At 47.2% G+C, this 61,074-nt stretch overlaps 1 protein-coding gene across 4 annotated transcripts; it reads right to left on the bottom strand.

Annotated features, from left to right (window-relative positions):
• Window positions 1-8,449: 8,449 nt before the first annotated feature.
• Window positions 8,450-49,548, bottom strand: DGLUCY (D-glutamate cyclase). 4 transcript variants are annotated; one of them, XR_005744844.1, is made up of 14 exons: window positions 47,046-47,132; window positions 42,402-42,516; window positions 37,003-37,156; window positions 34,417-34,615; window positions 31,201-31,351; window positions 29,363-29,485; window positions 25,822-26,019; window positions 24,346-24,606; window positions 21,642-21,741; window positions 18,981-19,129; window positions 18,775-18,894; window positions 15,104-15,255; window positions 9,361-9,644; window positions 8,450-8,467 (listed from the first exon to the last, which is right to left on the bottom strand). XR_005744844.1 is itself a non-coding variant. In XM_040333940.1 (13 exons), the coding sequence occupies exons 2-13, from the start codon at window positions 42,502-42,504 to the stop codon at window positions 9,504-9,506; spliced, it is 1,851 nt and encodes a 616-aa protein (XP_040189874.1). In that variant the 5' UTR covers window positions 42,505-42,516; window positions 49,486-49,548; the 3' UTR covers window positions 9,121-9,503. The 4 variants fall into 4 exon arrangements, 3 of the variants coding, with proteins under 3 accessions (XP_040189874.1, XP_040189873.1, XP_040189875.1); XM_040333940.1 differs by lacking the exons at window positions 8,450-8,467; window positions 47,046-47,132 and adding an exon at window positions 49,486-49,548 and having other exon boundaries at window positions 9,121-9,644; XM_040333939.1 differs by lacking the exon at window positions 8,450-8,467 and having other exon boundaries at window positions 9,121-9,644.
• Window positions 49,549-61,074: the final 11,526 nt, after the last annotated feature.

The following is a 61,074-nucleotide window of genomic DNA, read 5'->3' as shown; positions in this document are numbered from 1 at the left end:
CGCCTGCCTTCTCCTTCAGGTCCGCTCGCCTCCTCCTGCAGAATCCGTGCTTGTTGGGAGGTATGATATAGTTCGGTGACCCCTGGCAAATCCTCATTCGACCCCCAGGTTGAGAATTACTGGTTTAGAGAATCGTGTCCAGCCCCTACCTCTCTGAGTTTTCACAACAGCAACAGGGTCACTTTAATTGAATGTTCCTGTCATGGCTGCAAAGCATAGTTGGCTGAAGACCAAAAACAGGAAGGCCATTAAGCAAACATCAGATTACATGCCGGCTTCTATACCAATTCTATCCATTAACATTTAGAGAGAAAAAAAAAATTGTTTTCCTATACATTAACCTCACTCCTTTAAATGTCTCAGAGTCTTCCATAACAAAGGTGATCACTGTAAAAAGGATTAGATCCAGTTCAGGAAACCCCATTAACCTCGCCTTCTATACGTCATCTTTCTAAAGAACGTGTTAGAAACCGTGTAATGCTGATTATATCGTTCATCTAATTTCACTCATCCTCATTGAGAGCCGGGACATATTTCTATCGCGCTCTTAGACAGAACGACTATGATTTGCCAAGTCCCACTGAGAATCACGGAGTATACTCCTCAAGCAACATCTTGAATTTCACATCATATTTCCAGGACGCTGCAGTGGTCACATTTGAGAAAAACTGAATATCCCCAGTCACACGGCCCGGTTCACACCTACGCATCTGCAGTTGATGCATTTTCTGGGTGCATTTTTTTCACACACGTTTTTTTACAAAACAAAAGCAAAAAAAAAAGCAGCAGAAACGCATCAAAAACACAACCACTACATTTTGGATGCGTTTCCATTGAAGTCAATAGAACCAAAATTGCAACCTGCTACGGGAAAAAAAAAAAGTCCCAGGCCTTGTTTTTCCAGCACATCCCACAGATGCTCGATTGGATTGAGATCCGGAGGCCACTGGCATCAGGGAATACTATTTCTATAAAGGGGTGTACTTGGTCAGGTGGTAGTAACATCCACATAAATAGCCAGACCAAAGGTTTCCCCAGCAGAACATTGCCCAAAGCATCACACTGCCTCCCCTGTCAAGGGAAAACCTTTGATGTCTGGGGGGGGGGGGGTGGATGTGATCTGGGGACCTCTGATGTGACGGGAGACTCTGATGTGATGGGGAGCCTTTGATGTGATGGAAGGACTCTAATGTGATGGGGAGTTCTCATATATAGGAGGACGATGCAATGGGGGTCTCCGACTCATGTTATGAGAAACCCCTGATATGACAGCAGACTCTAATATGATAGTGATAACCTCTGATGTGATGGAAGGCGCTCTGATGTGATAGGAGGATCTCTGATATGATGGAAGACCTCTGATGTGATGGAGGAACCTCTGATGTAATGGAGGACCTCTGATTTAATGGGGGACCTCTAATGTGATAGGAGGACCCCTTATGTGATGGGAGGTGCTCTGATGTGATAGGAGGACCTATGATGTGATTGGAGGACCTCTGATGTGATGGGAGGACATCTGCTGTTATAGGAGGACCTCTGATGCGATAGTGGAACCTCTGATGTGATGGGGGGACCTCTGATGTGATGGGGGGACCTCTGATGTGATGGGAGGACCTCTGATGTGATGGGAGGACCTCTGATGTGATGGGGGAACCTCTGATGTGATGGGAGGTGCTCTGATGTGATGGGAGGACCTCTGATGTGATGGGAGGACCTCTGATGTGATGGGAGGACCTCTGATGTGACGAGAGGACCTCTAATGTGATAGGGGAACCTCTGATGTGATGAGAGGACATCTGCTGTTATAGGAGGACCTCTGATGCGATAGTGGAACCTCTGATGTGATGGGAGGACCTCTGTTGTGATAGGGGAACCTCTGATGTGATGAGAGGACCTCTGTTGTGATGGAGGGAACCTCTGATGTGATAGGGGAACCTCTGATGTGATGAGGGGGACCTCTGATGTGATGGGAGGACCTCTGTTGTGATGAGAGGACCTCTGTTGTGATGGAGGGAACCTCTGATGCGATAGGGGAACCTCTCATGTGATGAGGGGGGACCTCTGATGTGATGGGAGGACCTCTGATGTGACGAGAGGACCTCTAATGTGATAGGGGAACCTCTGATGTGATAGGGGAACCTCTGATGTGATGAGAGGACCTCTGTTGTGATGGAGGGAACCTCTGATGTGATAGGATATCCAATGTGAAGTTATTTATATTAAGGTGATTATGTGCATTCTCCCAGGCTCAGGTTTCCCATTCATAATTAACATTTACATTTGTTACATTCTAGACTGGGATGCCTCCCAGATTTTGCACACTTTTAAAGGATACTGCAACTGAAAAAAAGGTTGACCATGAAGCAGTGCATTCTGGGAGCAGACACGCTATCACTGCAATGGGTAGATGACTATGCCAGTGTCTGAGATTGTAAATGGTGTTTTGGACAGGATTCCTGTGCATATTGAGGTGATACACAATGTTCCTTATGCACAGAGCCATAAGAACTAGACTGTAAACCATTTGTGGTTACTTGTGCATTATTTATATCTCCCAGAAACCTGATTTCCACCCACGTGGTTTGTTTTTTTTTCCAGGAAAGAATAGTTTGCTGTGCTGTAAAGTCTAGTTGTGGCAGAACCGGGAACTCAAAGTCTACAGTCTCCGTTATATTAATAGTGAAGACTGCAGACAGCGAACGTAAAAAAGCTTTTTAACCACTTCAAGTGAATCTGTAACTTTGCCCATCAAGACAAAACAACAGGTTCACTTTAATGCAGAAGTCCCCAGCAACGTTTTTACGTGTACTCGCCCACCACTGGCAGCCCGAGGCGAAGGAAAGTTCCACGTAAGCCAAGAATTGCTAGAGTTTTGGGCTTTGCCTGGCCCAGTGCTGACAAATGATTCTCCATACCAGGAATTTATTTTGGCTTCTAGCACTTAAAAACAAGGGCCCGGATTTAGAAAGGAGATACGACGGCGTATCTCCGGATACGCCGTTGTATCTCTGAGTTGCGAGGTCGTAACTATGCGACTGATTCATAGAATCAGGTTACGCATAGATTTCCCCAAGATCCGACCGGCGTAAGTGTCTTACACCGTCGTATCTTAGGCTGCATATTTACGCTGGCCGCTAGGTGGCGCTTCCGTATATTTAAGCGATGAATATGCTAATTAGGTAGATACGCCGATTCAGAAACGTATGTCCGTCCGGTGCATTTTTTTACGTTATTTACGTAAGGCTTTTTTCGGCGTAAAGTTACCCCTGCTATATGAGGAGTAGCCAATGTTAAGTATGGACGTCGTTCCTGCGTCGAGTTTTGAAAATTTTACGTCGTTTGCGTAAGTCGTTCGCGAATAGGGCTGTACGTAATTTACGTTCACGTCTAAAGCAATGATGACTTGCGGCGTAATTTGGAGCATGCGCACTGGGATTTTTTCACGAACGGCGCACTACGACAAGCCGAGAGAAATGAAGTTCAATGCTTCCGAGCATGCGTCGACTTGATTCTGAGCATGCGTGGATTTTTCGCCGACGAAATTCCACACAGACGATCGGAATTTCCCATCGGAAGGATTTAAAACATGTTCTATTTTTTTACTCCGATGGAAAAAAGTCCGATGGGGCCCACACACGATCGGAATTTCCGATGAAACAAGTCTATCGTGTGTACGCGACATAAGAGCAGAAAAATGTTAATAACGGCTTCTAGGAGCTTTAAAAAAAAAAAAAAAAAAAAACGCTAGTGTGCATGAATCCAAAGTATGTAAAAGTATTCATACCTGGAATTCTTCTTTTACGGAATGGTGAGGGAGTGAAGGAAAGATAAGCAAATGTTGCAGAGGAGGGGGGAGGAGATTAAAGCTGGCAAACTAACACATGACATGCATTGATAATAACATGTAATACTCATTGGGGTAGATTCAGGTAGATTTGCGCAGTTTTTACGGAGGCGCAGCGCACCGTTTTGCCGCTGCGCCTCCGCAAATTACCTGCGCTACCCTTGATTCACGGAGCAGTAGCTCCGTAAATTGCGTGGGCGCTCCGGCAAAATGCCCGGCGTAAGCGTGCGCAATTTAAATGATCCCGTAGGGGGCGGGAATCATTTAAATTAGGCGCGTTCCCGCGCCGAGCGTAGGGCGCATGCTCTGTCGGGAAACTTTCCCGACGTGCATTACGGCAAATGACGTCGCAAGGACGTCATTTGCTTCAAAGTGAACGTGAATGGCGTCCAGCGCCATTCACGATTCACTTACGCAAACGACGTAAAATGTAAACTTCGCGACGCGGGAAACGACGGGTATACGTAGCATTGGCTGCCCCTGCTATTAGCAGGAGCAGCCTTACGCGAAACCCGACGGACGGAAACTGCGTACGTAGGGCTCGCCTAACGTTGTGAATCGGCGTTAGTATGCAATTTGCATACTATACGCTGACCACTACGGGAACGCCCCCTAGCGGCCATCGTAAGAATGCAGCCTACGATACGATGGCATAAGAAGCCTTATTCCATTCATATCTTAGGCTGCAGTCGGCGTATCGAGGTTCCTGAATCAGGAGCATTCGATACGCCGGGGCAAGTAAGCAATTGCGCTGCGTAACTATGGTTACGCAGGCGCAATTGCTCTTTGAATCTACCCCATTATCCTCATTAGAGAAAACACTCAGCTTTTGGACAATATACCAACAGTATAGCACCCATCCCTTAGTTAAAGGGGTTGTAAAGGTAAATGTTTTTCCACCTTAATGCATCCTATGCATTAAGGTGAAAAAACATCTGATGTTTACTAACCTGAGCCCTCGAAAGTCCCGCGTCGAGAACACGCTGGATTTCGGCCCGGTCTTCTCGGCTCTTCATTGGATAGATTGATAGCAGCGCAGACATTGGCTCGCGCTTCTGTCAATCAAATCCAATGACGTGGGGGGCAGGGCCTATGAATGCAAATTCTGCACTCGGGAGCGCGCCTGCAAGGTAACCCCTCCTTGGGAAAGCGATTCCCAGGGGGGGTTAGCTGATACGGGGAGGAGCCGAGACAGCCGCTGAGGGCCCCCAGAAAGGTCGATAAAGTTGTGGAGAAGTATAAAGTAGGGTTGGGTTATAAAAAATAAAAAAAATCTCCCAAGCTTGGAACATTTCACGGAGCTCTGTTCAATCCATCATCCGAAAATGGAAAGAGTATGGCACAACTGCAAACCTACCAAGCAATGTCGTCCACCTAAACTGACCGGGCCGGGCAAGGAGAGCATTCATCAGAGAAGCAGCCAAGAGGCCCATGGTAACTCTGGAGGAGCTGCAGAGATCCACAGATCGTAGTAAAATAGAACATGTTCTATATCTAAACTCCGACTGAATGCATTAGAATATCCGATGGAAAAAGTCTGATGGGGCTACACACGATCAGAATATCCAATGGGAAAAGTCTGTCTGAACGTGTGTACAAGACATAGGTCGTGCTCTCCACTAATCTGCCATTAATGGAAGAGTGGCAAGAAGAAAAACATTGTTGGAAGAAATCCATAAGAAGCCCTGTTTGCAGTTTGCGAGAAGCCATGTGGGGGGAGGGGACACAGCAAACATGTGGAAGAAGGTGCTCCACAAATCTGGCCTTTATGGAGGAGTGGCAAGAAGAAAGACATTCTTTATGTAGAGCAACAATTCTTTTTTTTTTCAGATCTTTGCCATGAGGTGCCATGTTGAACATCCAGTGACCAGTATGAGAGAGTGAGAGCGATAACAGCAAATTTAACACACCTACTCCCCATTCACACCTGAGACCTTGTAACACTAATAAGTCACATGACACCGGGGAGGGAAATGGCTAATTAGGCCCAATTTGGACATTTTCACTTAGGGGTGTACTCACTTTTGTTGCCAGCAGTTTAGACATTAATGGCTGTGTGTTGAGTTATTTTGAGGGGACAGCAAATGTACACTGTTATACAAGCTGTACACTCACTACACAACATTGTAGCAAAGTGTCATTACTTCCGTGTTGTCACATGAAAAGATAGAAGGAAATATTTACAAAGATGTGAGGGGTGTACTTACTTTTGTGAGATACTGTGGGTGAAGGATGTTTTCTTTGTGCCATCTTCTTTGAAAAGATCAATAATTCAATTACAATCCCTCAGCATGAATGTGCGTTAATTAGAGAGCTGTAAGATAGGATTACTTTATATTGAATGTCTGATCTTTTCTGTAAACAATCCTAGAGGACTCGTCTGTCATGAATTAATATTGTAGGGATACTCATGAGATATGAAAAGATTCGATCACAATGTGCGGAGCAGACAAACATATTCTAGAAGGAACTTGCTTGTTTTATTGCAGGAATAAGAAAATATTGGACAATCAAAAACATTTTCATTGACAAATTCAATTGAGCTGAGTGAAGACGAGTGTCAGATAACAGACAGGAAGAAGGTCCATGTTTGCACCAAGTCTACACAGTGTCCATATTGTAATTGTACATTGAGTGACCCACTGGAGCTCCCAGTACAGAACAATGTCCAGAGCTCCCGACTCCACTCAGATTGTTGTTACGGTTATAGATTCAATTAGAAAGCACTAAAGCTTCAGATTTTTTTTTTTCTGAATTGATGGATACTGGTGAGGCTGCATTGATGGGCCCTGGTGAGGCTGCATTGGATGGGCCCTGGTGAGGCTGCATTTGATGGGCCCTGGTGAGGCTGCATTTGATGGGCCCAGGTGAGGCTGCATTTGATGGGCGCTTCATTAAAAAGGTAGGCTTTATATGGGCAGGGACAAGGGGGTGGGGTCAGGGGTGGAGCCGGGGGGGCGGCAAAATGAGGTTTCGCCTAGGGTGCCAAAAATCCTTGCACCAGCCCTGATGGAGATTTGCTATGAGAACAGTCCTCTCCATTTGCTGGTGGGTGTAACAGTACAGAGACACTGAACCCAATATGAGGAAGGGGGTCCATGTGGGGGAAACCTGAAAAAAATTGATTAGGTGTTCTAGTGAAAGTAATCCGCCATAGGACCAAAGTTGTAGTCGTCCACTATGACAGCAAGCAGGTAAGCTTCAGGTATGCAGCCCTAATCCAACTGGGGGCATCTCTACAGTAAGCAAAAAAGGGGGCGCAAAGCTGTGACCTGGTGACAGTACAGAGACACCAGACCCCAGTATAAGGTGTGTGGTGCAGGTGGGTGTGACCTGGTGACAGTACAGAGACACCGGACACCAGTATAAGGTGTGTGGTGCAGGTGGGTGTGACCTGGTGACAGTACAGAGACACCGGGCCCCGGTATAAGGTGTGCGGTGCAGGTGGGTGTGACCTGGTGACAGTACAGAGACACTGGGCCCCAGTATAAGGTGTGTGGCCTGGTGACAGTACAGAGACACTGGGCCCCGGTATAAGGTGTGCGGTGCAGGTGGGTGTGACCTGGTGACAGTACAGAGACACTGGGCCCCAGTATAAGGTGTGTGGCCTGGTGACAGTACAGAGACACTGGGCCCCGGTATAAGGTGTGCGGTGCAGGTGGGTCTAACCTGGTGACCGTACAGAGACACCGGACCCCAGTATAAGGTGTGCGGGGCAGGTGGGTGTGACCTGGTGACAGTACAGAGACACCGGACCCCAGTATAAGGTGTGCGGTGCAGGTGGGTGTGGTCTGGTGACAGTACAGAGACACCGGGCCCCAGTATAAGGTGTGCGGGGCAGGTGGGTGTGGCCTGGTGACAGTACAGAGACACCGGGCCCCGGTATAAGGTGTGTGGTGCAGGTGGGTGTGACCTGGTGACAGTACAGAGACACTGGGCCCCGGTATAAGGTGTGCGGTGCAGGTGGGTGTGACCTGGTGACAGTACAGAGACACTGGGCCCCGGTATAAGGTGTGCGGTGCAGGTGGGTGTGACCTGGTGACAGTACAGAGACACCGGTATAAGGTGTGCGGTGCAGGTGGGTGTGACCTGGTGACAGTACAGAGACACCGGGCCCCAGTATAAGGTGTGCGGGGCAGGTGTGTGTGGCCTGGTGACAGTACAGAGACACTGGGCCCCGGTATAAGGTGTGCGGTGCAGGTGGGTGTGGCCTAGTCACAGTACAGAGACACCGGACACCAGTATAAGGTAAGGTGTGCAGGTGGGTGTAATCTGGTGACAGTACAGAGACACCGGACCCCGGTATAAGGTGTGCGGTGCAGGTGGGTGTGACCTGGTGACAGTACAGAGACACCGGACACCAGTATAAGGTGTGTGGTGCAGGTGGGTGTGACCTGGTGACAGTACAGAGACACCGGACACCAGTATAAGGTGTGTGGTGCAGGTGGGTGTGACCTGGTGACAGTACAGAGACACCGGGCCCCGGTATAAGGTGTGCGGTGCAGGTGGGTGTGACCTGGTGACAGTACAGAGACACTGGGCCCCAGTATAAGGTGTGTGGCCTGGTGACAGTACAGAGACACTGGGCCCCGGTATAAGGTGTGCGGTGCAGGTGGGTGTGACCTGGTGACAGTACAGAGACACTGGGCCCCAGTATAAGGTGTGTGGCCTGGTGACAGTACAGAGACACTGGGCCCCGGTATAAGGTGTGCGGTGCAGGTGGGTCTAACCTGGTGACCGTACAGAGACACCGGACCCCAGTATAAGGTGTGCGGGGCAGGTGGATGTGACCTGGTGACAGTACAGAGACACTGGGCCCCAGTATAAGGTGTTCGTTGCAGGTGGATGTGACCTGGTGACAGTACAGAGACACCGGTATAAGGTGTGCGGTGCAGGTGGGTGTGACCTGGTGACAGTACAGAGACGCCGGGCCCCAGTATAAGGTGTGCGGTGCAGGTGGGTGTGACCTGGTGACAGTACAGAGACACCGGACCCCGGTATAAGGTGTGCGGTGCAGGTGGGTGTGACCTGGTGACAGTACAGAGACACCGGGCCCCGGTATAAGGTGTGCGGGGCAGGTGGGTGTGACTTGGTGACAGTACAGAGACACTGGGCCCCGGTATAAGGTGTGCGGGGCAGGTGTGTGTGGCCTGGTGACAGTACAGAGACACTGGGCCCCGGTATAAGGTGTGCGGTGCAGGTGGGTGTGGCCTAGTCACAGTACAGAGACACCGGACACCAGTATAAGGTAAGGTGTGCAGGTGGGTGTAATCTGGTGACAGTACAGAGACACCGGACCCCGGTATAAGGTGTGCGGTGCAGGTGGGTGTGACCTGGTGACAGTACAGAGACACCGGACCCCGGTATAAGGTGTGCGGGGCAGGTGGGTGTGGCCTGGTGACAGTACAGAGACACCGGACCCCGGTATAAGGTGTGCGGTGCAGGTGGGTGTGGCCTGGTGACAGTACAGAGACACTGGGCCCCGGTATAAGGTGTGCGGTGCAGGTGGGTCTGACCTGGTGACAGTACAGAGACACCGGACCCCGGTATAAGGTGTGCGGTGCAGGTGGGTGTGGCCTGGTGACAGTACAGAGACACCGGGCCCCAGTATATAAGGTGTGCGGGGCAGGCGAGTGTGGCCTGCTGACACTCCTGCGGGTTACAATGTAACATCCAGAAGACTCTTGATCATGTCAGAATGGGTGTTGAAGAATGGAAGCGCATCAACCTCCATGGCCAAGCTTGCCGTCTTTCCGCTGCGGACTCCATGTTGGATTAATATCTCCAGCAGCTTCTCCTCCTATAATAAGTAAATAAAAAAAAATGTAAACACTGGCCCAGATTCAGGTACATTTGCGCGATATTTGCGGGGGAGCAGGGCAACGATTTTGCCCTGCGCCCTCGCAAATATTTTGCGCTGCCCTCGATTCACGGAGCAGTAGCTCCGTAAATTTCGAGGGCGCACCGGCAAAATTGCCCGGTGTAAGCGCGCGCAATGTAAATGATCCCGCCGAGGGCGGGAATCATTTAAATTAGGCGCGCTCCCGCGCCGAGCGTACAGCGCATGCTCCGTCGGGAAACTTTCCCGACGTGCATTGCGGCAAATGACGTCGCAAGGACGTCATTTGCTTCAAAGTGAACGTGAATGGTGTCCAGCGGCATTCACGAATCACTTACGCAAACGACGTGAAATTAAAATTTCACGTCGCGGGAGCGGCGGCTATACTTTAGCATTGGCTGCCCCTACTATTAGAAGGGGCAGCCTTGCGCTAAAGTTGCCGTACGGAAACTCCGTACCTGGCTTGCGCAGGGCCCGCGCAAGTTTGTGAATCAGTGGTAGTATGCAATTTGCATACTACACGCTGATCACAATGGGAGCGCCCCCTAGCGGCCCACGCAAGAATGCAGCCTAAAATCTGCGTGGCATTTTAGGCTACAGTCGGTGTAACGAGGTTCCTGAATCAGGAGCACTCGTTACACCGGAGCAAGTAAGCAATTGCGCCGTGTAACCTATGGTTACACGGGCGCAATTGCTTCTTGAATCTGGGCCACTGATTCTGAAAAACTGATTGTTTCACCTTTTAGGACAAAGGGAATCCATAAGTGTTTGAAGAGACACTGGATGGTAAAGGAGCAGGCTTTGATCCCTCAATGGCATCCATGGACCCAGCAAGAAGAAACCACCCACCCAAAGCCCAACTCTTCAGCTGAGCGGCCAGAGACACAAATAATGTAATCTATTCCTCACACTCCTATATGGAGATCTCATGCTGATGAAAGTAGTTCAGCTGAAATGCCATTCTCAGCTTTTCCCAGTCATGCCGAGGGTGGGGGAAGGGAGGTTACCCTACACAAGGTCCTAGACACCTGTTAAAAGTCTTTGGGACATTAAATGCATCCACGCTACCCTTACATATACCTAGTGCAGCGACTGGCCTCAGGTAATGCACAGAGATGAAACAATTCCTCCTATATAAGTCGTACCTGTTTATCTGCAGTCTTCTCTTCTCTACATCTAATACAAATACAGAATTTTAAAACTTTCAGAAAAAGAGGGGCGGAGAGTTGAAGTTACACTCTGCAGAGGTCAGCGAGGAGAGCTCTGAGAGCCGATTGGAGGGAAAAGACACAACCCCCTTCACACAGCTCACAGGAACAGAGCTGAGGCTGTCAATCCCTTGGAGCTCCCTCCCCATTTTTTTCATTTGGTGTCAGGAAAATTTGTCAGAAGTGACTCATGCTGATAGAGCAGTGGTCTCCAAACTGCGGCCCGGGGGCCAGATGCGGCCCTTTGCTTGCTTTGATCTGGCCCTTGGGGCACTATTTTTAAACACCAATACCAACAATAGGACGTACCGTATTTATCGGCGTATACCGCGCACTTTTTTGCCCTGAAATTCAGGGCAAAATCGTGGGTGCGCGATATACGCCGATACCCGCTTCCCGCGCCGAGTTTGAACCGCGAGAGGAGCCGAGCCTGCCCGACTATCCACGAGTGCACTGTGCTCGGTATATGCCGGCGCAGTAGTTCAAACTCAGCGCGGGAAGCGGAGATCGAGCGGGGAGGACACCGCAGATGGACACCAGACCCGACGAGGACGACACCACCGAAGCCGCAGACGGATGCCGGAGCCGACGAGGCCGCCGATGGACGCCGCGCAAGACACCAAAACTGTAAGTACTAAAATCTTTTTTTCACAGGAATGTCGGGTCCACTTTTGCCGGAGCGCGCAATACCCCGATAAATACGGTAATTCGACCCACTAACACCAATGATGGTGCACAATTCCTCCAATGAGACGAACGATGGGACACAATTCCTCCAATGAGACGAACGATGGGACACAATTCCTTGCAATAACACCAGAAAATGGGGCTTAATGACACCAATGATGGGACATGGTTCCTCCCACTGACACCAAAGATGGGGCACTGTTTATTCCCACTGATAATCGGGACCTTTTCTACTCCCGATGGCCACAGTCCGGCCCCCGTTAAGTCTGAAGAACTGTAATCTGGCCCTTTGTTTAGAAAGTTTGGAGACCCCTGTGATAGAGGAAAGAGGCAACAGAGAGAAATGGCACTCAGTGCTCTGGATTGAGGCAAGTACACACTATAGAGCAGGGGTAGGCAACCTCGGCCTTCCAGCTGTGGCAAAACTACAGGTCCCATCATGCCTCTGCCTCTAGGAGTCATGCCTGTGATTGTCAGGGTCTCATGGGACTTGTAGTTTTCCCTACTATAGGGGGATAGCCTTTGTTCATATTATGCCAGGAGGCTGCTGGATCCTGATGAGCAGGACCGCTGTAGCTAGTAGAAATGTAACGCAAAGCAGCCAGCTGGTACAGCGGCTTCTGGGAGCCCTCAGCACACTCAGCAACGCTCGGCTTTGGTCAGGGATGACGTCACTATTGGTAACTGTGGTTACGCGTTTCAGGCCTCCCACTGGTTTGACAAAGGGGCAGGACCCCAAAACGCATAACCATGCTCTCTTACAGAGTGATGTCATTCCTGACCACAGCCGAGTGTTACCGAGCAGGCTGAGGGCTCCTGGGATCCACTGTGTCAGCTGGCTGCTTGTGTTCTAGCTCCACTAGCTACAGCGATCCGCGCTCATCGCAATCCAGCAGCCTCCTGGCTCACATCAGCTTATTTCAGCCGCGTGCCTACCAACCTCTGCCTAGGCCTGTCCCTACATTCCAGCAGCTTCCTGGCCAATCTCTGCAAACTTTAGCCGCTTACCTGCTGACCTCTTCTATTAGAGGACAACCCTTCTATGGGTGACATATCTACCCCAGGGTTGTCAACCTACCGCAGCATTTTTTACTGACGAAACATGGAAAGTTTACTGGCGGAGCACATTTTTTACTGGCAACCTGAGGAATGACAGAACTCCTATTGAAAACTAACACAGTGAATATTTAACCACTTCCATACCGGGCACTTACGCACCTTCCTGCCCAAGCCAATTTTCAGGTTTCAGCGCTGGCGCAATTTGAATGAAAATTGCGCGGTCGTGCTACACTGTACCCAAATGAAATTTTTAGCATTTTGTTCCCACAAATAGAGCTTTCTTTTGGTGGTAATTGATCACCTCTACGATTTTATTTTTTGCGCAGCAACTAAAAAAAGACAGACAATTTAGATTTTTTTCTGTTAATTTTGTTTGTAAATAAGTACGTTTTCTTCTTCAATTATGGGCACTGATATGGCGGCACTGATGGGCACCGATGAGGTGGCACTGATATGCTGCACTGATGGGCACTCATAGGCAGCACTGATGGGTGGCACAGATGGGCACTGAGATGGGCATTGGGCATAGATGGGCACTAAGAGGTGGCACTGGACACTGGGTGGCACTAATGGACACTGAGGGGTGGCACTGATGGCATTGCTGGGCATCATTTCAGCCAGTGCCCATTTGTGGGCACTGATTGGCATCGATTGTGTTATTTTTTTTTCTTTGTTTTTTGCTCTATTGAGCACTGGGGGGGCACTCCCTGGTGGTCCAGTGTTGGCATCCGAGGGGGGGCTGCGCAAACCCCCCTGTCAGGAGAGCCGCCGATCGTCTCTCCTCTACTCGCGTCTGTCAGACGCGAGTGAGGAAGAGCCGATCAACGGCTCTTCCTGTTTACATCGTGATCAACCGTGGTTGGACACGGCTGATCACGTGGTAAAGAGCCTCCGCCAGAGGCTCTTTACCGAGATCGGAGATGCACCCCCACGGGCGCGCGCCGGCATGAAATCCTGCAGGACGTCCAGTCAGGATTTCACAACCACTTCCCGGACGTCAATTGCCTATTGACCGGGCGGGAAGTGGTTAAACCAGTGGTCTCAAAGTACCGGCCCGCGGACTGGTTATAAATGGCCCGCAGGCAGGGCGGAGGGTGCCGCGGAAGTGGGGGGAGTAGATTTCCTTCACATGCAGAGAAGCGCAGGAAGCGTCTCTGTCATAAGTTCACTTCTCTGTCTCACGCTACGGCTGCTCCCCGCCCCCCGGCAGCCCCCCCTCTCTTCTCGTCCATCCCCATTTGCTTGTGCTATCACCTGGGATGGACGAGAAGAGGGGGGGGGGCTGCCGGGGACGGGGAGCAGCCACAGCGTGAGACAGAGAAGTGAACTTATGACAGAGACGCTTCCTGTACCCCGATTGTGACCTCATGTTCCCCATGTACCCTGATGTGCCCCATGTACCCTGATGTGCCTTAATGTGCCCCATGTACCCTGAATTGTGCCCTGATTGTGTCCCATGTGCCCTGATTGTGACCTCATGTGCCCTGATTGTGACCTCGTGTACCCCGATTGTGCCCCCGTGTACCCCGATTGTGCCCCCATGTACCCCGATTGTGCCCCCGTGTACCCCGATTGTGACGTCATGTGCTCCATGTACCCTGATTATGCCCTCATGATCCCCATGTACCCTGTTTGTGCCCCATGTACCCTAATGTGCCTTAATGCGCCCCATGTACCCTGATGTGCCTTAATGCGCCCCATGTACCCTGATGCGCCCCATGTACCCTGATGTGCGCTGTGCCCTAATGTGCTGGGCTCTGTGACCTGATGTGCTGTGCCCTGATGGTGAGTGGTCAGTGTGTGGTGGGGTGTGTAGTGGTCATCGTGTAGTGGTCAGTGTGTAGTGTTCAGTGGTCAGTGTAGTGTGCAGTGTAGTGGTCAGTGTGCAGTGTAGTGGTCAGTGTGTAGTTGTCAGTATGTAGTGGTCAGTGTGATGTGTAGTGGTCGGTGTGTAGTGGTCAGGGTTAATAATGCATCCACTGACACCAGTGCTGGGGGTAAAAATGCGCCTGCTTACACCAGTGTTGGTGGTAATAATGTGCTCGCTGACACCAGTACTGTTGTTTTTGAAGTTTGAAAGTTTGTATGCGGCCCCCCATGGTATATGAAAACTTGTCTTGTGGCCCTCAGGTAATTTGAGTTTAAGACCCCTGGGTTAAACAGTATAAACATGATATGGAAACACTGACAATACCTAGAACAAAGTAATGAGCTTGATTTACACTTAAAAAGTCAACACGGCATGAAATTATCAGCCCCTGATATTTACTGGCAGTTGTAAAAAAATCAATGATTTTTACAAATTATCAGTAAATTTACTGGCGGTTGGCAACCCTGGTCTACCCTCTCTTCACAAATGTGAGTGCATTACTTTATTTACATTTTTAACAACCAGCCATGTTCTGCAGTACTCATTAGGTGTGAAGTCCAATTTTTAACTCCGATTTGTGTTTGTGAAACTCTCACCTTACTGACAGAAGGCAGGGAGGACACCCAGCTCTCTCTCTCTGACAACCTGGGGAATCCAACGGCTCTTCTCAGGTATCGCTCATGAATCTCACAGGTATTCAAGAGATACAAGGCGCAGGATACGGCATAACCTCCCCAGTTAGACACACCTAGGAGACAAAACTGTCAAATCAGTATTATTTTCTGCAAAAAAAAGAGTTAGCGCATAAGACACTAAGGCAGGTTGGAAAAAAAAAAAAAAAACTGTTCGCTCCGGTCGGAGCTGCTGTACTAATGATCCGACGTTAGTACAGCGATCTCCCCTGCTGAGCTGATCAGGAACCAGTCAGTTGCTGGTTTTCTAGCATGCTCGTCCGACAGAAGCCACTTGAACAGGTGGCTTCTGTCGGACCGGCGGCCCTACACATGGGCCGAATTTCAGACAATTTTTATTGAACCGGTTGACGTCACCTGATATTCGAGCGCGTGTTTACGGGGCTTTAGGGTCTCTTTTAGTCATGTGCCTTGAAAAAGTATTCATACCCCCTTGAAATTTTCCAAATTTTCTCATGTTACAACCAAAAAGGAAAATGTATTTTATTTGGATTTTATGTGATGGACCAACACAAAGTGGCACATCATTTTGAAGTGGAAGGAAAATGATAAATGGGTTTCAATGTTTTTCTTACAAATAAATATGTGTGGCGGGCATTTTTATTCAGCCCCCCCCCCCCCCCCTCACCATTGACATGAATGCAGCCTCACCATTGACATGAATGCAGCCTCACCATTGACATGAACGCAGCCTCGCCATTGACATGAACGCAGCCTCGCCATTGACATGACTGCAGCCTCACCATTGCCATTAATGCAGCCTCAAATGCAGCCTTACCATTGCCATCAGTGCAGCCTGATCCATGCCCCTCTGCAGCCTCAGAGGGGACATGGAGGGGGCGGGACGAGCGCCAACAGATTACATAAAACATTGTTTTTCTCAGCGGCCTCTTTAATAAAGCGGGACTTCCTATTACAGCCGCCATGTAAAAAGGAAATTCTCACTGTATCTATTCTGTCGGCGCTCGTCCCGCCCCCTCCCTGTCCCCTCCGGGGCACATATATAACATAAATAAAAGGTATATATGTTTTGTGGCCCCAGCGGCGCTTGGGGATTAGTTGGGGGCCACAAAAGACATATATAGCCAAACTAACAGTAGGGCCATTTGAAACCGGAACGCCGGGCCACAATTGGCCCACGGGCCGGACTTTGGACATGCACTAGAGTGTCTATGTTTTAAACAAATGTCAGAAGCATTTATGCCAGCTGAATGAGATGTCACTGTAATTTTTGTAAGAAAATAATGCTTGTATTATCAGTGCCATCTTGTGGCCAAAATGTGGTATTGTTTTCTCATTAAAGGGGTTGTAAAGGTACAATTTTTTTTCTCCTAAATAGCTTCCTTTACCTTAGTGCCGTCCTCCTTCACTTACCTCATCCTTCCATTTTGCTTTTAAATGTCCTTATTTCTTCTGAGAAATCCTCACTTCCTGTTCTTCTGTCTGTAACTCCACACAGTAATGCAAGGCTTTCTCCCTGGTGTGGAGTGTCGTTCTCACCCCCTCCCTTGGACAACAGGAGAGTCAGGATGCTCTCTATGTTGCAGATAGAGAAAGGAGCTGTGTGTTAGTGGGCGTCCTGACTCTCCTGTAGTCCAAGGGAGGGGGCGAGAACGACACTCCACACCAGGGAGAAAGCCTCACATTACTGTGTGGAGTTACAGACAGAAGAACAGGAAGTGAGAATTTCTCAGAAGAAATAAGGACATTTAAAAGCAAAATGGAAGGATGAGGTAAGTGAAGGAGGACTGCACTAAGGTAAAGGAAGATATTTAGGAAAAAAAAAAATTGTACCTTTACAACCCTTTTAACCACTTAAAGCGGGAGTTCACCCATTTATAAAATGTTTCCCCTTTTCCCCTTAGATTCCTGCTCGTTCGGTCTAGGGGAATCGGCTATTTGTATTAAAATATGATCCGTACTTACCCGTTTTCGAGATGCATCTTCTTCCGTCGCTTCCGGGTATGGGTCTTCGGGAGCGGGCGTTCCTTCTTGATTGACAGTCTTCCGAGAGGCTTCCGACGGTCGCATCCATATCGTCACTAGTAGCCGAAAGAAGCCGAACGTCGGTGCGGCTCTATACTGCGCCTGCGCACCGACGTTCGGCTTCTTACGGAAAATCGTGACGCGATGGATGCGACCGTCGGAAGCCTCTCGGAAGACTGTCAATCAAGAAGGAACGCCCATTCCCGCAGCCCATACCCGGAAGCGACGGAGAGGATGCATCTCGTAAACGGGTAAGTAATGCTCATATTTTAAAACAAATAGCCGATTCCCCTAGAGAAAAGGAGCAGGAATCTAAGGCTAAAAAGTGCCCTCTAAGGGTGAACCCCCGCTTTAAGGACTGCCTCCTGCACATTTACGTCGGTAGAATGGCACGGCTGGGCACAAGCACGTACATGTACGTCCTCTTTAAGTGCCCAGCCGTGGGCGCGCGCCCGCAACCCGGTCCGAAGCTCCGTGACCGTGGAACCTGTGGACCCGATCGCCGCTGGAGTCCCGCGATCGGTCCCCGGAGCTGAAGAACGGGGAGAGCTGTGTGTAAACACAGCTTCCCCGTTCTTCACTGTGGCGCTGTCATTGATCATGTGTTCCCTTTTATAGGGAATCACAATCGATGACGTCAGACCTACAGCCACACCCCCCTACAGTTGTAAACTCAAATGAGGTCACACACAACCCCTTCATCGCCCCCCTGTGGTTAACTCCCAAACTGCAATTGTCAATTTCACAGTAAACAATGCATTTTTGTAGCACTTTTCGCTGTGAAAATGCCAATGGTCCCAAAAATGTGTCAAAATTGTCCGATGTGTCCGCCATAATGTCGCGGTCACGAAAAAAAAAAAAATCGCTGATCGCCGCCATTAGTAGTAAAAAAAAGAAATTAAGAAAAATGCAATAAAACTATCCCCTATTTTGTAAATGCTATAAATTTTGCGCAAACCAACCGATAAACGCTTATTGCGATTTCTTTTTTTACCAAAAATATGTAGAAGAAGACGCATCGGCCTAAACTGAGGAAAAAAAATGTTTTTTTATATATTTTTGGGGGATATTTATTATAGCAAAAAGTAAAAAATATTGATTTTGTTTTCGAAATTGTCGCTCTATTTTTGTTTATAGCGCAAAAAATAAAAAACGCAGAGGTGATCAAATACCACCAAAAGAAATCTCTATTTGTGGGGAAAAAAAGGACGCCAATTTTGTTTGGGAGCCACGTCGCACGACCGCGCAATTGTCAGTTAAAGCGACGCAGTGCCGAATCGCAAAAACTGGCCGGGTCCTTTAGCAGCCTAAAGGTCCGGTCCTAAGTGGTTAAAATATTTAAAAAAAACTATACAGTACTGCAGTCCTTGGTAATAAAAGAGAAGCTCCAAAGCATGTCGGGAATCCAGGAAGTTGTGGAAAGAGACAGCCAGGCCAGCAGACAGGCAGCACTCACAATATAAAGGAGATTTTTCATGTAATTGCATATTGGATTGTCAAATAGAACTATTATTTGTATCGTTATTACTATTCTGATGTTATAAAATGAAAGTGCATGTTGTGACCATAGATTTCCTTTAAAAACATACCAGCGATAACTACAAAGTCAGCAGCAACGTCGCAGGCTATGGTGTCACCATTTGGGATATGCTTCTTCACCAGTTCCTTCACCTTGCCGGTACCAAGTTCATTCCCGCCATCGCCGATACCTACCAAGAGAAGATTAACACCGGATGACTGCTGGGACGTCACGGGAGGGCGGCACAGCTACATTCAGGAATATCCGCATACATACCGGTCGTCGATATACCGCGGATATTCTGTGCAGCCTCAAATAAGTCGTCGATGGGATCCACCAAGTGTTTGATGTTTATTTTCCTGGCGTTGTAATAATTACCATCCTTGGCCCGTCCAGCACGTTCTATGGCGACCAAGTGGTCAAACCTAAAAAGAAAATAATTTACACTTTTCTGTTTCAATTTATTTATTGGTTAGACCATTGAGTGTGAAAGATCCAGTGCAAGTGTGATAGACAATTGCGCAGTCATGCAACACTGTACCCAAATGAAATCTTTATGGGCCAGATCCACAGACGAAGTACGCCGGCGTATCTACTGATACGCCGGCGTACTTTCAAATTTCCCGCGTCGTATCTTTAGTTTGAATCCTCAAACCAAGATACAACGGCATTTGGGTTAGATCCGACCGGCGTACGGCTTCGGATCTTAGATGCAATACTTCGGCGCCCGATGGGTGGAGTTTGCGTCGTTTTCCGCGTCGGGTATGCAAATTAGCGATTTACGATGATCCACGAACGTACGTGCGGCCGTCGCATTTTATAACGTCGTCTGTAGTCGGCTTTTTCCGGCGTATAGTTAAAGCTGGTATTTTGCGGCGTATAGATAGACTTGCCATGTTAAGTATGGCCGTCGTTCCTGCGTCGAAATTTGAATTTTTTATTTTTTTTTGCGGAAGTCGTCCGTGAATAGGGATGGACGTAACTCACGTCTAAGTTAAAAATGACGTTGCAACGTCATTTCGTGCAAAGCACGGCGGGAAATTTCTGGACGACGCATGCGCAATTCATTTGGCGCGGGGACGCGATTCATTTAAATGAAACCCGCCCCCAACCCGCCCAATTTCACCCGCCAGAAATACACTACGCCGCCGTAACTTACGGCGCAAACTCGCCGAGGATTCGAATATACGCCAGATAAGGTACGGCGGCGTAGTGTATCTCTGATACGCTGTGCCGATCCATATGTATGTGGATCTGGCCCTAGGTTTTTACCCCCCACAAATAGAGCTTTGGTTTGGTGGTATTTGATCACCTCTGCGGTTTTTATTTTTTGCACTATAAACAAAAGAAGAGCGACAATTTTGAAAAAAAAAAAACAATATTTTTTTACTTTTTGATTTAATAAATATCAAATAAAAAAAAATCCTCCGTTTTCTTCTACATATTTTTGGTAAAAAAAATAAAAAAATCGCAATAAGCGTCTATTGATTGGTTTGCGCAAAGGTTATAGCGTCTACAAAATAGGGGATAGATTTTTTTTTTTACTAGTAATGGCGGCGATCTGCGATTTTTATTGTGACCGTGACATTGCAACGGACACATCGGACACTTTTGACACGTTCTGCAGAGGCGCTTTGCCGGCGGTATAGCCGAGGTATCCCATTGATTTCAATGGGCTGGAGCGGTGGAGGAGCGGTATACACACCGCTCCAAAGATGCTGCTTGCAGGACTTTTTTTTACCATCCTGCTAGCGCACCGCTCCAGTGTGAAAGCCCTCAGGGCTTTTCCACTGGAGACACAGCAGCGGCTGTTTAGGGTCGGTTTGCAGGCGCTATTTTTAGAGCAATAGCGCCTGCAAACCGCTGCAGTGTGAAAGGGGTCTAAGAGCGGTCAAACATGACTTTATCCCTTGGAAGCCAATGCCCGGGGTCTTCCAGGCCTGTGCTATGGTCCGTTTGGCAGAGATAAAAAGGTAAGTTGCCAGCTTCTGCTGTGGCGCATATAAGCCAGGTATTGGGCAATGCAAAAGGGTCAACATAGCATCTCTGCATGCCGTTGGATGGAACATGGTCTGGAGCAGACTCAAGACCGGCGATCTGCCGTGCTGGTTCCAGCTATCGTGGAAGTTCCAGCGCATGCGCAAGCTGATGTGCTGAGATGGTTCCAGCTATCGGGAAAGTTCCTTCAAGGACTGCGCAGGTGCAAACTTGCTGACGGAAATCTCTGAACCACGGCCGGCATCCAGGGCGACGTGGATTTCGAGGTAAGTGGCTTGCTCGGCCTCCTGGCTCTTTTTTTTAACATCCTCCAATCCACGGGGATGTTAAAAAATGAGCCTGGATGCCGGGCGAGGCTCGGAGATTTCCGTCGGGAAGTTTGCGCCTGCGCAGTCAGTGAAGGAACTTCCCACGTTAGGGGAACATTGAGTCACCGGGACCAAAACCCCACCAGTTTGGGACAGGATCACCAGGTATGGAGGACACCCCCCCCCCTTTGTCCACAGTTGCGAAAGCATCTGTCACCACTTCCCGGGTCGGCATGAGCAAGTCGAGCGGGAACCCAGTACCATCTATCATTTGTACCTTTCAACAACTGCTTAAAGGGTTAGCTCACCTTTACAGAAAAAAAAGGGAGGAACAGATTTTAGCTGGAAACTGCCTTAAAATACCTCTTTTTCTCCAAGTTGAAATGTACCTGCCGCCCTCCAACTTCTGTGCTCTATGCTGGGATGGACAGTAATGGCCATACCCATTCTCACACAGACGAGCTTAGGAAGAGAGGGGCCATGTCTGGAGGATGGGTCCTAGTTCCTGGGCACAGTAAGGATCTCCTAGCAACTCTGCTAGAATTTATTTATTTATTTTTTGTTAGATTCTCTTTAAATGAGTTTTCTATTTTACGACATATAAAACAAAATCTCAGCCAGTATTTCTAACCTGGGCAAGGCCGGATCTTCACTCCCACACAGGAATTTTAAAGCGCTATCTGGAGCATCCGCCTTGTAAGATAACAAAGGCACAGGCGTTTTCAGCACTCCTGTTCAAAAATAAATATGAATAAATTATATATTTGAATAAATATTTAAATATATTACTTTTTTTTTTTTTTTTGACAGTAAAAGATATATTACTTATTTTTACTTTCACAGGTACATTTTAATAATAATGATAATAAAAATAAGAATAAATATAAGAAATTTAATATATATATATATATATATATATATATATATATATATATATATATATATATAAACTAGGGTTGTCCCGATACCACTTTTTTAGGACCGAGTACAAGTACTGATACTTTTTTCATGTACTCGCCGATACCGATTACCGATACTTTTTTTTTAAATGCAGCCATGTCTCCCCCCAAATGCAGCCATGTCTACCTCCAAATGCAGCCATGTCTACCCCCAAATGCACCCATGTCTACCCCCAAATGCACCCATGTCTACCCCCAAATGCAGCCATGTCTACCCCCAAATGCAGCCATGTCTACCCCCAAATGCAGCCGTGTCTCCCCCCAAATGCAGCTTTGTGTCTCCCCCCAAATGCAGCTTTGTGTCTCCCCCCAAATGCAGCTTTGTGTAGGTCTGCCCCCCTCCCCCCGCCGTCTAGTTGTTCGGCTTTCATTTGAATAGCTGTGTGCTCCCCGCCGCGCGTCGTCATATATAGCCCCTCCCCCTTGTCCAGGCATTTTGGTACACAGATCACCCGTCCAACCCTGGGACGGGTGATCTGTCTATCAAAGTGCCCGGACAAGGGGGAGGGGATATGACGTCGCACGGCGGGGAACACACAGCTATTCAAATGAAAGCTGTTATGTTCCCTGAGCGCCGAACAACTAGACGGCGGCAGCAGCTCTCCTCCAGTGGCATGTTATACATACCCGAGGACTGCTCTGCTCTCCGCCTCCTCTCCGCCTTCCTCTCCGCCTTCCTCTCCGCCTTCCTCTCTGTCTCCTCTCCGACCGCTCCCCGCCCCCACTCAGAGGAAAAAAAAATAAAGTATCGGGGGAAGCATTTGCGCGAGTACAAGTACTCGCGCAAATGCTCAGTATCGGTCCCGATACAGATACTAGTATCGGGACAACCCTAATATAAACCATGTTAACTAATATATAGAAGAAAAAATAAATAATAATAAAATATATATATATATATATATATATATATATATATATATATATATATATATATATATATTACACACACACACATACATATATATATACACACACACACACACACACACACACACACATACATACACACACACACACACCCGTAAAAATGAAGGTAAAGCTTTACTGCCGACGTCACCACGCCTCAGTGTGACAGCGGCCCAAGATTTTTTTTTTAGGTGTATATGATGAAAGAGATAAACAATAAAGTCAAATGAATATAGAACTATTGCTTTGCAGGGTTTTATTTATTTTTTTAGAAGGGCTCTGTAATTTCCCCTAAGGCCAAACAGCTGTAATTTTACTTATTTCTAGGCAGTGAAGATCCGCTTTAAAGGGGTTGTAAAGGTACAATTTTTTTTCCTAAATAGCTTCCTTTCCCTTAGTGCAGTCCTCCTTCACTTACCTCATCCTTCCATTTTGCTTTTAAATGTCCTTATTTCTTCTGAGAAATCCTCACTTCCTGTTCAGGACGCCCACTAACACACAGCTCCTTTCTCTATCTGCAACGTAGAGAGCGTCCTGACTCTCCTGTTGTCCAAGGGAGGGGGCGAACACAACACTTCACACCAGGGAGAAAGCCTTGCATTACTGTGTGGAGTTACAGACAGAAGAACAGGAAGTAAGGATTTCTCAGAAGAAATAAGGACATTTAAAAGCAAAATGGAAGGATGAGGTAAGTGAAGGAGGACTGCACTAAGGTAAAGGAAGATATTTAGGAAAAAAAATTGTACCTTTACAACCCCTTTAAGCACTTCCCACTAGAAAAGCAGCACTTCTAGGGGCATTTATCATGCATTCTTTTGAAGCTTTTCAAAGCTTCAAAAATACAACAAAAACATGTAAAAAAATGCTACAGGCGCATTCATTAGAATTGCTTCATTCTTCATAATCAGCACACATATGAAGAAGCTCTAAAACTAAATACCGTATTTATCGCGGTATAACGCGCTCCCGCGTATACCGCACACCCCTAAAGTTGTCCTGTAAAAAAAAAATGTTATATGATTTTATTACTTACAGTTTTGGTGTCTTCCCAGCGTCCATCGTCCGGTCCGGCGTCCGTCTGCGGCCTCGATGGTGTCCTCCCGGCTTCTCCAGCGCGCGCCTCAAGTCCCCGCTTCCCACGCTCAGTTCGAACGCCTCCGCCAACATATACCGAGTGCAGTACACTCGGGTACATTCGGCAAGGCTCGGCTTCGCTCACGCTCTGTGACGTTTATGCGTGAGCACGAGCGAAGCTGAGACTAGCCGAATGTACCCGAGTGTACTGCACTTGGTATATGTCGGCGCAGGATTTCAAACTGAGCGCGAGAAGCGGCTATCGGCGTATATCACGCACCCACGATTTTCCCCTTATTTTAAGGGGAAAATAGTGCGCGATATACGCCGATAAATACGGTAATATAAGTGACTTTGGACAAAGAGATAATTTGGACAAAAGCAAAAACCAACCTTGCTCTACGGCCTTCTCTATGATGCTCCTGTTCAAATCAATGGCACGCTCATCTGTTACGATGGCAACCTTCTTCCCCAGAGCCTGCAGCATGGCCGCCATTGCGATTGCCCCGGGTGGTCCGTCGTTCTCCTCTGGAGGCTGGTGCTGGAAGTGGGTGGGGAAGCCGGTGGTTATGAGGATGGATTTGGCATGAGATAGAGACAAACAAGACTTCAGGAGCTCATCCCGGACAAGAAGGTTCTTTATTCCCCGGTCACCTGGAGCAAATGAAAGTATTAAATTAAGGGTAAGATCTTGTATTGAAATGAAAATGTGTTTTGTGATTAATTAATGCTTAGGTTTTTGTCTTTTAACCGCTTGCCGACCAGCCGCCGCAGTTTTACGGCGGCAGACCAGTTTGGCTGCGCAAAATCACGTAATATTGTGTGATTTTGCATTTCCGCCACTAGGGGTACGCGCGCGCGCCCCCTGCTCGCCCCTGGTACGCGGGCGCGATCGTCCCCGGGCACCCGCGATCGCTCGTTACAGAGCTAGAACCGGTAGCTGTGTGTTTAAACACACAGCTCCCGGTCCTGTCAGGGGGGAGAAATGACTGATCGCATGTTCATACAATGTATAAACAGCGATCAGTCATTTCCCCTAGTGAGTCCCACCCCCCCTTCAGTTAGAACACACCCAGGGAACATAATTAACCCCTTCCCCGCCCCCCTAGTGTTAACCCCTTCCCTGCCGGTGACATTTTTACAGTAATCCAATGCATTTTTATAGCACTGATCGCTATAAAAATGCCAATCGTCCCAAAAATGTGTCAAAAGTGTCCGCCATAAGGTCGCAGTACCGATAAAAAAGGCTGATCGCCGCCATTACTAGTAAAAAAAAAAAAATATTAATAAAAATGTCATAAAACTATCCCCTATTTTGTAGACGCTATAACTTTTGCGCAAACCAATCAATAAACGCTTATTGCGAAAAAAAAATTACGAAAAAAATGAAGAAGAATAAGTATCGGCCTAAACTGAGGAAAAAAAAAAAATGTAATATATTTTTGGGGGATATTTCTTATAGCAAAAAATATTATTTATTTTTCAAAATTGTCGCTCTATTTTTGTTTATAGCGCACATAGCTGGCCACAAATGCGAAATAATCTACATAGGTGTCCCGGTCCGCTGATGGTAGCAATTCAGGGCCGCTGGAAGTGCTCACAGGGCTGAAGGAGAAGGTCCAGGACCCCGTGGATATAGGGCAGAAGTGATGCCAGCTTGGGGGCAGACCGCCTCCAGCCCTGTGAGCATCTCCAGCGGCCCTGATTTGCTACCATCTGCGGACCGCGACACCGATGAAGATTATTTTGCATGCCTATTTACCAAGAATGGTGACAGAACTGCTTTTGGCTTTACCGTACTTTGACAAAGTTAGTTCCTGCTCTTCTTTTTAAATCTTTTGTGTTTATGACGATCATTGCGGCGTTTACCTGGATCCACTCCAATGATTTTCTCCAGCGCTCGGATCTTGTCTGCTGCCCGCTGTGACACCAGGCTGTACTGTAGGGGATCAGAGGAGATCTGGACGACCAGGGGGGTCTGGACGGAGTCGGACTCTGGTGCCTCCTCATTCTTTATGTCTGTGATGAACATGCAGCCAGGAGAATGTGTGAATGCCAGGGGAGATTCTGAGACAGAGACAAAGGAAAACATCAGAATGTAAAGATCGGATCGTTACAATGATACACACTGACATAGAAGATCAGCTGAATGGTTGGAAGTGAGAAGATACAATGATGAGCTCGCTATTTATAAAATTCAAGAGAATCAAAAAAGAGTTCTTTGCCCCCCCAAATTGGCCGATTAAGATAGACCCGCATCTTTTTATTTATTTTTTCAAATTCTAATAATTTTTATTGAAATGTATTTTATAAGAGAAAGGTATAAACCATGTTGTATCAGTCATACATCTCCACAAACTTACAAAATACTAAAAATAAAATGACATATGGTAGAGGAAATCTGGGTCTACTGAAGTTCATTGTTGCGGTCAGCCTAACCACATTCACAAATACTTAGATTCACGTAGGGCGGCGTATGTTTGAGCCGGCGTAGCGTATCGTATTTAGGCTACGCCGCCGCAAGTTAGAGAGGCAAGTGCTGTATTCACAAAGCACTTGCGTCCTAAGTTACGGCGGCGTAGCGTAAAATGTGCCGGTGTAAGCGCGCCTAATTCAAATTGGGAAGAGGTGGGCGTGTTTTATAATAATAAGGCATGACCCCACGTAATTGAAGTTTTGAACGTACGGCGCATGCGCCGTCCGTGGACGTAACCCAGTGCGCATGCTCCAAATTACGCCGCAAAGACTCATTGGTTTCGACGTGAACGTAAATTACGGTCAGCCCCATTCACGGACGACTTAGGCCCCGTACACACGACCAAACATGTATGCTGAAACTGGTCCGCGGGCCAGTTTCAGCATACATGTTTGGTCGTGTGTAGGCGCGAGCGGGCCGAATTCCAGCAAACATTTGCCCGCCGGGCCTTTTCCCAGCGGGCAAATATTCCTGGACGTGTTTTAAAACCGTCCGCTGGAATCCTGCCCGCTCGGACATGAACGGTCGTCAGTACAGACCTACCGTACATGTCCGAGCGCCCGCCGTCCCTCGCATGCGTCGAATGACTTCAACGCATGCGTGGAAGCCTTTAAATGGCAGGCCCGCCCACGTCTACGCGTCATCGTCGCGGCGACGACGCGGACACGCCCCGCGTATTATTTACGCGCAGACTTCTGTACGATGGTTAGTACAACCATCGTACAGAAGCCCTCTGGCAGGCATGTACGGTGAAAACAGTCCGACGGACCGCTTTCATCGTACATGTTTGCTCGTGTGTACCGGGCCTTACGCAAACGGCGTAAAAATTTCAAAATTTCAAAATTCGACGCGGTTCCGACGTCCATACTTAACATTGGCTGCGCCATCTTTTTGGTGGTTTATCTTTACGCCTGAAAACGCCTTACGTAAACGGCGTATCTTTACTGCGACGGGCAAGCGTACGTTCGTGAATAGGCGTATCTCGCTGATTTACGCATTCTAGGCGTAAATCAGCTTACACGCCCCTAGCGGCCAGCGTAAACAGACAGCTAAGATACGACGGCGCCGGCGGTCGTATCTTAGCAACATTTAAGCGTATCTCAATTTGAGAATACGCTTAAATATACGACGGCGCAGATTCGGAGTTATGACGCCGTATCTACTGATACGCCGGCGTATCGCTCCCTGAATCTGGCTAAAAGACTACAAAATCTTGCCACCACGGTACATTTCAAGATAGCTGCTTTGCTTAACAGTAAACCACCAAGGCACAATGTGAACTACACATCGGAGTCTTAACAGAAGACATCGACATACTAAATACTCACTCACACAGTCTTGTGCACTGGCATAATGTATGGTTCCTGATAGGGTGGCACCGATACCAGTATTGGTGCCGATACTAAGCATTTGCACAAGTATTAGTACTCGTGCAAATGCTCAGTTACCTGAAACCAATAATTCCAGGCTCGGTTCTTTCAGCTGGCAGCAGGATTCTCCTACTGACAGCTGAAATGGAAAAAAAAAAAACGTAAATTATCGGTTGTTAAAGCGGAGGTTCACCCTAAAAAACATCTATATACCATTACATGCAGCATACTTCCGACAGCTACAGTATGCTGGTATTTTTTTTTTTTTCGCTGTACATACCGTTGTAAGTTGCTCAAAGTCACGCTGAAGTCACCTCTATGTCACACTGTAATTTGGGTTGCCCCTGTGTGAACCGGCACTTACTCAGTTCATTCATATTTTTTACACCTTTAACATATATTTACACTTTTCACACTGAAAAAAGCACAAAATTAAAACAAAATAAAATGTATTTAAATTTGTAAATAACTTTTCAAAGCGTTGTACCATTGCTGACAGCTGAAGTGTGGAGAAAACAGTTGCTGCAGGTATCGTTGTTGTTGCAAATTTTTATGTTACATGGTACTTGCGCAGCAATTTTTTTTACGCGTTTTTTCGAAGTTTCATGAATAAAAAAAAAAAAACACTAACGTTAGCTCGATTTTTTTTTTTTAATGTGAAAGATGATGTTACTGTGAGTAAATAGATACCTATTACACTTTAAAATTGCGCACACCTGTGGAATGGCGCCAAACTTCATTACTTATAAATCTCCATAGGCGACGCTTTATATTTTTTTACAGGTTACATGTTTAGAGTTACAGAGGAGGTCTAGTGCTAGAATTATTGTTCTCACTCTAATGATCACGGCGTATGTAACCTGTGCATATCTGGCTCTGATACTAGCCAGTGCCTCCCCAGCCACTCACCTCACCGCATGTCCCCTGGATTCTGTGTGCCTGTTGCTTGGTTGTTACGGACTCTTGTCCATCTAACCATGCATCCGAGATCCTGCATCTGCCATCTGGCCTAGTGCTCTGTCTTCAGTTCCACTTTTTCTACAAGATATCCCAACATGCAGGGGCGGACTGACCATTGGGACTCTCGGGCACTGCCCGAGGGCCCCATGCCACTAGGGGGCCCCATCAGGGTTGCCAGGCTCGATAAAACCAGGGACAGTATGTAAAAATCTTTGTTTTTTTTTACATCTGTCCCTGATATGTCCAAAACCGACATGCTTTTGATGTGAAAATCCTGAGATTTTAGGTGCCCTGCCTATGCAATGCCTCCTGGCGTGGAGGCCATCTGTAAGCCCGGGGGCCCCATTATCTTCTATTGCCCGGGGGCCCCATTATCTTCTATTGCCCGGGGGCCCCATTAGTTGTCAGTCCACCCCTGCCAACATGGATCTCCTACAGGCACCTGTGCCACTCTGTGCCCTGTTATACCCTATCATCACCCCCCCAAGAGAAACTGGACAAGAGGTGTAAGGGAAGAACTCTCATCAACCTGGGCTCAACCAGGTACGTGACCACTACATAAAGAAACAAACTGTATAATATATGAGAATACCGTGACACGTACTGCAGCTTATGACCGCTTCCACACCAGTGACACCGCAAGCCCAGAAGACGGGGACATCCTCAGGCTGAGCCTCTACTGGATCACCATAATCTGTTTTCTGAAGATCCTTTATACCCAGGAGATCTAGAAATAGACATGCACGAGAACAGGTCAGGACATTTGGATATTATAAAAACTATAAGAATACAGCTTTAATATAATAAAACCAGATTTAATACAATCTGGGTAAATGATTAGTTAATTAGCTCATGTTAATTTATGTTCTGGTTACCTCCTCTTTAAACTGTATATAAGATTGTATTCTTGGTTCTATTAAACATTCCATGTTCAGCACACAAACAAGTCTCGACTCGTTGTGTGTTGAGGGCAGCTGGAATATCTGATATCTATATCCAGACTGATAGGAAGCGGTATATGACGGAAACACTCAATCGGAGTGTGGGACGTTCTGTTACAGTAATGTTATGCTAAAGCTCAATAGTTCTGGCAGCAGCAGTGTGATATTGCTGTTAACACAGGCAGGAGTTTCAGCTGGGGAAACCAATGCCCATGAACAGCTGGGAAAGGGGTATGAAGGGAAGTGTACTACTTTCTTTTAGAATTAATTTTTTTTTTACATGTAGAATATAATGGTTTTGGATTAATTTTATTTTATGTATTTACTTTTTTTATTTCATATGAATGCACATAAAAAAAAAAATCCTAGTTTTACAAATAAACATTTTATACATGACAAAGGAATCCCAGAGCACTCGGAGATAGTTCAAGAGATAGCACTAATAAAGAACCTTGCTTTGCCGCTCTGTTTGTCCGATTGAAACCAACGGATAGGGAAGAAGACACTGCACAGATGACTCATTGGTGCCCCATGAACATGAAACAGGCTCCTCTCAGCACACCAATAAAAATACAATGCCGATGTTGTGAAAAAGAAGAATAAAGCTTCTGCTGACTAAACAGAAAATTATATCAAAGTAATGTGTAATATTTAAAATTTAGATGACAAAAAAAAAAAAACATTTTATAGTAGCCCTGACCATAAAAGACAAATACTTAGATTCACATGGACCGCCCTAACTTTGCGGCGGCGTAGTGTATCGTGTTTACACTACGCCGCCGTAAGTTAGCGAGGCAAGTACATGATTCACAAAGTACTTGCCTGCTAAGTTACGGCGGCGTAGCATAAATCGGGCGGGCGTAAGCGCGGCTAATTCAAATTCGGCTGAGGGGGCGTGTTTTATGTTAATGGAGGGTGACCCGACGTGATTGACGTATTTTACGAACGGCGCATGCGCCGTCCGTGTACATAGTGTTCCCAGTGTGCATTGCGGCAAAGTACGCCGCATGGTCGTATTGGTTTCAACGTGGACGTAAATTACGTCCAGCCCTATTCACGGACGACTTACGCAAACAACGTAAAATTTTCAAATTTCGACGTGGGAACGACGGCCGTACTTAACATTGACTAGTCCAGCTATTTGATGTGCGTTACGTAAACGGCGTATCTTTACTGCGTCGGGCAAGCGTACGTTCGTGAATCGGCGTATCTACTCATTTACATATTCTAGGCCGACCGCAATGGAAGCGCCACCTAGCGGTCAGCCTAAAAAGTAAACTTTAGGATACGACGGTGTAAGACACTTATGCCGCTCGTATCTGAGCCTAATTTAAGCGTATCTGGTTACCAGAATATGCTTAAATTTGCGTTGGCGCAGATTCAGACTTAGGCTGGCATATCTACTGATACGCCAGCCTAAGTCTTTCTGAATCCACCTAAAAGATTGAACATACGTATAATACTACTTCAAACCACTAAAACCAAACCTCAAGCCACTGACCTGGGGAGCCGATATGGATAGGGGCCCCATGATACTGTTTCATAGGATGCGTTGCTATCGCTGCTGTATCCAATTTGGCCTGAGGAATCGGCCGCATGGTGACCACTAGATTGCAGGAGAAGTTGCCCACCTCGTGGCAGGGGATGGCTGTCTTCAAAAGAGAAACAACAATTCACACAGAGACTAAAGGGATGGAACTCAATGAGAATGCATCATTCACACACTCTTAGAGCCCTGTCAGTAAACAGGGCCCCACCTGAAAACACTGCCTCTTCAGGGATGTGCAGTCAGGGGAGGCAGGTAAGGCAGAGCCTCACCTGCCATAAACATCAAAAGAAAAAACCCCACCACTGGTCAAAATTTGGGGCTCCTATCATCTATGGCTCCTTGCTGTCAGGAAGGGCATGCCAACATCCAAGATGGCGGCCGTAGAAGACGGCCAGTGACTCCTGTTCCTGTGAGAGTGCAGTTAGCACGCATGCGCGCGCCCGCGTGCCGCGGCGTGCACCCCTTGATCGTTTGGCGCCAGACAGGCCATTTAAACTGGGCCACTTCCCAGACTCAAGTGGTGACCGTTCTACAGCGTTTGGTGTATCCTGATCCTGGTATCCGATTCCTGTTTCCCGACCCGGCTTGTCTCCGACACGCCTGCCTTCTACCTGCATCTGACCCGGCTTGTTTGACCTTGCTCCTGTCTGCCGCTCCTGCTACCTCGCTGCCAGCCCAATACCGACCCGGCCTGCACCTTGACTCCGCTCCTGCCTCCGCTTTAGTTCCTGACGTGCCCGCCAGTGTACGAACCGGCCTACATTTTATGTTACATGGTATTTGTGCTTTATGTTTTTTTTTAAAGAAACTTGTCCCTTTAACCACTTGCCGACCGCCGATATACGTCGGCAGAATGGCACAGCTGTGCATATTGGCGTACAGGTACGTCCCCTTTAATATGCGCAGCCGTGGGTCGCACAAGCGCCGTTGCCGGCGCGCTCGCGACCCGGTCAGGTACTCCGTGACTGGACCCGCGGATCCGATCGCCGCCAGTGTCCCGCGATTGGGTCACAGAGCTGAAGAACGGGGAGAGGTAAGTGTAAATAAAAACCTCTCCCCGTGCTTCCTAGTCAAACTGTCACTAATCCTCTGTTCCCTGTCATAGGGAACGACGATCAGTGACCTCACACGCCAAACCACGCCCCCACACAGTGAGAATCACTCCCTTAGGCCCCTTTCTCACTGGGGCATTTTTCAAGCGTTATTTGAGCGTTATTCGAGCGAAGCCTCATCTGTAATCCCAATGTGCTGGTAAAGCACCGCTAAGACCCTAACGTTTTAGGGCGTTTTTGCAGTGCCTCAGTGTGAAAGGGTAAGGCGTTTTTACAGCGCTTTCAATTCATTTCAATGGAGAGGGGTGTATTTGGAGCGTTTTTTTTAGCGCCCAAAAGCTGCTCCAAAGATGCTGCTTGCAGGACTCAGTGTGAAAGGGTCCATTGAGATGCATGGAGAGCGTTTCAATAGCGCTATCTTTAACGCTAAAACGCTGTAAAACCGCTTCAGTGTGAAAGGGGTCTTAGGGCACACTTAACCCCTTCAGCGCCCCCTACAGGTTAACCCCTGCACTGCCAGTGTCATTTTCACAGTAATCGGTGCATTTTTATAGAACTGATGGCTGTAAAAATTACAATGGTCCCAAAATAGTGTCAAAAGTGTCAGCCATAATGTTGCAGTCACGATAAAAATCGCTGATCGACCTATCTTTAGTGGTTTGTTCTGCATATTTTGCTCCAGTTGTATAGCCGGCAATTCTGCTTGTCCTTCCTAGTGCTGCCTCTCCATAATGTTTTATGTCCTTTTATGGTTTTTTTTGTCCCTTTTTTGCCTGGAAAATGTTGAAAATCAATAAAATTTTACAAGTAAAAAAAATAATAATAAAAAAAATGCCATAAAACTATCCCCTATTTTGCAGATGCTATAACTTTTGCGCAAGCCCATCAATAAACGCTTATTGCGATTTTCTTTTACGAAAAATTTGTAGAAGAATACGTATCGGCCTAAACTGAGGATTTTTTTATATATATATATATATATATATATATATATATATATATATATATATATATATATATTTTTTTTTGGGAGATATTTATTATAGCTAAAAGTAAAAAAAATCTTGCATTTTTTTCAAAATTGTCGCTCTATTTTTGTTTATAGCGCAAAAAATAATCACCAAATAAATATCACCAAATACCACCAAAAGAAAGCTCTATTTGTGGGAAAAAAAAGGACGTCAATTTTGTTTGGGAGCCACGTCGCACGACCGCACAATTGTCAGTTAAAGCGACGCAGTGCCGAATCGCAAAAAGGGGCTTTTAGCAACAAAATGGTCCGGGTCTTAAAGCGGGAGTTCATTCCAATTTTTTTTTTTAACATTAGATTGAGGCCCGTTTTGTCAAGGGGAATCGGGTGTTTTTTTTTTTTAAAATCGAAGCAGTACTTACCGTTTTAGAGAGCGATCTTCTCCGCCGCTTCCGGGTATGGTCTTCGGGACTGGGCGTTCCTATTTGACAGGCTTCCGACGGTCGCATACATCGCGTCACGAGTAGCCGAAAGAAGCCGAACGTCGGAGCGGCTCTATACGGCGCCTGCACACCGGCGTTCGGCTACTTTCGGAAAATCGTGACTCGATGTATGCGACCGTCGGAAGCCTGTCAATCAAATAGGAACGCCCAGTCCCGAAGACCATACCCGGAAGCGGCGGAGAAGATTGCTCTCTAAAACGGTAAGTACTGCTTCGATTGTAAAAAAAAACTACCCGATCCCCCTTGACAAAACGAGCCTCAATCTAATGTTAAAATAAAAGTTTTTTGGGTGAACCTCCACTTTAAGTGGTTAAAAAACAATAAAAAAATAAAGTTAGCCTGATTTTTTTTGTATAATGTGAAAGATGATATTATGCCGAGTAAATAGATACCTAACATGTCATTTTTTAAAATTGCGCACACTCGTGGAATGGCGCCAAATTTCAGTACTTAAAAATCTCCATAGGTGATGCTTTAACATTTTTTACCGGTTACATGTTTGGAGTTACAGAGGAGGTCTAGTGCTAGAATTATTGCTCTCACTCCAATGATCGAGGCATATGTAACCTGTGTGTATCTGGCTCTGATACCAGCCAGTGCCTCACCAGCCACTCACCTCACCCTACATCCCTGCGCCTCTTACCTTGTACATGCTCACATTACGCCCCTGCTCTACATTCCTCACAGGTACCCCGAGTTTTTGCATGGCGCTTTCGAAAGAGAAGCTGCAGCCCAGATAAAACGTCACCATGTCCTTCAACTGCTCTGAGTAGTTCTCAAGGCTGGCGAGACTTCCCGCGAAGGTGCCATTTTCATATCTCTGATACAGGAGGCAGTCCGTCCTACAACAAAACCCAGCAAGCTTCAGATATTACTTCAGAGACCATCACATTCGAATTACAACCTGCTCCAGGTTAGAGAGAAATATAAGATGAGGGCTATGCGGCATGTGAATCCTTGCCAAAAAAAAAAGCTAAGCTGGGAAAGTCTTTGTTAACCACTTAACCCCACGGACCATATTGCTGGTTAAAGATCAGAGCACTTTTTGCGATTCGGCACTGCGTCGCTTTAACTGACAATTGCGCGGTCGCGCGACGTGGCTCCCAAACAAAATTGGCGTCCTTTTTCCCCACAAATAGAGCTTTCTTTTGGTGGAATTTGATCACCTCTGCGGTTTTTAGTTTTTGCGCTATAAACAAAAATAGTGCGACAATTTTGAAAAAAAATGAATATTTTTTACTTTTTGCTATATTAAATATCACCCAAAAATATATAAAAAAAAACATTTTTTTTCCTCAGTTTAGGCCGATTCGTATTCTTCTACAAAAAACAAAAAACAAAAATTGCAATAAGCGTTTATTGATTGGTTTGCGCAAAAAGTTATAGCGTTTACAAAATATGGGGTAGTTTTATGGCATTTTTAGTACTAATTTGTTTTTACTAGTAATGGCGGCGATCAGCGACTTTTTTTCGGTACTGCGACATTATGGCGGACACTTTTGACACATTTTTGGGACCATTGGCATTTTTATAGTGATTAGTGCATTGGATTACTATAATAAGGCCACTGGCAGGGAAGGGATTAGCACTAGGGGGCGGGGAAGGGGTTAAGCATGTTCCCTGGGTGTGTTCTAACTGTAGGGGGGGTGGCCTCACTAGGGGAAAAGACTGATCGCTGTTCATACATTGTATGAACAGAAGATCAGCATTTCTCTCCCTGACAGGACCGGGAGCTGTGTGTTTCCACACACAGCTCCCAGTCCCCGCTCTGTAACGAGCGATCGTGGGTGCCCGGCGGCGATCGCGCAAGGTGACGTATAGCTACGTGCTCTCGCCCAGCAGAGCCGACCTGCCGCCATAGAACTGCGGCGGCTGGTCGGCAAGCAGTTAAAGAGGAGTTCCGCCTGAAAAAAAAAAAATTTAAAGTCAACAGCTACAAATACTGTAGCCGCTGACTTTTAATATATGGACACTTACCTGTCCCAGGAGCTCGCTATGTCGACACCCCAGCCGATTTTCAGGTCGGCTGTCCGGAGCAGCCGGCACCATTCATCGTAAGGGAAACCAGCAGTGAAGCCTTTCGGTCACCTACTGAGCATGCGCAAAGTGTGCTGCGCTTTCTAACTGGCCGGGCGGCAGAGGAAGGAGGAGGGGGGCGAACTTCTGAGGGACAGTGCCGCGTCGCTGTCTCCCGAAAGTGGGGAAGGGTACCTGTTTTTTCATTACCCCCCTCCCCCCTGAAAGGTGCCAAAGGTGGCACCGGATTGGGGAGGGGGGGGGGGGAGCAGATAAGCGGAAGTTCTACTTTTGGGTGGAACTCCGCTTTAAAGAAGACCTTTGGAAGCAGTGCCAAAAAAAGGCAAGCAGAGGGCAAAGTACAAATCATCAGTATTGCCTGTATGTTCCCTGTAGCTGATCCTTTCCTTATTACTGACTTGCAAGGTCTTGTTCTGCGCTGTGCCCTTGTATGGAGGGGCCATCTTGGTAGAGGCAGGGCTTTGCTTCCTCATACCAGAGCTGACCCCCTTATAACTGGTGGAACAATATTCAAGAAGCAGCAGTGGGAGAGGAGGGACAAAGCACATATTTACAGAATGAATGAAGCAGAAGCACCAATATCCTTGCACTGCAGGTCCACAGGTACAGCTTCCTCTCCACCAAGAACAGTGATCAGCACAGTAGTGGCATTATCTGATAAATGGAGGGGTATCTATAGAGGTAGAGCAAGCACAGAGAATGGATGAAGCAGAAGCAGGGAGATCCTTGCACTGCAGGTCCTCAGGTACAGCTTTCCTTTCAGCAAGAAAAACAGTGAGGCCCACAGTAGTGACATCATATGATGACTGGTGGGGTAATGATAGAGGTAGAGCAAGCTCAGATCCACTGAATCAGTAAAACAGAAGCAGGGGGATCATTGCACTGCAGGTCCTCAGGTACAGCTCCCTCTCCAGCAAGAATAGTGATCAGCACAGTAGTGACATCATCTGATGAATGGTGGAGTATTGATAGAGGTAGAGCAAGCACAGATCCACAAAATGAATGAAGCAGAAGCAGGGAGACCCTTGCACTGCAAGTCCTCAGGAACAGCTTCCTCTCCAGTAGAGAGAACAGTAATCAGCACAATAATGAAATCACCAAATATTAAGGTGTCCCCCAGCATGGTGAGGATCATTCATATGCAGAAGGAGATAAAGAATGGCACGGAAGACAAACATCCTTTCACACTTACCGTATATCTGACTCTGTGCTCAGTGGTGGACACTTCCATTCACCTGGGGCACTGCGATATAACAGAGGAAGGGGGCCACTGTTGGCTCGACAGAACTTTTCAAAATCATCAGCCAGTGATCTGTGCAGGATTACCACATTGGCTTGATTATAGCCTAGAAAAAAAATAAAATAAAAATAAATAAATAAGCAGTCAGTGTTGATGGGGTAATCCCTCCGGCAGTGCTACTGTGTTACTATACTGTGGCTCCCTGCCGGCAGAACACCATGAGTACTATAGCTGCCAGCAGTAATCGTATGCAAAAAAATCTGACAGGTCGGTTGTATTGAAGTTGATTGACTTCAGTACAACCAGTCTGCCCATAGATGGACCGAATCCCTGCTGACCCCGGCCAAGTTTCGATCCATCTATGGCCAATTTTATTGTCAAATTCCCCAACGCTGCAAAATTTGAACTGAGCACCTATGACCTAAAAGGAAAACCATAATGATTTTGGCTCCCTTTTTTTAATAAAAAAACAAAATAGATTTTAATCAGAAGAAAGTTTTACACATTAAGAGCCGGTTCACACAGGGGCAACACGACTTTCAGCACGACTTTGTGAGGCAACTTCAACACGACTTGAGCATGAATCACAACGCGACCACAACAGGACTTGAGGTCGCCTCCAGGAGGGGGGGAACTCCACGCCAAATTTTAAATAAAAAAACGGCATGGGTTCCCCCTCTAGGAGCATACCAGGCCCTTTGGTCTGGTATGGATTTCAAGGGGAACCCCCTACGCCGAAAAAACGGCGTGGGGGTTCCCCCCAAATCCATACCAGACCCTTATCCGAGCACGCAGCCCAGCCGGTCAGGAAAGGGGGTGGCCCCCCCACCCCAAAGCACCTTGTCCCCATGTTGATGGGGACAAGGGCCTCTTCCCGACAACCCTGGCCGTTGTTTGTCAGGGTCTGCGGGCAGGGGGCTTATCGGAATATGGGAGCCCCCTTTAATAAGGGGGCCCCCAGATCCCGGCCCCCCACCCTATGTGAATAACGTACCCCTACCCATTCACCTGGTGGTAGAAAAATGTCAATAAAAAAAAAAAACACTACACAGGTTTTTAAAGTAGTTTATTAGGCAGCTCCGGGGTTCTTCTGCCGGGCACCACCGCTGTCTTCTTTCAGCTCTTTCACCAGCGGCGGCCCGGTCTTCTCCCTTCTTCGGTGGGGTCTTCTTCCGACTTCTCCGCTCTCTTCTCCCGCTCTTTTTCTCTTCTGCCGGGCACCACTGATATTTTCTTTCAGCTCTTTCACCAGCGGGGGGCCCAGTCTTCTGCGTCGCCTTCTTGCCTTCTTCGATGTTGACTCGACGCTCCCTCCCCGCTGTAATGGCCGGTGTGCGGTGCGCAGTGATTTATATGGGCCTCTTATGACGTCACAGTCCCAGCATGCTCCGGGTGCCGACGTCACCACCCGGAGCATGCTGGGACTGTGACATCATAGGAGGCCTATATAAATCACTGCGCACCGCTTGTCACTCAAAAAGGAGCAGGAGCTTCTTTTGAGCGGCAGCATCACACGTCGCGATTTCCCGTGATTGGGGTGCCATTACGAAGTAATGGCATCGCACACGCATCCGGTGGATCGTGGCAAATTCCAGGTGTGAACGAAGCGTAAGTAATCAAAGGCACTCTACCCCAATATCCTATCAATAATCAAGTCTACTGCAGCCAATCCTGGTACATCAAGCCTACTGCCCCACCCCCCCCCCCCCCCCCAAACCCTCTTAAATTTAGTGGGTAAATAACCCATTCATGTCTTAAAGTAGTACCCATGTGGTCTAATCATCCCCTTTTTTAATTTTGAAGTTTATACATTACAAGCTGAGTTTTTTTTTTTTTACTCTATGTATACAATATTTGGTTTATAAATTAACATGTATTACATGAGCAAGGATTTCCAGAGCCCTACTGGTTATCCAAGGAGACATCATAGATGTAACTACCTTCATTGGGGTCTGCTCTCTCTGATTGAAACCTTGGATGGTGCCACCTGATATGAGAGGAATCTCTCAGCAGGCCTGAGCATACATATCAGCTTGAGCTACAGAACTCTATACAATAGGATTTGTACAACAAAGGAGGCCACAGCTGCATATCTGCTAGCGTGATAGCAGAACACACTTAAAATTTATATGCAATATTTAAATATTTGGATTTTCTTTTAGTCCTAACCATAATACAAGTTTATATACCCAGTATACAAAACATTACCATGTACAGTATAGTCACCAAGAAAAACATTAGGTGGACGGGGGGGGGGGGGCTAATCGTTCTATTTATATGAACCTGATTATTGAAATGCATAAACTCCCATTATTCCACATCCTCCCACCGGAAAGGTTCCTACATAAGAAGTCCATGATTACTCTGCAGGAGATGGTGCCGCTCTGTAGGGTAGTGAACGCTCTACTGATCACTCGTACATTGGACCCAGCCTGTGTGTCTTGTAATTATTTACTAAAAGACAGTCAAAGTTCACCCCTTTTTCACCACTTGTGATCTGTGCCAGTAAGGCCACCGTGACACTGCATGTCCGTCAGTGGCGGCTGGTGCTCAAAATTTTTGGGGGGGCGCAAACAAAAAAAAAAAAAAAAATACATAAATTGCAGCCACTGTGCCCATGAAATGCAGTCACTGTGCCCATGAAATGCAGCCACTGTGCCCATCAATTGCCGACACTGTGCCCATCAAACGCAGACACTGTGCCCATCAAACGCAGACACTGTGCAAATCAATTTTTGGGGGGGGCGCAAACAGACTAAAAAAAAAAAATACATCAATTGCAGCCACTGTGCCCATGAAATGCAGCCACTGTGCCCATCAATTGCTGACACTGTGCCCATCAATTGCCGACACTGTGCCCATCAACTGCCGACACTGTGCCCATCAATTGCCGACACTGTGCCCATCAACTGCCGACACTGTGCCCATCAACTGCCGACACTGTGCCCATCAATTGCCGACACTGTGCCCATCAATTGCCGACACTGTGTCCAACTGCCGACACTGTGCCCATCAAACGCAGCTACTGTGCCCATCAATTGCTGACACCGTGCCCATCAACTGCCGACACCGTGCCCATCAAAAGCAGACACTGTTCCCATCAATTGCCGACACTGTACCCATCAACTGCCGACACTGTACCCATCAACTGCCGACACTGTACCCATCAACTGCCGACACTGTGCCCATCAACTGCCGACACTGTGCCCATCAACTGCCGACACTGTGCCCATCAATTGCCGACACTGTGCCCATCAATTGCCGACACTGTGCCCATCAATTGCCGACACTGTGCCCATCAACTGCAGACACTGTGCCCATCAACTGCCGACACTGTGCCCATCAACTGCCGACACTGTGCCCATCAACTGCCGACACTGTGCCCATCAAACGCAGCTACTGTGCCCATAAATTGCTGACACCGTGCCCATCAACTGCCGACACTGTGCCCATCAACTGCCGACACTGTGCCCATCAAATACTGCCAGCGTGAATCCCCCCCTAGCCCGGCACTTACCTTGTCTCAGTGGGGCAGCGGATCACGGCAGCTTCTCGATATCTTCTCTCTCCCGCCCTCTCTTCCTGTCCTCTGCCATAATTGCACACCTGATAGGCGGCGTCCAATTACATTGCCTGTCATTTCAGCCAATTAAGTGACAGGTAACAGACCCGATTACCAGATTGGCTGAGAGGCGGTTTCACTGTTAGGAAAGCTTTCTTTTGGAGTCACTAGGCAGAGCAAGGATCGTCTCCATACCTCCTTGATCGCTGCGGGGAACCCCGCGATCGTCTCGAGTCTGTGGGACCCGCGGTCCGACTCACGGGGAAGGCGGCAGGGTCGCAAGCATCCTGGCGGCGGCGTGCACGCGACGGCATCTTAAAGGGGACGTACCTGTACGTGCCTTTGCCTTCCGTTACACTTTCTGATGGGTCCCCTAATCTGACGAAACACCGGGTTCGACATAGGGTGACCACTTTTTCAAACTGCCATTCAGGGACCCCCCCCCCCCCCCCGCATGCCCTCACGCCAGCCCCAAAAAATATGATTTTTTTTATTGCCCCCCTCACTTGTCGGCCTCATTTTTTTATTGCCCCCCACTTGTCAGCCTCAATTTTTATTGCCCCATTTATTACTGTACTGTCCCTAGCCCCAGTGCCCCGACTTGTCAACGGACCTGCTCCAATCAGGTTCCATGTGCTCACCTAATCTGGACTTGTGGTGTGGTGAGCAGTTGAGCGCCGGTTTTTGTTCCCTGGTCCAGGGTGGGGTGCCCCCCCTCAGGCAGGTGGCAGGAGGAGAAGTTGGGCAATGCGCTGAGAGAGTCGGGACCTACCTGTGGATCTAAGCCAGCACTACAGAAATCTCGCTGCCCGCCGGGAGGTCACTGAAGACTGGAGGAGTCAGGAGAAGACACAGTGAAGACGCTCTGGCTGCTTCCTCTGGGTGCTGCTGCAGCGGCCAGAGAAGGAGAGGAGGTGGGTGGACTCGGAGCGCAGGGCAGCACTGGGTAAAGGCCTTGCTCATCTCGGCCTCTTTCTGACACTCTGCGAATGTGACGTCACTGGTTGCTAGACGCTAGGCGGGGGGCGGCCCTATAAACCAGTTTGGCAATCGTCTATTATGGTGGCTGTGTGTCCTCATTTCATTCTGGGACACTGTATTGTCCCGGAATGAAGGTGCCCGGGACACGGGGGACACTAATGCGAATTGCGGGGCAATCTGGGACACGTGGGCACCCTAGTTCATATTGTCAGAACACCACCTTCTGACTGTAGACTAACTGCAGGCGAGTGCGGGGTGTACCAAGATGGCCGTGCGGGAACATCACTTCCTTTACATATTCTGATGGGTAGCGGCTTTCTGGCAGGACACCTGTGTGTCTGCGCTAAGGGAAGATGGATTCCAGGAAGTAAATGCTATATGAATCATCTGCCCTTACTCAATATGGCCACTGCAAAAAATGCTAGGGGGGGGGGGTTTTTCAAAGTGATTGCCAATCATGATAAAGCACGGAGACACGGATGGATGGGGGATTTTCGCTTTAAAGTGGAAGTAAACCCTCCTATGTTTTTCAGTCAAGGAAGCTGCCATCTTGGCCTTTGTTCAATCTTCAACTGCCATGAAGCTGCACATGTGATCAGTTATGACACCAGCCATTGGATGGTTTGACAGTTTGGTTGAGAGCACAACCAATGTGCAGTTAGCATTCCCGGCATGCCAGGAATGTTAACAGTTTTTTTAAGTGTTACATCGATGGGTTTACTACCGCTTTAAGTATTAAAAATAGTTCAGGTACAATTTAGTTTCACTTTAATGCCATCGGTCAAAATATAAAATTCCGTGTTCTTACCAGCGGACATGCCCGAGGTGTTGCGGGTGGCGATTTTGTTGTGCCGGATTAAACTCCGGGCCGTAGCGGGGAGGAGAGTCCGTAAGGCCTGCAGGCAAACCATATCAGAGTCCTCCTGAGAAACAAACCACAAACACAGCTCAGTATCAAGTGATGAGTATAGTCTGTGGACTACAGAACACCTCCCCTTTACGCTATAGAAATAAGAGGAAGGGGGGGTGTTCAGTAGTCCTAAAAAACTGTCTGTCCTAGGCTGACAACCCTGGGGTGGATTCAGGTACGACTTGCGCCCTCTTACGGAGGCGCAGCGTACCGTTTTAACGCTGCGCCTCCGTAAATTACCTGTGCTACGCTTCATTCATGAAGCAGTAGCTACGTAATTTGCGCGGGCACTCCTTAAAAATGCCCGGCGTAAGGGCGCGTAATTTAAATGATCCCGTAGGGGGCGGGAATCATTTAAATTAGGCGCGCTCCCGCGCCGAACGTAGTGCGCATGCTCCGTCTGGAAACTTTCCCGACGTGCATTGCGGCAAATGACGTCGCAAGGACGTCATTTGCTTCAACGTGAACGTGAATGGCGTCCAGCGCCATTCACGATTCACTTACGCAAACGACGTAATTTTCAAACGTCGCGACGCGGGAACGACGGGTATACTTAGCATTGGCTGCCCCTGCTAATAGCAGGAGCAGCCTTTTACGCGGAACCCGACGAACGTAAACGACGTAAAATGCGTACGCAGGGCGCGCGTAGGGTTGTGAATCGGCGTGAGTATGCAATTTGCATACTCTACGCTGACCACTACGGGAACGCCACCTAGCGGCCAGCGTAAGAATGCAGCCTAAGATACGACGGCATAAGAAGCCTTATGCCAGTCATATCTTAGGCTGCAGTCGGCGTAACGAGCTTTCTGAATACAGAAAAGTCGTTACGCCGGCGCAACTAAGCAATTGCGCTGCGTAACTATGGTTACGCAGACGCAATTGCTTACTGAATCCACCCCCCTGTTTCTCCATCGATACGGCACAGCGAATCGGAGTTGTCACCCTACAGACTGGAAAGCTGCAATAGATTACAATGTTCTTAGGTTTAGATACCTTAATAAACTGAAAAATTGCTGCGCAAATACCATGTGACAAAAAAAAAAGTTGCAACGACAACCATTTTATTCTCTAGAGTGTCTGCTAAAAAAAATATATATATAAAAATGTTTGGAGGTTAATTTTCTATCAAAAAAAATGTTGATTTTTACATGTAGGAGAGGAGTGCAGGAAATTGCCCAGGTGGGTAAGTGGTTAACCACTTAAAGCGGGAGTTCACCCATTTAAAAAAAAAAAAAAAATCTCCCCTTAGCTTCCTGCTCGTTCGGTCTAGGGGAATCGGCTATTTATATTAAAATAGGTGCAGTACTTACCCGTTTTCGAGCTGCATCTTCTTCCGTCGCTTCCGGGTATGGGTCTTCGGGAGCCGGCGTTCCTTCTTGAGTGACATTCTTCCGAGAGGCTTCCGACGGTCGCATCCATCGCGTCACTCGTAGCCGAAAGAAGCCGAACGTCGGTGCGGCTCTATACTGCGCCTGCGCACCGACGTTCGGCTTCTTTCGGAAAATCGTGACGCGATGGATGCGACCGTCGGAAGCCTCTCGGAAACCTGTCAATCAAGAAGGACCGCCCATTCCCGAAGCCCATACCCGGAAGCGACGGAGAGGATGCGTCTCGTAAACGGGTAAGTACTGCACATATTTTTAAATAAATTGCCGATTCCCCTAGTAATAACGAGCAGGAAGCGAAGGGGGAAAAGTGCCCTCTAAGGGTGAACCCCCGCTTTAAGACACGGACCTTTAGGCAGGTAAAGGACCCGGACAGTTTTTGCAATTCGGCACTGCGTCGCTTTAACTGACAATTGCGCGGTCGTGCGGCGTGGCTCCCAAACAAAATTGACGTCCTTTTTTCCCCACAAATAGAGCTTTCTTTTGGTGGTATTCGATCACCTCTGCTTTTTTTTTTTTTTTTGCGCTATAAACAAAAATAGAGCGACGATTTTGAAAAAAAATCTATATTTTTTACTTTTTGCTATAATAAATATCCCTAAAAAAGATATAAACATTTTTTTTCTCAGTTTCGGCCGATACGTATTCTTCTACATATTTTTGGTAAAAAAACAAAAATCGCAATAAGCGTTTATCGATTGGTTTGCGCAAAATGTATAGCGTTTACAAAATAGGGGATAGTTTTATTGCATTTTTATTAATATTTTTTTTTTTTTTACTACTAATGGCGGCGATCAGTGATTTTTTTCATGACTGCGACATTATGGCGGACACATCGGACAATTTTGACACATTTTTGGGACCATTGTCATTTTCACAGCAAAAAAATGCATTGTTTACTGTGAAAATGACAATTGCAGTTTAGGAGTTAACCACTAGGGGGCGCTGAAGGCATTAAGTGTGACCTCATATGTGTGTCTAACTGTAGGGGGGGCGGGGCTGGACGTGTGACATCATTGATCGCGTTTCCCTATAACAGGGAACACACGATCATTGACAACGCCACAGTGAAGAACGGGGAAGCCGTGTTTACACACACCTCTCCCCGTTCTTCAGCTCCGGAAAACCGATCGCAGGACACCGGCGGCGATCGGGTCCGCGGGTCCCGCGGCCAAGGTCACGGAGCTTCGGACCAGGTCGCGTTTATGCTCCGGCGGCGCATGACCCCACGGCTGGGCTTAAAGGGCCTATTTTGAATTAGGCGGGCTTACGCCGGCCCAGTTACACTGCGCCGCCGTAAGTTTCAGCGCAAGTTCTACGTGAATACAGGACTTGCTGCTCAAAACTTACGGCGGCGTAGTGTATCTGAGATACGCTACGCCCGCCTAATTCTACCTGAATCTAGCCCTAAGTTTTTTTTCAAACCCGATCATTAAAACGGCCTTGCCGACACACGATGGTGAAAAAAAAAAAGCTCTAGCAAAGCGCGGTGACGTACGACGGCACTATAAAAGGGAAGCTCCATGCGGATGACGCCACCCTTGGGGCTGCTTTTGCTGATTCCGTGTTAGTAAAAGAGGATTCGCGCTTTTCAGTCTGTTACAGCGTGATGAATGTGCTTACTCCATTACGAACGATAGTTTTACCAGAATGAGCGCTCCCGTCTCATAACTTACTTCTGAGCATGCCCGTTTTTTTTCACGTCGTTAAAGCCCACACACGACCATTCTTTTAGACGTTAAAAGCGACAACGTTAAAAACGTTGTGAAAAATTAGAGCATGTTCGAAATTTTTTATGCCCATTTTTTACATCGTGAAAAATGCTCTGGAGCCCACACAAGATAATTTTTAATGATATAAAAAAACACGTCGGGCTAGATTCAGATAGCCTGCCGTAACTTTGTGCGGGCGTAGCGTATCTCAGATACGCTACGCCGCCGTAACTTAGTGAGGCAGGGGCTGGATTCACAAAGAACCTGCGCCCTAAGTTACGGCGGCGTATCGTAAATCTGCCGGCGTAAGCGCGCCAAATTCAAATTTTGAAGAGGTGGGCGTGTTTTATGGAAATAAAACATGACCCCACGTAAATGACGTCTCTAACGAACGGCGCATGCGCCGTCCGTGAACGTATCCCAGTGCGCATGCTCCTAATCACGTCGCAAATAGTCAATACTTTCGACGTGAACGTAATTTACGCAAAGCCCTATTCGCGAACGACTTACGCAAACAACGCAAAATTCGACGCTGTCCCGACGTCCATACTTAACATTGGATACGCCTCATATAGCAGGAGTAACCTTACGCCGGAAAAAGCCTTACGTAAACGACGTAAAAAAATCCGCCGGGCGCACGTACGTTTCTAAATCGGCGTATCTTGCCCATTTGCATATTCTACGCCGAAATCAACGGAAGCGCCACCTAGTGGCCAGCGTAATTATGCACCCTAAGATACGACGGCGTAAGAGACTTACGTCGGTCGTATCTTAGCAGCATTCCGGCATATCTTGCTTTCTGAATACAGAAAAAACATACGCCGGCGCATCCTAGAAGTTACGCGGCGTATCAACAGATACGCCAATGTAACTTCTTACTGAATCTAGCCCGTCATTTTTTACAACCTGAAAACCGGTCGTGTGTACGCGGTACAAGGGTTTACAACCACTGTAAATTATCTCTAGACCACATAAAACGTAAACGACGCAAAATCCGACGCTGTCCCGACGTCCATACTTAACATTGGATACGCCTCATATAGCAGGAGTAACCTTACGCCGGAAAAAGCCTTTACGTAAACGACGTAAAAAAATCCGCCGGGCGCACGTACGTTTCTAAATCGGCGTATCTTGCCCATTTGCATATTCTACGCCGAAATCAACGGAAGCGCCACCTAGCGGCCAGCGTAAATATGCACCCTAAGATACGACGGCGTAAGAGACTTACGTCGGTCGTATCTTAGCAAAATTCCGGCGTATCTTGCTTTCTGAATACAGAAAAAAAGATACGCCGGCGCATCCTAGAAGTTACGCCGCGTATCAACAGATACGCCGACGTAACTTCTTACTGAATCTAGCCCGTCATTTTTTACAACCCAAAAAACGGTCGTGTGTACGCGGCACAAGGGTTTACAACCACTGTAAATTATCTCTAGACCACCTACCTCAGGTACTGACCCTACAGGTGAGTCCATGGCGGTCTTGGTCTCTTGTTATCACAGGATAGGGACTGCATATAACTGCAGCAAAACTCGCCCACTTATAAGTAGCAATCGTTAACCATCTAGTTAAACAGTTATCACGCTATGAGGAGCCCTGTTTATAAATACCTGACTTAAAGGGGTTGTAAAGGTAAATGTTTTTTCACCTTAATGCATCCTCCGTGGTCACGGAGCTTCGGACCAGGTCGCGGGAGCGTGCAGGCGGCGCGCGCGACCCCACGGCTGGGCTTAAAGGGCCATGTACGTGGATGTGCCCAGCCGTGCCATTCTGCAGACGTATATCGGCGTGAAGGGGTCCTTAAGTGGTTAATGCATGGAGGTAAAAAAAAAAAAAACTTCAGTATGCAGCCCCCTGTAATGCTTACTTGGGCCCGATCTAGTGATGTGCATGGGAGCGGATGCTGTCCCAGCTCTCTGCCTCCTCATTGGCTGATAGACAGCAATGGAAGCCATTGGTTCCCACTGCTGTCAATCACAGGCAGGGAGGAGGGAGCAGAGCCAAGCCCCATTCTATGTGTCTTATGGAACATGGGAGCGAGCATGCATGAGTGCCCCCACAGAAGGCGGCTTGCTATGGAGGCACTCAGCAGGGGGGGGGGGGGGGGGGAGCCCAGAGCTCCGGTGGGGGACCCGAGAAGAGAAAGATCGGGGCTGCTCTGTGCAAAACCATTACACAGAGCATGTCTGTTATTTACAAAAAAAGTTTAGTATAACTTTAACCACTTCCGGACCGCCTCCTGCACATATACGTCGGCAGAATGTCACGGCTGGGCACAAGCACGTATATATATACGTCCTGTACTTGTACCCAGCCGTGGGTCGCGGCGCGCTCCCGCGATCCGGTCCGAAGTTCCGGGACCGCGGGTCCCGCGGACCCGATCGCCGCTCGAGTGCGGCGATCGGTCCCCGGAGCTGAAGAACGGGGAGAGCCGTGTGTAAACACGGCTTCCCCGTGCTTCACTGTGGCGGCGTATCGATCGTGTCATCCCCTTTATAGGGGGAGACACGATGGATGACGTCACACCTACAGCCACACCCCCCTACAGTTGTAAACACTCACACAGTGAACCCTAACTCCTACAGCGCCCCCTGTGGTTAACTCCCAAACTGCAACTGTCATTTTCACAATAAAGAATGCAATTTAAATGCATTTTTTGCTGTGAAAATGACAATGGTCCCAAAAATGTGTCAAAATTGTCCGAAGTGTCCGCCATAATGTCGCAGTCACGAAAAAAAATCGCTGAACGCTGCCATTAGTAGTAAAAAAAAAAAAAATGCAATAAAACTATCCCCTATTTTGTAAACGCTATAAATTTTGCGCAAACCAATCGATAAACGCTTATTGCGATTTTTTTTTACCAAAAATAGGTAGAAGAATACGTATAGGCCTAAACTGAGGGAAAACAAAAATATATGTTTTTGGGGGATATTTATTATAGCAAAAAGTAAAAAATATTGAATTTTTTTCAAAATTGTCGCTCTATTTTTGTTTATAGCGCAAAAACTAAAAACCGCAGATGTGATCAAATACCACCAAAAGGAAGCTCTATTTGTGAGGAAAAAAGGACGCCAATTTTGTTTGGGAGCCACGTCGCACGACCGCGCAATTGTCTGTTAAAGCGACGCAGTCCCGAACTGTAAAAACACCTTGGGTCTTTAGCCAGCATATTGGTCCGGGGCTTAAGTGGTTAAGGGTGTTTTTAAATGCAAGCAGTACAACCTGGTAGTAGCCTCTTACAATACCTGTACGGCAGAGCACAGACTGGAAAGGGAAGAAAAAGCCCAAGGAGCCAATCAGAAGTGCTGCAGTGCTTGTGAAACTAACAAGGGATTCGCTGATAGCAGAGACAGTCAGATGAGCTCAGCAGTCTTCTGCTTTTCCTTTTGCTGTCCAATCACAGGCTAGGGGAGGGACAAGAATTGCAAGTGTTACTGAACTGCAGCAGAGAAGAATCAGATTTCCTGCCCTGCCAGGCATAGCTGTGCTGTGTGGCAGAACTGTGTAAATCCCAGGACTGGATGGACAGAAATACAAATCCTTTGGAAGGTAGAACTACTGCAATATTTGTATTTAAATAGCAAAAAAAGTTAGTACACACCGCTTTGCAACTATTGGGGGTGTTACAAGCCCCACAATGGCTAGCATTGCATGCTGGGGGTTGTAGTTCACATAAACAATGAATCTATATATTGGCAATTTGATGCCTACCCAGGCATACTGGTGATAATATTGTATGATTAAGAAATTGTATTGCTACTATTTTCTTCTTGTTTTCTTTTGGAAATATAATAAAAAATATTTTGGGGGAAAAAAAAAAACAATGAATCTGCACAGGGAGAAAATGATCAGTCCATACAAACACAAAGTAGAACAGCTGCTCACCTTCCAATGTGATTGAAATGTCAGTCCCAGAACAGTCACCGTGCTATAAATGAGACCTCTGAACAAAGGTTCCTATGGAAGAAAGGTTCTGCCTACCACAGCGACATCTTGTGGACAAATAATACAACTACAGTAAAACCTTGGTTTTGAGAGTAACTCGGTTTGAGAGCGTTTTGCAAGACGAGCAAAATGTTTTAATAAATTTTGCCTTGATATACAAGCGATGTCTTGATATAAGAGTAGCGTCATATCACAACTGAGTGTAAATAAAAAGAAGAGAGGAGCCTCTAACTGTAGCAATGTGGTTACATTTAATGAAGGTACAACATGTAGCAACTTATTGCTACACTTAGAGGCGTAAATAGGATACGTTACGCCTGCACAAAGATGCGCGCTCCTACGTGAATCCGGGCCATAGTTTTTTTGGGGGGGGGATATTTATTATAGCAAAAAGTAAAAAATATATTGTTTTTTTTTTTTTCAAAATTGTCGCTCTATTTTTGCTTATAGCGCAAAAAATAAAAACCACAGAGGTGATCAAATACCACCAAAAGGAAGCTTTATTTGTGGGGGGGAAAAAGGACGCCAATTTTGTTTGGAAGCCACGTCGCACGACCACGCAATTGTCAGTTAAAGCGACGCAAAAAGTGCTCTGGTCTTTAGCCAGCCAAATGGTCCGGGGCTGAAGTGGTTAATAGGAACAGGCCCAGAATGGGTAAAAGGATCTTCTGTAAACTTTATTGCACACCTATAACCCATTTATGATGGAAAGTAAAACAAATCTTAACGCCTGAAACCAGTCTTGCAACTTTGGTAGGTCTTAGTAAAACTGTCCTATCCGGCTCCATGAACACAGAAGCTAAAAAAAAGCTATAAAAAAAGCCAGTAGCTTTGCAGGGAGCCTTTCAAAAATTGTTTGCGTTTTTTACAATAGCGTTTATTAGCAGTAGTATGAACAGCGATCTGTCATTTCCCATCCCCCCGTCAGTTAGAACACAGAGAGGGAACACAGTTAACCCCTTGATCGCCCCCTAGTGTTAACCCCTTTACTGCCAGTGAAATTTTTACAATAATCAGTGCATTTTTATAGCACTGATCACTGTAAAATTGTAAATGGTCCCAAAAATGTGTCAAAAGTGCCCGATCTCTCCGCTATAATGTCGCAGACCCGATAAAAATCGCAGATCGCCGACATTACTAGTAAAAAAAAATAATAATAATAAAAATGCCATAATTCTATCCCCTATTTTGTAGACGCTATGGGCCAGATTCACAGCTGAGATACTATGTCGTATCTCTCAGAGTATCTATGCGACGGATTCATAGAATCAGTTACGCATAGATATCCATAAGATCCGACAGGTGTAATTGTTTTACACTGTCGGATCTTAGGATGCAGTACCGCGGCTGGGGGGAGTTTGCGTCGTAAACCAGCGTCGGGTATGCAAATTAGGAGTTACGGCGATCCACGACGGATTTTCGCGTTCGCTACGTCGCCGCTAGTCTAGTTTCCCGTCGCAAAGTTAGTCGTCGTTTTTGGTGCCTTAACTTTAGTCAGCAATCGTATTGCTGTATAAAGTATGGCCGTCGTTCCCGCGTTGAAATTTAAAAATTCACGTCGTTTGCGTAAGACGTTCGGGAATACGGAAGTACGCTACGCGCTTCGCCGTTCGAAAAAATGACGTCACTGCCCGCAAAGCACGGCGGGAATTTCGAAACGGAGCATGCGCAGTCGGTCCAGCGCGGGAGCGCACCTAATTTAAATGGCACACACCCATTTAAATTAGGCGGGCTTACGCCGGAGGCCGTCGGCGTAGTTTTCATCGCAAGTGCTTTGTGAATCAGGCACTTGCGATGAAAACTTGCGGCGGTGTAACGTATCTACGATACGTTACGCCGCCGCACTTCTACCTGAATCTGGCCCTATAACTTTTGCGCAAACCAATCATTATACGCTTATTGCGTTTTTTTTTTACCAAAAATAGGTAGAATACATAATCGGCCTTTTTTTTGGGGGGGGGATATTTATTATAGCAAAAAGTAAAAGATATTGTGTTTTTTTTTTTTTTTTTTTAATTGTCGCTTTTGTTTATAGTGTAAAAAATAAAAACCGCAGAGATGATCAAATACCACCAAAAGAAAGTTCTATTTGTGGGAAAAAAAGGACGCAACTTTTGTTTGGGTACAACGTCGCACGACGGCGCAATTGTCAGTTAAAGCGACGCAGTGCCGAATTGTAAAAAAGTTCTCTGGTTCAGAAAAGGGGGTAAAATCTTCCAGGGCTGAAGCGGTTAACTGAACAAGTTTGAAGATAGAAGCTGATTGGTTGCCATGCACAGCTGCTCCAGATTCTGTCTGTTTCAGTTTTTATAAACTCCCCCAATGTATAATTTTGTTTCCAGTCTTCTCCTCTAGTCGTTTACTAGAGGGGGAGAATGGAAACAAAAGATAATTTATCTTTTTGTTTCCATTCCCCTCTGGTATGTGATGGGGGGGGATTTACTAAAACTGATGCACAAAGAATCTGGTGCGGCTCTGCATAGAAACCAATCAGCTTCCGGGTTTTATTGGCAAAGCAAAGGGGTTGTAAAGGTACAATTTTTCCCCCTAAATAGCTTCCTTTTCCTTAGTGCAGTCCTCCTTCACTTACCTCATCCTTCCATTTTGCTTTTAAATGTCCTTATTTCTTCTGAGAAATCCTCACTTCCTGTTCTTCTGTCTGTAACTCCACACAGTAATGGGAGGCTTTCTTCCTGGTGTGGAGTGTGGTGCTCGCCCCCTCCCTTGGACTACGGGAGAGTCAGGAACGCTCTCTACATTGCAGATAGAGGAAGGAGCTGTAGAGGTACGTTCCTACGTTCCTCTGGCCGCCACTGATTCAGAGAATCAGTTACGCATAGATTTCCCTAAGATCCGACCGGCGTAAGTGTCTTACACCATCGTATCTTAGGCTGCATATTTACGCTGGCCGCTAGGTGGTGCTTCCGTATAGTTACGCAATGAATATGCTAATTATGTAGATACGCCGATTCAGAAACGTACGTCTGGCCGGCGCATTTTTTTACGTCGTTTACCTTAGGCTTTTTTCGGCGTAAAGTTACCCCTGCTATATGAGGCGTAGCTAATGTTAAGTATGGACGTCGTTCCCGCGTCGAGTTTTGAAAATGTTACGTCGTTTGCGTAAGTCGTTCGCGAATAGGGCTGTACGTAAGTTACATTCACGTCTAAAGCAATGACGACTTGCGGCGTAATTTCGAGCATGCGCACTGGGATTTTTTCACGAAACGTCAAATACGCGGGGTCACAGTTAACTGCTTCCCGACCGGCGCATGTAGATATACGTCGGCAGAATGGCACGTACAGGCACATTGGCGTACCTGTACGTCCCTGCCTTTCCGCGGGTCGGGGGTCCGATCGGGAGGGACCCCCTCCCGCTACATGCGGCGGTCGGATTCCCTCGGGGAGCGATCCGGGACGAGGGCGCGGCTATTCGTTTATAGCCGCTCCGTCGCAATCGCTCCCCGGAGCTGAAGAACGGGGAGAGCCGTATGTAAACACGGCTTCCCAGTGCTTCACTGTGGCGCTGCATCGATCGAGTCATCTCTTTTATAGGGAGACTCGATCGATGACGTCACTCCTACAGCCACACCCCCGTACAGTTGTAAACACACACTAGGTGAACACTAAATCCTACAGCGCCCCCTGTGTTTAACTCCCAAACTGCAACTGTCATTTTCACAATAAACAATGCAATTTAAATGCATTTTTTGCTGTGAAAATAACAATGGTCCCAAAAATGTGTCAAAATTGTCCGAAGTGTCTGCCATAATGTCACAGTCACGAAAAAAATCGGTGATCGCCGCCATTAGTAGTAAAAAAAAAAAAAATAATAAAAATGCAATAAAACTATCCCCTATTTTGTAAACGCTATAAATTTTGCGCAAACCAATCGATAAACGCTTATTGCGATTTTTTTTACCAAAAATAGGTAGAAGAATATGTATCGGCCTAAACTGAGGAATTTTTTTTTATATATTTATGTTTTTGGGGGATATTTATTATAGCAAAAAGTAAAAAATATTGCATTTTTTTCAAAATTGTCGCTCTATTTTTGTTTATAGCGCAAAAAATAAAAACCGCAGAGGTGATCAAATACCACCAAAAGAAAGCTTTATTTGTGGGGAAAAAAGGACGCCAATTTTGTTTTGGAGCCACGTCGCACGACCGCGCAATTGTCTGTTAAAGCGACGCAGTGCCAAATTATAAAAACCCCTTGGGTCATGTAGCAGCATATTGGTCCGGTCCTTAAGTGGTTAATATACATAAAACACGCCCACATCATCCACATTTGAATTAGGCGGGCTTACGCCGACACACATACGTTATTCCACCTTAACTAAGGGTGCAAGTTGTTTCTGCATACGGAACTTGCGCCCTAAGTTACGGCGGCGTACCGTATCTGCGATATACGTTATGCCCGCCCATAGATAGACAATTCTATCTGAATCCGGGCCTGTATGTATTCCAGTGAAAGGTAAAAAAAACAGCACTTCACCATACTACAGTCAGTCTGGTATGTCTGCAGACAATCTGCCGGAAAACAACTGGCCAGTAGGCGATAGGCAGTGTAAAATAAAATAAAAACTCGGAGCAACAGCCATGAGCAGCAGCAGAAAGGACGCGGGTGACGTCACAGGAAAAACTCCTCCCCCGTACGCGCATTACGTCCGGATTGGACTTCGTCAGCAGTGGGACGAAGTCCAATCCGGACATAACGTGACATAGCGTGTAGAGTTGAAAGTGGTCCTGTGGGTTGGTTGGGGGAGGAGCAACCAAGAAAGGAACATTTCAGAAAGGCAAGTATTACATTTTCATTTTTCTTCTGCACAAGTTATCGCCCTTTCCTGCACACTGGTAAGTTGGACAAATATCTATTCCATTGCAGTGGCACATTCATACAGAGTAGGGTGACCACATTTCCAAACTACAATTCAGGGACATCTCCCCCCCCCCCCCCCCCCCACCATCCCTTCCGAAAAATCAGCTTGTGCTGTAACGAATCACAGCACAGTGATTGGACACAAGAGGCGGGATTTATGATTTCTCCAATCACAAACATGGGGCGGGATTGTGCTCCTCCAGGCATTCCCGGCCAGGACTGTCAGCGAGTAAAGCGGTGATGTGGCGGCCTTTTTTGGGGGCATCAGATTGGCCCCGGGGGGGTGGCTGTGTCAGTTTCATCCCGGGACACTGTATTGTCCTGGAATGAAGGTGCCCGGGACAGACCTGCAAAATGCGGGACTGTCCCGGGTAGGGTGACCACATTTCCTGACTACAATTCATGGACACCCCCCTTCTAAAAAATCAGCTTGGGCTGTAATGAATCACAGCACAGTGATTGGACACAAGGGGGCAGATCCTCAAAGAAATTACGCCGGCGTATCTCTTGATACGCCGTGTAATTTCAAATTTTGCGCGTCGTATCTTTGTTTTGTTATCCTTCAAACAAGATACGACGGCATCTGTGTTAGATCCGACAGGCGTACGCCTTAGCTATTTCCGACGATCCACGAACGTACGCGCGGCCGTCCCATTTTTTGATTGTCGTTTATGTTCGGCTTTTTCCGGCGTATAGTTAAAGCTGCTATCTGGTGGCGTACTCAATGTTAAGTATGGCCGTCATTCCCGCGTATAATTTTGAAAATTTTACGTCGTTTGCGTAAGTCGTCCGTGAATGGGGCTGGACGCCATTTACGTTCACGTCGAAAACAATGACGTCCTTGCGACGTCATTTGGAGCAATGCACCATGGGAGTTTAGAAGGACGGGGCATGAGCAGTTCGTTCGGCGCGGGGACACGCTTCATTTAAATGAAACACGCCCCTACTCGCCGCATTTGAATTCCGCGCCCTTACGCCGCGAGAGATACGCTACGCCGCCGTAACTTACGGCACAAATTCTTTCAGGATTTAAAGAATAGCAAAGTAAGTTACAGCGCCGTCGCGTATCTCACATCTGCGCCGGGCGCAGCGTAGGTATGTGGATCTGCCCCAAGAGGCGGGATTTATGATTTCTCCAATCACAAACAGGGGGCGGGGATTGTTCTCCTCCAGGCATTCCTGACCAGGACAAGTACAAGTGATGTGGCGGCCTTTTTTGGGGGAATCAGATTGGCCCAGGGGGGGTGGCTGTGTCAGTTTCATTCCGGGACACTGTATTGTCCTGAAATGCAGGCCTGTCGCTACAAGGCGGGCAAACCAAGCAATTGCATGGGGCCCCGAGCTGGCCTGGGGCCAGTGGGGGCCCCATGTCCATTTTGCTTGGGGCCCCCAAATTCCTTCAAACGGCCCTGCTGGAATGAAGGTGCCCGGGACAGACCTGCAAAATGCGGGACTGTCCTGGGCAATCCGGGACACGTAGTCACCCTAATACAGAGACCCTACGTAGATCAGGAAGAGAAAATAGGAATACATTACGGGGGGAAATTGTATTCTTTATCAAGGGAAGGGGGGGGAGGGCTATGAGAAACTGGTAAATGGAAGATTCAAGGTGCTTTTTTGTTTCTTTTATTGAGCTGTTTATCTTTGGCATTTCCTCGGGTATACCATGTTCCTGGCTGGCACTGCGCGCCAGCCAGGAACAGCACCAGGATCACACCGTCCCCACAGCACACAGCCTGCTGTTATCTCCAACTGTGACAAATTCTGTCAAGTCTGCCAAACATTTCCTCTTCTCTGCGCTGTGTGAAAACATCTATTTATGTCTGTGGGTTTGTTATAGACAGAACTTCCAGATACACAAACGCGCTCCAGCAAATAAGGAATTCAAGACGACGCGAGCCAACAAAAATGTAATGCAAACAAATGAATCATAGAAAATCTATATAGATGGGGGTCAGTAACAGTTTTTCATTCCATGCAATAGCTGGACTTCCTGCTACAGTTTACTGACTGGCGGTGGCGGCCCGGTCGGTTGGTGGGACAGTCAGTCGCACTTGCCCTATCGCGGCTTCCCATGCTCGGCGGCGGCCTCCTTTTTTCCCTGCTCTCCACGTGCCTCCACTGCGGCGGCAGCTTCCATTTTCTCCCTCCTTCCCTGCAGCCAATTGGGAGTCTACTCTTTTCAGCCAATCAGAAAACAGGTCTCATACCCGCTTCTGAATGGCCGGATTCAGGCTCAGTGTTACAACAGCGAATGTCCATTACTACTGCTATATGAGGCGTAGCCAATGTTAAGTATGGACGTCGGGACAGCGTCGAATTTTCCGTTGTTTCCGTAAGTCGTACGCGAATAGGGATGTGCGTAAGTTACGTTCACGTCGAAAAGCATTGACTATTTGCGGCGTAATTTGGAGCATGCGCACTGGGATACTTTCACGGACGGCGCATTCGCCGTTCGTTAGAAGCGTCAAATACGTGGGGTCACGAGTAATTAGCATACAACACGCCCCCTTCCAGCCTATTTTGAATTAGGCGGACTTACGCCGGCCCATATACGCTACGCCGCCGTAACTTCGGGCGCAAATTCTTTCTGAATACGGGACTTGCCTGTCAATGTTACGGCGGCGTAGCGTATATGAGATACGCTACGCCCACCTAAAGGTAGGCATGCGCCGTCCGTTCGTTAGAAGTGTCAAATACGAGGGGTCACGAGTAATTAGCATACAACACGCCCCCTACCAGCCTATTTTGAATTAGGCGGACTTACGCCGGCCCATATACGCTACGCCGCCGTAACTTCGGGTGCAAATTCTTTCTGGATACGGGACTTGCCTGTCAAAGTTACGGCGGCGTAGCGTATATGAGATACGCTACGCCCGCCTAAAGATAGGCATTTCACTCTGAATCTAGCCCAAAGTCTGCATTTGGATTGTGCACAGTTCTAAAGGGTCCGGGACCCTGCAGACACGCCGCGGTCGTGCAAGGCGACTATACTTGTGTTTGCAGTGTGTTGTCTGTACCGCACATTGCATGCTGTGGTTTACACAATCTCAACACAAAATCTTGGCACAAAAACTGACACTTCCTCTCGTGTTTCAAACTGAAACTTTGTCTCTTCTTCATCAACTTCCCTTTTTATTAGAAATCATATTGTTGCATGAAAGCCCCTAACTGTGGACGGTCATCTATTTCTTTAACGTATCCAACTAGTTGCAGTGAGCTGCCTGAGAAAGGTTTGAGAAAACAAACAAAAAACACATTAGGGGAAGTTTACACTGGTGGGGGGGGACTCAAAAGTTCAGCCTTGTTTTTACCCATCCCTGACCACCCACCTTAACCACTTCAATACTGGCCACTTATACACCTTCCTGCCCAGACCAATTTTCAGCTTTCAGCGCTGTTTCACTTTGAATGACAATTGCGCGGTCATGCTACACTGTACACAAACTAAATTTTTTCATTTTTCTGCTTAACCACTCAAGACCCCGGACCTTTATGCAGGTAAACGACCTGGCCAGTTTTTTGCGATTCGGCACTGCGTCGCTTTAACTGACAATTGCGCGGTCGTGCGATGTGGCTCCCAAACAAAATTGGCGTCCTTTTTTTCCCACAAATAGAGCTTTCTTTTGGTGGTATTTGATCACCTCTGGGATTTTTATTTTCTGCTTAACCACTCAAGACCCCGGACCTTTATGCAGGTAAAGGATCTGGCCAGTTTTTGCGATTCGGCACTGCGTCAATTTAACTGACAATTGCGCGGTCGTGCGATGTGGCTCCCAAACAAAATTAGCGTCCTTTTTTCCCCACAAATAGAGCTTTCTTTTGGTGGTATTTGATCACCTTTGCGGTTTTTATTTTTTGCGCTATAAACAAGAATAGAGCGACAATTTTGAAAAAAAATCAATATTTTTTACTTTTGGCTATAATAAATATCCCCCAAAAATATATAAAAAAAACATTTTTTTCCCTCAGTTTAGGCCGATACGTATTCTTCTACCTATTTTTGGAAAAAAAAATCGCAATAAGCGTTTATCGATTGGTTTGTGCAAAATTTATAGCGTTTACAAAATAGGGGATAGTTTTATTGCATTTTTATTAATTTTTATTTTTTTTACTACTAAAGGCGGCGATCAGCGATTATTTTTTCATGACTGCGACATTATGGCGGACACATCGGACAATTTTGACACATTTTTGGGACCATTGTCATTTTCACAGCAAAAAATGCTATAAAAATGCATTGTTTACTGTAAAAATGCCAGTGCAGTTTAGGAGTTAACCACTAGGGGGCACTGTAGGGGTTATGTGTGACCTCATATGTTTTTCTAACTGTAGGGGGGCGGGGCTGGACGTGTGACGTCATTGATTGTGTTTCCCTATATCAGGGAACACACGATCAATGAAGCTGCCACTGTGAAGAACAGGGAAGCTGTGTTTACACACACCTCTCCCCGTTCTTCAGCTCTGGGGACCGATCGCGGGACTCCAGCGGCGATCGGTTTCCGTGGGTCCCACGGCCGCGGAGCTTCGGCTGGGCACTTAAAGAGGATGTACATGTACGTGCTTGTGCCCAGCCGTTCCATTCTGCCGACGTATATCTGCAGGAGGCGGTCCTTAACCACTTAAGGACCGCCTCCTGTAAATATACGTCAGCAGAATGACACGGCTGGGCAGATGTACGTACCGGTACGTCCTGTACATCTACCCAGCCGTGGGTCGCGGGCGCGTGCCCGTGACCGAAGCTCCGGGACCTGTGGACCCGATCGCCGCTGGGGTAACGCGATCGCTCCCCGGAGCTGAAGAACGGGGAGAGCCGTATGTAAACACGGCTTCCCCGTGCTTCACTGTGGCGGCTGCATCGATCGTGTCATCCCCTTTATAGGGAGACACAATCGATGACGTCAGTCCTACAGCCACATTTTTTGCTGTGAAAATGACAATGGTCCCAAAGATGTGTCAAAATTGTCCGATGTGTCGCCATAATGTCGCAGTCATGAAAAAAATCGCTGATCGCCGCCATTAGTAGTAAAAAAAAAAGAATTGATAAAAATGCAATAAAACTATCCCCTATTTTGTAAATGCTATACATTTTGCGCAAACCAACCGATAAACGCTTATTGCGATTTTTTTTTTACCAAAAATATGTAGAAGAATACGTATCGGCCTAAACTGAGGAAAAAAACAATTTTTTTATATATTTTTGGGGGATATTTATTATAGCAAAAAGTAAAAAATATTGATTTTTTTTCAAAATTGTCGCTCTATTTTTGTTTATAGCACAAAAAATAAAAACCGCAGAGGTAATCAAATACCACCAAAAGAAAGCTCTATTTGTGGTTAAAAAAGGACGCCAATTTTGTTTGGGAGCCACATGGCACGACCGCGCAATTGTCAGTTAAAGCGACGCAGTGCCGAATCGCAAAAAGGGGAAAGGTCCTTAACCTGCATAATGGTCCGGGTCTTAAGTGGTTAATAAGGATCCTGTGTTAAGCTTGTGAATTTACTGCTATTGCTTTTGTACTATTATAAACCAGCAAAGACATTCTTGCAGACAGTGACCATTTGCAGATCTGGTTGTATGCGCTGGAGATATGCGGTGTATACTTAGCCAGGCCTGTCCTAAAACCACCCACCACCCACGGCTAAGCTTTATTTATGCTCCCAGGTGTTCCGTTTTCCTTCTGTACAAAGATAAACACAGCAGTGACCTGAACCTGCATGCCTCAGAGTCTGCTCAGCCGCATTGCAACAAGAGGCTCTTCTGATGGAAATAACCTCCGAAAGATCCACGCGCCACCTTAAATTATCTGTCCTCGCAGGCATCTAAATATATTTCTCAAAGTCACAACTAAACCGCAATCCCTTAACTCTTCATGTGCAGCGGAGGCGCCCAAATGGTCTCACCCATAAAAGTTTGAAGGAAGAGAGTACTTTGTGGATTCTTGGTAAAATCTTTTCTGTGCCAGGTACATTGTTAAAGAAGAACTCCCGCATTACGCTTACCCCTGAAGGAGCCGGTAGAGGTATTGGGCCGTCTGAAAAGAGCACTACGCATGCTAACACACCTGACTGGGTGGGGAATATTTATTGTAGATATAATGTAGGTACACCCCAATAGCTTAAAGGGGTTCTAAAGCAGTGGTTCTCAACCTCTAGTGCCGTGACCCCTTGATAACATTTCCCAAGTTGTGGGGACCCCTAACAGTAAAATAATTTTCGTAGTGTGGGTTGTTGCCGACCCCCAGGTTGAGAACCACTGTTCTAAAGGCTTGAGTTTTCTGTATCTTCATGCATTCTATGCATAAAGGTAAAAACCCTCTCTGTGCACCCCCCCCCCTCCAAATACTTACCTGAATCCCATCTTGATCCAGCGTTCCTAATACCCCACCGCGACAGTTTGAAATTTAGGGGCGAATGGTTTTTACAACGCTGGTTTGCTCTCCTAGCACCCGACATGTCACTTTTCGCAGCACAAACTCAGGACTGGCCATGGCAGAGTTAAATAAAATAGAAACTTGAAGATTGAAAATTGTTCCCAACACCCTACTGTGACAGCTTAAAATATAGGGGCGAATGGTTTTTACAGGGCTGGTTTGCTCTCCCAGCACCCAACCCACCTCTTTTCGCAGCACGGACTTGGGACCGGCCAT

Source organism: Rana temporaria, chromosome 13 (assembly GCF_905171775.1).
Source record: "Rana temporaria chromosome 13, aRanTem1.1, whole genome shotgun sequence".
Taxonomy (NCBI): domain Eukaryota; kingdom Metazoa; phylum Chordata; class Amphibia; order Anura; family Ranidae; genus Rana; species Rana temporaria.
The sequence above is the reverse complement of the archived record's forward strand: the minus strand, read 5'-3'. Positions and strand labels throughout refer to the sequence as shown.

Bases quoted from the DNA above. Each gene is read 5' to 3' on its own strand.
- DGLUCY (XM_040333939.1), bottom strand. From the start codon at position 47,075: ATGGACTCACCTGTAGGGTCAGTACCTGAG. The intron at 37,157-42,401 runs GTAAGAACACGG...TTTTTTTTCTAG, and splicing joins CACCTCGGGCATGTCCGCTG to GCTATAATCAAGCCAATGTG. The intron at 26,020-29,362 runs GTACGTGTCACG...TCTCTGTCTCAG, and splicing joins GGAAGCGGTCATAAGCTGCA to AATCTCCCCTGGCATTCACA.